Source organism: Nelusetta ayraudi, unplaced genomic scaffold (assembly GCF_046127955.1).
Source record: "Nelusetta ayraudi isolate G7.1 ecotype Tasmania unplaced genomic scaffold, CSIRO-AGI_Nayr_v1 ptg000006l, whole genome shotgun sequence".
Taxonomy (NCBI): Eukaryota; Metazoa; Chordata; class Actinopteri; order Tetraodontiformes; family Monacanthidae; genus Nelusetta; species Nelusetta ayraudi.
In genome coordinates, this window is record NW_027466056.1 from 836,981 (window position 1) to 906,908 (window position 69,928).

At 44.4% G+C, this 69,928-nt stretch overlaps 4 protein-coding genes across 5 annotated transcripts in view; 1 reads left to right on the forward strand and 3 right to left on the reverse strand.

Annotated features, from left to right (window-relative positions):
* Positions 1-2,535: 2,535 nt before the first annotated feature.
* micall2b (mical-like 2b) lies at positions 2,536-18,023 on the reverse strand. 2 transcript variants are annotated; one of them, XM_076013322.1, is made up of 17 exons: positions 17,811-18,022; positions 16,315-16,363; positions 14,459-14,600; positions 14,187-14,374; positions 13,131-13,258; positions 12,164-12,403; positions 11,679-12,047; positions 11,032-11,261; positions 10,121-10,184; positions 8,691-8,788; positions 8,499-8,563; positions 7,857-7,980; positions 7,601-7,703; positions 6,253-6,326; positions 6,032-6,146; positions 5,689-5,735; positions 3,338-3,555 (listed from the first exon to the last, which is right to left on the reverse strand). In XM_076013322.1, exons 1-17 carry the CDS (start codon positions 17,951-17,953, stop codon positions 3,479-3,481), a joined length of 2,256 nt encoding a protein of 751 aa, XP_075869437.1. In that variant the 5' UTR covers positions 17,954-18,022; the 3' UTR covers positions 3,338-3,478. The 2 variants fall into 2 exon arrangements, with proteins under 2 accessions (XP_075869427.1, XP_075869437.1); XM_076013312.1 differs by lacking the exon at positions 5,689-5,735 and having other exon boundaries at positions 2,536-3,555; positions 17,811-18,023.
* A 1,991-nt stretch (positions 18,024-20,014) lies between these two features.
* On the reverse strand, positions 20,015-39,933 carry gaa2 (alpha glucosidase 2). The gene is made up of 21 exons (XM_076013256.1): positions 39,795-39,933; positions 38,388-38,516; positions 37,215-37,727; positions 36,003-36,148; positions 35,269-35,434; positions 34,567-34,663; positions 33,713-33,832; positions 32,804-32,922; positions 32,565-32,693; positions 32,367-32,477; positions 30,178-30,291; positions 28,132-28,216; positions 27,073-27,190; positions 26,842-26,975; positions 25,901-26,052; positions 24,737-24,885; positions 24,521-24,662; positions 23,343-23,441; positions 22,947-23,111; positions 22,320-22,466; positions 20,015-22,133 (listed from the first exon to the last, which is right to left on the reverse strand). The coding sequence occupies exons 2-21, from the start codon at positions 38,478-38,480 to the stop codon at positions 22,071-22,073; spliced, it is 2,862 nt and encodes a 953-aa protein (XP_075869371.1). The 5' UTR covers positions 38,481-38,516; positions 39,795-39,933; the 3' UTR covers positions 20,015-22,070.
* Positions 39,934-40,264: 331 nt separating this feature from the next.
* On the reverse strand, positions 40,265-59,563 carry LOC142879307 (uncharacterized). Its single transcript, XM_076012481.1, has 16 exons — positions 59,370-59,563; positions 56,469-56,640; positions 55,967-56,355; positions 55,537-55,690; positions 54,529-54,560; positions 53,767-53,923; positions 53,562-53,648; positions 53,369-53,446; positions 53,168-53,239; positions 52,901-52,984; positions 51,825-52,067; positions 50,141-50,952; positions 46,090-46,207; positions 44,296-45,507; positions 43,149-43,277; positions 40,265-41,857 (listed from the first exon to the last, which is right to left on the reverse strand). Exons 1-16 carry the CDS (start codon positions 59,376-59,378, stop codon positions 41,145-41,147), a joined length of 4,461 nt encoding a protein of 1,486 aa, XP_075868596.1. The 5' UTR covers positions 59,379-59,563; the 3' UTR covers positions 40,265-41,144.
* A 4,050-nt stretch (positions 59,564-63,613) lies between these two features.
* Positions 63,614-69,928, forward strand: part of LOC142879864 (bifunctional apoptosis regulator-like) — a 7,565-nt gene continuing 1,250 nt past the window's right edge. Inside the window, exons 1-7 of the mRNA XM_076013395.1 lie at positions 63,614-63,911; positions 64,043-64,141; positions 64,502-64,595; positions 65,988-66,160; positions 66,918-67,062; positions 68,473-68,652; positions 69,539-69,735. Coding sequence (XP_075869510.1) covers positions 63,616-63,911; positions 64,043-64,141; positions 64,502-64,595; positions 65,988-66,160; positions 66,918-67,062; positions 68,473-68,652; positions 69,539-69,735 — 1,184 coding nt within the window. The 5' untranslated portion in view covers positions 63,614-63,615. The remainder of the gene's footprint in view (positions 63,912-64,042; positions 64,142-64,501; positions 64,596-65,987; positions 66,161-66,917; positions 67,063-68,472; positions 68,653-69,538; positions 69,736-69,928) is intronic.

Consider the following 69,928-nt stretch of genomic DNA (forward strand, 5'->3'; position numbering starts at 1 on the left):
GTCCGAGACCCAGACCCAGACCCAGTAAAAGTGCCTCCGAGTCCGACACAAGACCGAGACCCCTTAAAACGTGGTGTGGAGACCAGGACCAACCTCCAGTACAGCAACACTAGCACAGACCAGCCGCTTCAACACTCGCAAAATGCTCCTGTGCTGCGTGTTGTGCAAATTATTGTCACCGTGATGCCAAAGCGGAGCGAGTTGGTCAAAGTACGGATCACTTCTGACCGAAGCGGCCTGTTCCCTGAGAGACCTTTTTGTTTGAGATCCACCAATGCAACTCCATTTTTTTTTTCCCCCACACTTCACACTTCAGTTGTTGCCCTATCTTTGTGAGATCACTGAGGCCCGTGGCCTCCTTCACGTTCTCTTATTAAATCTCCACTTGACATTGTTTTAATGGAGGCCCATTGCCGTAACGTCAGAGTGTCTGCAGACGCTGTGTTTGAACTTTGATGAATCAAATCTGAGTTGTCGCACCTTGAAACGTGTGCGTACGGCATTAACGCATCGCGTGCATTCACTCGCTGTGCGTGCTTTGTGCAGCAGCAGCAGCAGCAGTTGCGGGTCGGAAGGAAAATGCCTCACAAATCAAATTGGACGGCAGCTTCTGTTTCAAAGGTGCGAGGACAGGAACGCAAAAGAATCGAAAACAACAATCAATACCCACAAAGTGAATGTACACTGACACACATACTGTACAGTACTGCCCAGAACATTAGAACCTCCTGAGAAGGTCGTTGTGTTTGCCCATGTGTGAACTCTCCTGAGCCAACAACCCAACACAGACTTTCTAAAGGCTCAGGAGCCTTTTGCAGGTGTTTGGGATTCTTTGGACTCTTTGAAGCTACAAAACTGAAGCTTTTCACAGTATTCTCGTTTTCTGAGTTTGTGGTTTTAACGAGCTGAAAATCTTAATCAGCAAAGTTACAACAAGGAACTGCTTGAGACGTCAACTTGCGTGTAATGGCTGAATAAAAATGTGTTGCTTTCATCTTTGATGTTAAATTGTCAAAATAAAACAACTTTTACTTGATATTCTATTTTTTCTGGTACTACCTGTATGTACTCTATATGTACATGCATGTATGTTTGTAATAGGAATTCATTAGGGATGGAAAAGGGGGGGTGGAAATAAGCTAAGCTTCTTCTTCTCACTCCTTTTCAAACATGCCATGTTTTTTTTGTTTTTTAAATCTTTTTATTTAACGGGACGCTGTTTTTAAATTGAAAGTTGTTTTTTTTTTTTTTTTTTTTTGCCTTATCTTCAAAATAAACGTCTTAACCAATCAATCCAATCTATGGCGGAGTTCGCACTCCTTCCTTGGCCTCAGTCTCTCTGCAGACAGAAGCAGCGCGAGGCTGAATGATGACAGAACAGAGACAAACTCCCCCAAACTGTCTCCCAGTGTGTGTGAGAGCCCAGTGTGTGATGCCAATGAGGCACCTCAGAGGTGTATTTACAGTGTGGACTCAGAGCCCAGCCTCCCCACATCTCTAATGAACCTCACACACGCGCGCAATTCTCCGGCCCAGAGATAAACAACGTTGTAAAAGTGGCGCGAGGACGCGACGGATGGAGGCGCGCCGCGCCGAGGGAACGGAACATTTGCTCATCACGCTTTTAGAGGAGCACACAAAACACGCCGTCACACTTGACAACAGGAACAAACGCCAGTGTGGAGAGGAGAAGGGGACGCTTTTGGATTTTTCACACCGCGAGACCCTGAAACTTTGAGATAAAAGGCAAATTGCATATTTTTGTTCTCCGACACTGTTTGTGTGTCTCCTCCAGCTTTGTGTTGCGTTGCACCGCAGCAACTCCACTCCTCCATTTTCAAAACGCGCTTTCCTTTACATGTTGGCTTGTTGAAGAGAAGTTTACATGTTGTCAGAAATTTAGTCCAGAAGTAAAATAACCATTATTACCATATTTGGTAAATGATGGGGTCACAATATTTACAGAATTATGGGGGGAGGGGGGGGTACAGAGAGATCAGTAATACCATGGACATCATTATTATCATTATTATTATTATTATTATTATTATTATTATTACTATTAATAATAATAATAATAATAATAATAATAATAATAATAGAAATATAAATAAATAATAATAATATATAAATAATTTATGTTATTATCATTATTAATATTAATAATATTAATAATAATAATATAAATCAATAATATAAATAATACTATATAAATAATGTATATTATTAATAATAACAATCATAATAATAAATAATGATAATAATCATTTCCCTTGAGAAAAGAGTCACGTGGCTGTTTTTCAGGGATTTGATGTGACAGCAATTCTTCATATGTGAGATAGAATGTTGAAATGACATTCATGGTTCTTTCTGTATTTGGACCCAGGGGTGACTTTCGGTGACTTGATCGCAGCTACAGACGGAGCCCCAGTACAGCCGGGACATGTGCAGAGCTACACTGCCTCCTGGCGGTTTGGCGATGAATTCCGCTGCCGTTAAATTGTGCCAAACATCCAATGACGAAGTCGTTTGGGGTGAAAGTCATTCTGAAATTGTATTTTATTTTATTTTATTTGCACATTGCCACACAAAAAGAGTGTTCAGAGTTCAAACATGTAATAAAACAAGTTGAAAAAAAATAAAATCACCGTTATTGCTTTCACGCCACATTTAAAATCCATTGCATTTTTTGTTTTATTAACGACCGATTGGATTTGCTCCACATTTCCTGAAACTGCAGGTATGTTCAATCTATTCCACAGACGACAGGGCTGTGTTTGTGGAATGGAACAAACACACAATGTACGGAATCAACATGGCTGACAGGAATCTGGAGAGAAATTTAAAAAAAAAAAGAAAATCACAACGGTAAAGCCGGCGATCATCTTCCAATACACACAAGTGGAAACAAGGAAAAGCAAATGGGACACAAAGACTTTACAAATTCAGGTCCAATATGAACCAGCTGTGTCACATGACACCATTACATCCTGTCCTGACAATGAGCTGTAGAGTCATTCGGTTCTTATTGCAGCCCAGTGGTTCACTGGAGAGCTGCAGCTGATGTGGGAGACAAAACCTAACTAGTGTGTGTGTGTGTGTGTGTGTGTGTGTGTGTGTGTGTGTGTGTGTGTGTGTGAGAGAGCCCTTCGAAGACCAATGAAGTCTTCCAGGGAGTTCAAGTGGAGCAGTGCAACCAGGAGTCTCGGTGCTGCCTCCTATTGGGTCGGAGAGGCTGACAGAACATCAGGGCTCCAGATGACCGAGCACACACACACAGTCACATCACTTCTACACAGAGTACACAAGCACACAGACACAGACACACACACACCTGCACCTGCACCTGGCTTGACTGACAGGCTGAGTGCAGGACCGGCCTTTAAAGAGCAGGAGGAGGAGCAGGAGGAGCAGGAGGAGGAGCAGGAGGAGCAGGAGGAGCAGGAGGAGCAGGGCCGTGGTTGGTGGGAGGCGTCGGTCACTCCTCTTTCTTGCTCCCCCATCTGAACAGCTTGGACACCGGGGACTTTTTCTTGGGCTTCTCCTTTTTGATGTCTGTGGATAGCAGAGAGACGCTGCGTTTCCGTTTCAGTTTGTCACAAAATAAAAGCCATAGTTCTAAACTGTCGACAAAAGCACACTTGTGATTTGCAGGTAAGTTTCCACCGAGTGGTGCGGAGAACAGAAGCAGGAATTCTGGTCCAATCTCGTCCAGTGAGATTGGACCAGAATTCCGTTGGCTTTTGATTGTTTTACGGTCGTTTGCTGTCCGGAATGCTTGTTCTATTTTTCTCTTTGATGCCTTGTAAAAAAAAAAATAATAATAATTAAAAATATTGCATCTCCTCCTCCGTCCAATCACAGCCCTCCATTTTGACTGGTCAGTGAACTGGTCACGTGACCCCCGGACGTCACGTCCGCTGACGTGTCAATGTGAACACAAGTGTTTCCATGAGACTTTAGTGATATTCCTCCATGTCGAGGGTGTCAAACTCATTTTAACTTAAACTTAACTTAACAGCTTTACATTGTTTTCCTTGTTTGACTTTGGCTTTTTTGACAGAGACATTTTGGGGCAATGAGAGTGGCAAACGGGAGACGTGACGGGGTGGCTAGGAGAGACAACGTAGCTTCAGAGTGGCTGCACTCGGCCCCAATTACTCAGCCCTGGTATTAGCAGCTTGTTTGCATAGCAGAAAATGCTATTGCAACATCCAGTGGACAGTCGGCCAGCAGTTTCTTTAATAAAAAAGGTACACTGCAGCTCGTTTTATAAAAGTCGCAAAATCGTCTTGCGGGCCGGAAAAAAACATGTTTCACGGGCCTGATCCGGCCCTCGGGCCGCATGTTTGACACCCCTGCTCTATATGGAAACGTGTGGAAAAACCACCTGATGAGTGCCTCAAAACCTCAAAGCCATTTTTGAGAGTTTTTTTTTCCAAGTGGAGTTCCCATCAGTTTCCATCAGCAGTTTGTATGGCCATGTTTGGCCCGTGGGCCAGAGTTTGACCACCTATGCTGTCCTCTAGAAAAATAAATACATTGAAATGGAAATTTGACACACTGGACCTGTAAGTACATAAAGACAAAGTAGTAGTAGTGGTAGCAGTAGTGGTAGTACCACTACTGCTACCACTACTGCTACTGCTACTACTACTACTAATAATAATATTATACTAATAATAATAATAATAATATAATAATGATAATAATACAATAATAATAATAATAATAATAATAATAATAATAATAACATAATTATTATTATTAATAATAATAATAATAACATAATTATTATTATTAATAATAATAATAATAATAATAATAATAATAATAATATAATAATAATAATAGTAATAGTAATACTACTACTAATAATAATAATAATAACAATAATAATAATATTAATAGTAGTAGTAGTAGTACTACTACTAATAATGATAATAATAATATTATTATCATTATTAGTAGTAGTTGTAGTTTTCTGTCCCTCCGACTGCCACCTCACATTCACTCACATTCACGTGAGGTGGTGTGAGCAGTAATGTGGGCAGTACAGTGCTTTGCCAGGTACATCAGAGCTCGGGGATGGAACGGGATTGGGACCGGCAACCCCTTGGGTTAACTGAGGCGGCGGCGGCCCCACTCTGCCCTGTGAGCGAGCAACAAGCCGGCGCTTTCCCCCGGTGGCTCCGCAGCGCCGTCCTCTGACGGAATGAGAAACTCCCAACTTTTGTCCGATGGATAGCTCTGTGAATACATTACGAGGCAAATGGCTGGTCTTTGACCTCGCAGCGGGCCGGGCTTCCACGCAGTGCAGCGCGGCCACCTCTCCGTCGGGTTCAACCAACGTGCGTCGCTGCGAGGCCCCTCTGCATTCCCGCTCATGAATTGCAAATGAAGCCAACTCCAACGCCATTCTGGCGGGCCGGGGGGGGGGGGTCAAATGAAGCGGCGGCGTGATCCTTTTGTCTAATAGGGAGGCTGTGCCGATAGAAAGCAGCGTTTTGTTGGATGCGTATCCATTAGCAGTCATTAGATCCAATGAGATGAAAACACGAGCCGGCGCCGGCAACCTTCCACACACCGACACGCAGCCGCAGACCACAGCGGGGAGTTTCTGCGTGTCTGCATCAACGACAGCAGCAGAAGTCTTGGGCGTTGTCAAGTGCATTCACAGAGACTTACTGAAGGTCTTCATCATGGCATTCAGCTGCTCGTCCTCCTCCCCTTCCCTGTGGCACAAACGGTGAGAATGCACAGCGGTGAACACAAAAGGCGATGATGCTCTCTCAGCCAAGCACAGCCCAAGTCGCAGTGTTACAACGCTAACATAGGAAGCTGTGTTTGTTAAGGGTGCTGCTGGAATAATCTCAATCTCATCACAGGTTGTAATCTGGGACAGCGGTGAGCCGCCTCATAGGAGGAAGCAATGCATCATGGGATACCATGGAGGAAACACGTTGCTGTAATGTATGTCAGCTGGAAATGAAGCAGAGCAAAGTTGCTTCCTCCTACCAGCGCTACACACCTGATCCGGTCCTCGTCCAGGCCCTCCACAATGGCGTTCCTGTCGCTGACGATCTCCATCAGCTTGGCCATCAGTTCTTCTTCTCTCTTCTTCTGCCGCGCTGTTTTCACATGTTCTGTTCGCGCAAAGCCACAGTGAGTTTCCAGCCACCGCCGCCTTCCTTGTCACGCTGGTTTTGTGTGTGTGTGTGTGCGTGTGCGTGTGCGTCGAGGCCCCCAGACCTGGTTTCTCCAGGAGTCTCCGGAGCTCCTGCTCGACGCTGGGCTGCTGCTCCTCCAGCTCCTGCGATCTTCCACTGGCCAAAGACACAAAGGAAGAGTTTGGAAAAAAAATAACCGATTGTTTTTTTTTTTGCTCCGCTTATTTTTGGCTCCTTTCATTGTGTCTTTGTTTCTCAAACCAACAACTTCGACATGGGCAAAAGGTGTCCCAGTCACAGTGGTGTGACGGCGTCTGGTGCTGACAACTGCGAGTTGTGACTACTGACTGGATATAACGACGGACGGCATGGAGATTACAGTTGTACAGGTACTGCCCAGAACATTAGAATATCCTGAAAAGGTTGCAGTGTTTCTGCAATTCAACTTAAAAGGTGAATGTGACATATTATATAAAGGAATAATATGCACATCAATATATTTCATTCAAGTTTGTATTTCTTTGGATTTTGCTGATCAGGTCTTGCAGCTTAAAAAAAAAAAAAAACTCAAATTTTATAATAATTTTCTGAGTTTGTGGCTTTGTGGTTTTAATAAGGTGAAAATCTTAATCAGCAAAGTTACAACAAGGAACTGCTTGAGACGTCAACTTGCGTGGAATGGCTCAATAAAAATGTGTTGCTTTCATCTCTGATGTTAAATTACCAAAACAAAACAACTCCTACTTGGTGTTCTAATGTTTCAGGTACTTCCTGTAGATTTGCGTTTCCAGAAATGTTTTAGCAATTCAAGAGAGAAAGAAACCTGCGATGTCACACGCCGGCGAAATAAAGGTTTTGTTTAGCAGTGAGAGAGCGAAGTGGGATTTCACTGCAGTTAAACTAATAATACACCTCGTGAGCGCTGCTCATCAATTTAAAAAGCAAAACAAGGGAAATTCAAATGTAAAAACTGGATTTATTAATCATGAGTAAAAAAATTCAGCTCATGAATATTTCCGTCTGTTCTGTCTTGTGTGTTCTACTGCTGCTGTAACAACATGAATTTCCCCCTCAATAAAGATTTGTTCTACTCTATTCTATTCTTTTTTTTATTTATCGTTAGAAAAAAAAAAAAAAAAGAAAAAAAAATGACCATCTTGTCTTTTCCACAAAGGAAAGGGAATCCATGTACATATGTGCAGTTTAGCAAAATCCGGCTTTACACCTCTGAGTGTGCCGAGGCCAGCGGGAGTCGGCGTCTCTGTCCAGGACGTCCCGCTGCGAGCAGGACGGAGGGGCTTCAAACTGTCCACCTTCTGGACACAAGGCTGGCCCACTCATCAGTACAGGGTGGCGAGCCCCTTTCAGAAGAGTATGTGTGTGTGTGTGTGTGTGTGTGTGTGTGTGTGTGTGTGTGTGTGTGTACTCACATGTAGACCAGCTCAGACTCCCGACGCATGGCCACCTGCTTGTTCCTGATCAAGTTGAACCACTCGACCATGAGCTCATCCATGAGACACTCATCTTCCCCCTCTGACAGACACACACACACACACATACACACACACACACACACACACACACACACACACACACACACACACACACACACACACACACGGTCTTGTCGCTGGATGCTGCGCTGTGTCCTGTGTGACGTGCAGTGTGTTGTCGGGATGCTCTCACCTTCCTCGCAGGTGCGCAGCTTCACCTCCAGCTCCACTCCTCTCTTCTCCCACTTATTCAAGTCATCTTCAATGTCCTGCAGCTGCCTCAGGATGTCCTCTTTGCTGATGTAGTCTGCCTTTGGCTGAATAGAACATAGAGTAGAATAGAATAGAATAGAATAGAATAGAATGTACTTGATTGATCCCAAATGGGCAAACTGCACTGTTGAATCACTAAAAACATTATACAAAAAAAATATAAAACCATATAGTAATGACAGTAATTACAGGGAATATGCAATATACAAACTACCAGTCGACAGTTTGGACTCCGCCTCTAAACTGACCGTCTTTTCTTTCATTCTCACGACTATTAACATTGCAGTTTCTCACTGAAGGCATCACAACGACGTATGAACACACATGGAATTATGCAGGAATAAACAATAAAAGTGTCAAATAACTCCAACACATTTTATATTGAAATTCTTCAAAATAGCCGCCTCTCTTAAAAAGCCTATTTAGAGTTGTTGAACGTGTTTTCCGGTAATGTTGAAGTCAACCCTTCCAAGCCTATGCGCAGTAGTTATCTCAAGGTGACCCCATCTGCCATGCTAACAGCTAACGCTAACTCATGGTCCATTAAGGCTTCACGAGGTACCTTGGAAAGCTTCGACTCCGGCTTGGTACCGTTTTCCTTTTTTTCCTCTTGGCCATTGAGTAACCCTGCAATAGAGAGGATCGCTGTGTTACAGTGGAGAGACACATTGCCCTCAGTGTGGAAATATTGTAAGGGGATGTTTTCTGTCATCAACATAACCCCGTAAACAGGCTGACGGCGTGAACATTCCACCTTTTGGTGCGGGAGTGAGGAAGATGCTGGGACCAGGAGGGGAAGGAGAAGATATCCGTCTGTCCGGAGGGTGGGAGGACGGTGAGGGAGCAGCAGGTCTGTGGGACAACCAACCAAAAGCAAAATGATTATTTTACGGCTAATTATTATTATCGTTATTGTTGTTATTATTTGTGGCTTTTGTCCAGTGAAGATCTTCTAATGCTGTTCTTTGGTCCACCAGTGCGCCGTGTCAGGTGTGGCGTGAAAAATGATCCTATGTCACTTCATGGGTCTCAAAAAAAAACAACATTGACACTCTTTTGTGGAGTGACTGTTTTCAATTAAGCACTTCCTTCCAGCCTGGTGCCTCTGAACAGGCCCAGCACGCGCACTGACCCAGTATCAACACACTAAGACACTATGTTATCATTATTAGCATAAAAAGAGTCAATTATATCTAGATAACGTATTAGATATACACTGTAACAAGTACACAACATTCAGCACTAGTCAAGCATTAATAAACACTCAATGAATCATTTATAAATCATGTCTCTTATAAATCATGAATACTCCTCAGTATGTAGTTTATAAACAGTTATACATGTTTTACTCTCCATTAATAAGCTCATCTGCAGCATGCTTAAGGGTTAAGCAGATGTTTTATAAAAAACTCTGTAATTTATTTTCCAATAGATTTCACAACTGTGTTTATAAACCACCTACTAATGAGTATGTCATGTCAGAAACGATGATTTATAAACGATGCATTCAGTATTTATTAATGCTAAATATTGTGTACTTATTACAAAGTGTTACCAATATATCATATATGGATTTATTTTTTTCCAATGCGTCGCGGCCCAAACAAAGGTTGATTCGCTTCATTTTTGCACGACTCGTTCTAACTTTAAAAAAAAAAAATGATACCGGTAAAAATGAAAGCGCCCGTGTTGTCACGTCGCCATCACTACCGACGAGTCCGCCCGCAGTTTTGGGTTCATCGGAGAGGAAGGGGAGGGGTCAGCTGGGGAAGAGGAGGCCGAGCGCTGAGCATATGTTGCACCGCGGAGCGCTCTGCTCAGCCTCAACACCATTTGGGCCGCGCACGCACGCGGCGGGAGGAGGAACCCGGCTCGAGGGCTTCGACCGCCGCTAATGGGCGGACAGTTGGAGGAGCAGCAGGTACAGGCGTCCTGCGGCAAGCGGCGTTGGATAACGAGCCGGGACGGCGGAGGACGGATGGATGGACAGGACATGAGGAGAGGAGAGGAGAGGGAGAGGAGATCCCCCCCCCCCCCCCCGGACTGAGGGCTTCTCGGCGGGGTCGATGCCGCCAGCAGATACGTCCCGGTGCAGCTCTTCAATTAAAGACTGAGTTGTGAGCGAGCGGGGCGGGGCGGCACAGCAGCCGACCTGCAATATGTCGGAGGGATTAGGAGTCTCACCTGGCTTCTCTGGGGGGGGGCTTCAACTTGGACCTCCAGCCAGCGGGGGACTCGCTCTCTGGCGCTGCGTGGACGAATCAGATGGCAGAGTTAGACCTCGCCGCCGCGTCCTCGTCCTCGTGATGCAGTTCTGACGAGAACACACGCGGTTCCGCTTTCCACGGGCAGATTGGGACGCGGTTTTATTTCGAAGCGGTCTCGGTTTGACCTCTGACCTTGCAGATGGTTGGTCAGACACCTCACTCACTCGCCTTAATACTGACGCACCGACATTATTGGGGCTGAGGCCGACAAAAGACCAGGCTCGAACGTGCTTCAAATCACATCTCTCGCAAGGTTTATTATTATTATTATTATTATTATCATTATTATTATTGTAATTATTAATAATATTAATATTATTATTGTTATTATTTATTTTTTCATGTAACGCATCTTTCGACCCAATTTTGACCCCTTTACGCTCAATTCAAATTTGACGAAATTTGGCAAGCCAGCGAGGATCGGTGAGAAAATTTTTCACATGCAAAGATTAAAGTGCTAGGTGCTCCGTAGCGCCACCTACAGGCAAAAAAAAACAAAAAACAAAAACAATACCCAAACTAGAATAATTCTCGCGGCCAGTACGAACGTCGTAGAGACATGGGACCAAAAGCCACGCGTGCCTGTGATCCTCACCTACACCTCACCTACACCTCACTCTCTGTCAGGCCAACAGAAAAGGCAAAATCTGAGCTGGTTTGCAGGATGATGCAAAAAAAAAAAAAAATCAACCCCTTTTTAAACATTTTCGCCTGCAAAACCGCAAATGTTGGGAGTTGTAGTTTATTTTTAGCGTCCTTTCCCAATTTGGGATGAATAAAGAACATCAGTTCTGTTCTGTTATTGTTGTTGTCGTGGCTCAGATGAACCTGGGCTGCTGTGGCGTGCGGTGAAGGGCTTGGCTGGTGCTGGTGCTGGTGCTGGTGCTGGTCCTGGCACTGGCACTGGCAATGGCGCTGGGGACGGCTCTCTGGGTCCGGTCCTGGAAGCTGGACTAGGGGCGTGGGGGTTCTGCAGATCAGCCAGGAGCGACTGGTCCACTTTCAGTCTCACTCTGCCTCTCACACCCTTGTGGGAAGAGTCCGCTGGAGACGGTGTTCTGATGAGAAGATGGGGGAAGGAAGACAAATAGCGTCTGAAATTAGGATCCAGTGGAGCTGCAGCACGTTTGCAAGGCTACTGGAGACTCTAAAATGTGTGTGTGTGTGTGTGTGTGTGTGTGTGTGTGTGTGTGTGTGTGTGTGTGTGTGCAGGTATAATCTGCATGTATAGAGAGAGAGATAATAAAATGAAAACCTGCCAATCAATTGGATGCATTTGTCTTTTAAACTGCAGTGCAATAGAGGGCCTTCAAATACAGGACACGCATCAGTCACACACAGTACATATGACACACGTGGCATTTATTTTGCAGCCCACATAATTCCACTCAATCATTTATTAACTGGGCGGAGAGTGTTGTTCTGATTTCTGTGGAATAAACTTGGGTCGCCACTTCACGATAAAGGACACTCACACGTCCGGCTTCTTCAGCTCGGGCTGGCTGCTGCTGCTTCTGCTGCTGCTGCCGTCCTCGCTCCTTGCGGCCAGCTTGCTGGAGATGAACGCAGCCGCTCCTTTAGTCTTGCTGCTGTCACCCACCTTGGACTGCCCTCCTGCCGCCGGGCATTTATTGCCCTCCGTCCCGCGTGCTTCGGGGCTCGTGGCCGGTTCTGTTCTGAGCGCCGCAGACGCGGGCTGCTTCTCGTTGGCGCTGTGATCCGACTCGAAGAACTTGAGCTTGGACTGCAGAGTCTTGGCTGCGGTGGTGGAGGTGCGAGGGGCGGGGGTGGGGGTGGGGGCGGGGCTGGGCCTCGTGGCTGCTTCACTCGGGGTCCGAGGAGCTCTGGGTCCGGAATAGAATAGAATCAAATACCTTCGATAACCCCACGTTGGGTGAAATGTGCTCGTTACAGCGAGAAGAAGTTGTGCGAAAAGAAGATAGAAAGATGATAGATTTACATGTTACGAACGGTGACGGTCATCGTAGACGTGTGTTTGGCGGCAGCAGGAGAAAAAGTGGAAGTGGGCGGGGGCGGAGACACGCTCCCTCTCTCCGCCAGCCACGTGGGTCCCAGTCTGGCCGAGTGGTGGGAGGGGGGAGGCTGCGAGTGCGGCGCAGGAGTGACTCGAGACAGAGGGGGGGCGGTGGCGGCGGGCGAGTCTTGGAAGAGAGCAGCCGCGTTTGTAGGCATCAGTGACCTGGAGTGACACACGGACAAAGAGCTTTTCATTCATTCAATCAATCAATTGACTTTTAATTTGCGCGCCGTCAAATCGCAACCAACGGCGTCTCAAAGTGCTTTGTGCCTCCAGAGCAGCAGGGGGCGACGATGGCCCGTGGAAAAACTCCCCTGTGGGAAGAAACCCAGAGCAGATTCCCAAACAATAAAAGTGGAAAATAACTCAAACGTTGAATCCAATTATTTTTTCTTTTTTAGCCGTTTGACCTCGACAAAAAAGTTCACCAATAAATTTGGGAATTTTTAATAAACGCTGTCGGTGACCTCGTCAGAAATGGCAGAACTCCGTCATTGCCTCTTTGTGCATGCTGCACTTCTTTTTCTTTTTAGAATTATGATGTTATGAAGGCTAGTGGCACCTTCACAACCACCTCATTACTGCCCCCATCAGACACGTCGAAGGCACAACAAAGCATCGGTGATAGAAGAAGGCAAAAAAAGCTAATAAGCCAAAAATAAAAAAAAAATAAAAAATGTTGACAGGAGGCTGTAAACAGAGGGCTAATTGTGGCTTTTTCTGGAGATCTTGAAGCATTTTTTGGGGGGGGATGATTAATTGCACAAACCTGCTCCACTGGACCCCACTGGATACAATTTGCATGTCAACACAACTCAGTGGTCAGACAGTCACACACAGGCTCATTGGTCTGGACTTCAAACTCAGTCGCTTGGAGTGGGATTCTTACTTTGCACAGCTGCGGTGATACAGCTTTCTGTCCACCAGATGTCGCTGCACCAGATGAACGTGCTTGTGACAAGCTGTACATTTATTGCTCAAGGTGCCGGGCTGATTGGATTTCTCCACCAGAACGTCCTAGAAGAAAAAAGGTGGGGGAAAGGGAGAGAGAGAGAGAGAGAGAGAGAGAGAAGAGGAGAGAGAGAGAGAGAGAGAGAAGAGGAGAGAGAGAAGAGAGAGAAGAGGAGAGAGAGAGAGAGAGAGAGAGAGAGAGCGAGGGAGAGAGGGAGAGAGAGAGAGAAGAGGAGAGAGAGAGCGAGAGAGAAGAGGAGAGAGAGAAGAGGAGAGAGAGAGAGAGAGAGAGAAGAGGAGAGAGAGAGAGAGAGAGAGAGAGAGAGAGTCAGAAGCTCCATCAAGGGTGTTTTATGCCGATTCAGACAGCTTGTGTTGTCGTCGAGACGGCACCAACCCAGACAAAGACCTTATCAGGACCAGAGCGCACTGAGACCAGAACCTGACTTCATATATATCAAAGAAAAACAACAACAAAACAGAAAAAAATTGACCAGTATCTTTTTTTTTTTAAATTCAAGTTTGCTTCTAAACGGAACAGCAACATCTCTTTAAAGTAGTTAAGAGTAGTAATAAGTTCAGTTGAGTAGTAATAATTTTCTAGAACATTTTGCTGCTTTGCCAACTATTTTAACTTTGCTTCATAAACTTAAAAAAATGAATGAACTGGGAATAAGAGGGCAGGGCGTCACTCTGGGTGTCACCAACGGTGCGTAAAACAGCAGCAGCTGCTGGATTCTGCTGCTGTTATTATCGTGTCATTACAGCGTTGGCTGCGTCTCAATCGATCTGGATCAATAATCCCCCAGTCCGTCCAGTCCGAGACCCAGAACCAGACCCGGTAAAAAAAATGCCTCCAAGTCTGAGACCGAGACCCTTGGAACAGTGGGCTGGAGACCAAGACCACTGTTTTTAACTGAAGAGCAACTTTGTGTGCTTACAATGACAAACAAACAATCTTGGATCTTGAAGGTGATCCGCACCAAAGGTTTACCTGTCCAGCACTCCTGGCTTGCTTTGGGGACGGCGCAGGCCTTTCACGGTAAGAGGAGGCGGGGGGGCTGTTCTCTCTGCCGGCGTTAGGAGAATAATACACCTTTGAATTGACTGGCAGGTTCTTCTTCCCCGAGACCCCCTCCGTAGGCTCCTCAGCAGGGCGCTTAATGCCCCCCATGCCACCGACTGCAGCACACAGACACACACAATAAGACAATAAGTTGACAGAGACGCATGAAAGCCATGCGGTGAAGCGGCCGAGGCGCTCACTTGGGGACCGGCCGTGGAAGAAGTTGTAATACTGCGAGACGTAAGTCAGGATGCTGAGGCGGTCCGGAACCTTGAGAGCCACCATGTCTTCAGCATCCAGCAGGGCAGGAATTCCCAGCTGCTCCTCCGCAACCTTGAACGCCTGCACACGGCAAGAAGGAGAGATTTTTTTTCTTGCAACTTTGCTTCGCTTTGCTTTCATTTGACATTAAATCACAGGTTCATTCCCATGACAGATTGTTTGCTGCTGCTGCTGCTGCTGCTGCTCCGCCACCCCAATCCCACACTGTGGCCCCACCAGTCAAACACTGTGCCCACCTCTTGTGTTCGAGTACTGTGTGTGTGTGTTAACAGAGGCCTCCAGTTCCTGACTCAAGCAAACCCCCCAAAGAAAGTAGAAACTAGGACGAGCTGAGGCCTGCACAGCCCTGGCAGCGAATCAGTGATCAGATGATAAACTGAGGGTTCCTCTGCACCGACATGCACGCTACCCGGGCTTAACAGTTGTTTTCTGTTGTATAAACTTAATGTAGTTCATAAGTTTGTATTTTTATTTGAGTCTAGGGGGTAGGAATATATACTGTAAGTCTTTACTTCTTCCTACCCCCATTTCCAACAAGAACATGAACTTGTATTTCCACTGGTGTTTGCTTACTTATTCTTTACCTTGCTGTTTTATTTATTTATTTTATTTATTTTTTCCATTTTCTTTCGTGCATTTGGTTTTGTATCCTTTTTTAATTATCTTTCCTTTCTTACATGTTTGAAATAAATCAATCGAATCAAATCAAATCAAATCAAACCAAACCAAACAGCCCTATGCATGAAATGTTTGAGGAATCCAGAGTTGGAGGAATTCTCAATAGCGTGGCTGTTTTAAGCTGACACCCATGTGAACTTTATCTAAAGGCCGACAGTTCGCAGGCATGACTGACTTTTGATTTCTAACGTTTATAAAAGTTTATTTTTTTTTTTTTTTAAAAAAAGGTCAATTTGTACCTTCACTTTAAATGAAGTAGTTCAAAATATAAATAATGAGAAACAGTGCCAAGGATCAAATCTGTGGCTTATGAACACCCTGGTGCGAGGATGCCAAGATCCAGGGATGAGGACTCATGAGAACAAGCAAGACAAATAGCTGGAAATTACAGGTACTACCCAGAAAATGAGAATCTCCTGAAAAGGTTGTAGTATTTCTGCAATTCAACTTAAAAGGTGAATGTGACATATTATATAAAGGAATAATATGCAAATCAATATATTTCAAGTTTTTATTTCTTTGGATTTTGCTGATCAGGTCTTGCAGCTTCAAAAAAAAAAAAACTCAAATTTTATATAATAATTTTCTGAGTTTGTGGCTTTGTGGTTTTAATAAGCTGAAAATCTTAATCAGCAAAGTTACAACAAGGAACTGCTTGAGACGTCAATTTGCCTGGAATGGCTCAATAAAAATGTGTTGCTTTCATCTTTGATGTTAAATTGCCAAAATAAAACAACTTTTACTTGATATTCTCATTTCTCAGGTACTTATGACTTTTAAAAATCCTCGAATAAAAAAAGACCACATTTGTACATGACGCATTCATTATTCAAATACCTTAAACAGATAGTATTTCCACTCGCTTTGTTAAAAGACACATTGGCACGTGGTCGACATAAGTTCAGAAATGTTAATTTGCTGCTTTCAGCAGAGGCCCTCCCTCGTGGACGTTGAGCCGGCCACGCTGCAGCTTTTTACGTGTTTCCCGTCATTTATCATGTGATTTCTTCCTTTTTTTATGACGCTGCGACGGCACACTCTGTGTGAGCGCGAGGCGGTGTCTCTGTCAAAGGTAGAACGCACTCCCATGTTTTACCAGTTTGTTGTTTTCAAAGACGTCTTCCTTCCTCAGCGAGTCAAAGTTGCTGCAACAGAAAAGACAAATGGTCAATAATAGCGAGTCTGGCTGACTGGCGAGTGCACCCCCGCCTGCCAGTCAGCGTCACTCCTCACATCGGCGTCCAGCACCCACAGGAACGGAACAACGTACGGGTGACGACGCACACCGGTATGCTTTGGTTAATTGTGTCGTCATGTAATGTATGTTTATTGACTGCAAAGTGCAGCAGCCCCCCCCCCCACACACACACACACACACACACACACACACACACACACACACACACACACACACACGGTCTTGGAGCAGCCGCCGCGTGCGTGCGTCTCCTCCACAAAAGTGGAAGCGGTCTCTCATACTGCGCCGGCCTCTGGCCTTCAATGTCAAAGTCCAACTGCAGACTGAAAGGTGAAAACAACGGGGGAGCAACTGACCCTAGAACAGCCCTTAATATGTCCAAAAAAAAAAAAAACAACCTTTATTAGGTTGGATTTTCCGGAACAGACATATTTATAAATGGGTCACTGGGCATATCACGTATTTAGAGGGCATTTCACACTGCAGTGCGGCTGACTGTGTTCAGTTATTTGCCTTCTCAAGCGGTCATCTGAAATGTTGGTAAACTCATGTTCAAGTGTGTCCAGTCGGTGGGTTTTCCAAGTGGGGGCCACCAGAGGGCGCTGGGGGGGGGGCACAAAAATAGCTAAAACAAAAACAAGTTTACTGGTGCCACAAGTGTCTGTCTGTCTGTCTCTCTCTCTCTCTCTCTCTCTCTCACACACACACACACACACACACACACACACACACACACACACACACACACACTTGACAGATATTTATGTTCTGTTATCAGCGTTTCTGTTTTCTGTCAACAGTTGTCTGGCAAGTTTAACAATGACAAAGTTGAAAAGGTGCTGGCTGATAGCATTGTTATTCTAAAACGAATGGAAAAGTTGCTGAGTCGAGAGTAAAAGTCAGTTGATGCTTCTTTTCCCATGTTTTCCCAGCACCGTCAGTTGGTTTTGTTGGGAAGGAAGGGAAGACTGTGACGCTGTTTGCTGGGGGGGTCATGACCTGGGAAAGTTTGGGAGCTTGAGTCACTGCTTCACTTTCAGTGACAAACAATTTGTCAGGCGTGCACAAATATGCAGTCCAGTGCATTAAGTGGACAACTCGCCAGTGTAATGTCAGTGAGCTCCACGTCCATCCTCCTCCTCCTCCTCCTCCTCCTGCTCCTCCTCCTCCTCCTCCACCACCTCCACTGCTTCAAGGCGTGATTCACAGTCGCTCGACGACTAAAACTCAGCCATTAAAGCGCTCGTAAAAGCAACATATCCTGTATTTCGTGTTGTGAATCGCCACAAACAACGCGGGACCGACAGACAGACCGACCGACCGACCGACAGACAGACAGGCAGTCTTGCTCAACTCCCTCTGCTCGCCTCGCGTCGCGTCCAATCTCTACTCACATGAGTTCGGGTCTGTGTTTGTGGATGAGGGCGCAGAAAGCCAGGCCGTCTCGGAAGGACGTCGTCATGTTGGTGATGGACACGTCCCGGTAGCCCTGACACTGAAGCCGGCACCACTGCTGCAGTGCCTTGACGGCGGCCATCCCGGAGCCGCGAGCCCGAACAGATCCGTGTGTGTGTGTGTGTGTGTGAGAGAGAGAGAGAGAGAGAGCGAGAGAGAGAGAGAGAGAGAGAGAGAGAGAGAGAGAGAGCAGCACAGCGGCTCTGCCTCGCTCTTCTCCCCGCCCTCCTGCCCGCCCTCCGCGGACACGCTGGAGAAAGTTTCCAGAGAAGCGTGGACGAGCTAGAAGTGACGAAAAGACGGGCCTGGGCGTGTGTGTGTGTGTTTACGGGGGTGCGTCAGAATCTCCTCCTGCCGTCGACTGAAGAGGGAAACTGACACCTGTGAAAGGTGACGCGGCAACATGGGTGGAGATCAGGCCTGTGTGTTGCTTCTTGTGAGTGAACAGGAACCGATAGATATATCCTTCTATTATATCTCCACTAAAGTCTTTTATTTTGGAAGTTTTTCGTGTGCCAAATTGTGACGATGTTGTCAGAAGAAACTGGCGAAATTAAGCGTAATTGGGGGGGAGGCTTTGTTGTTGTCGTTGTTGTTGTAGTGGTTGAGGAATAAAGGCCAACATGAAAGTGTGAAACCAGTTCACCAGGTGCGGTTGGTTGTGTGTGTGTGTGTGTGTGTGTGTGTGTGTGTGTGTGTGTGTGTGTGTGTGTGTGTGTGTGTGTGTGTGTGTGTGTTGAAGGAGGCGCTGGTTCCTCAATGCTACTCCTCCTGCCAACGAACACCTGCCCGGGCAGTGAGCGCTGTGCTGTTGCTATGCAGATTTCAGCGGCGGACTTTGGTTCATCGCCACATCCGAGCCTTTCCACCAGAGTTTGATTGTTAAACAAGTCGCCTTTTTGAAAATAATTCAAATATATATACGATCATCGTTGTGGCTTATGGTCATTGTTAGGTTCTTGTTCGTCGCTAAAAAAAAAAAAAAAAAAAAAGCCCTCCAACGGTTCTAGAATGTCCAGAGTACATTCCAGATTAAAAGGGTTTTGTTTTTTGTTTTTCTTGGTGGGACTGGAAGGCCAAACAGGGTCGCTGATGGGAGAGGATTCATGTCACAGCCTTGTGTCTTTCCATTGGGCCACTCCTCTTACCACCCACCCTCTTGCATTGTATTTGTACACAACAAGAGTTCGGTGGCAGGGTGGGGATTGGTCTCTCGGTAGTGTGCTGAGTCACGACGACATGTTCTGCTACTACAAGTGTTTCCTTCCCCAGGCTACGTACAACAACATCACAGCGGTCATTGTCAGTCTCGTAGGATTGATGGTCACAAAAACACCGCAGACGTCAATGAATGCAGCGCATATTTAGCGCTGTGTTTACAGCTTCCGTACAAAAAAAGCTGTCCGTCTTATCTTCCCGCTAAAAGCCGGTGGTGCCTTGTTGTTGCTTCCTGAAGCTGTTACCAAACACTTTGCCACATCACTCAGGACTCCTTTACAAAGCGGTGTGTTTAAGCTCAGACATACTGAAATGTAGAGTGAGCAAAGGTACTTCAGGGCCTCCGGATACTTGGAACAGCGACCAGATTGGATTGGTTCACTCGTTGTCCTTTGCAGAGAATTTCTTTTTTCCGGCCACAACAACAACGCACAAATTATAATTAGTCCAGACAGAATTGGTTTCAGATGAAATCATGTGAAAACTGTATTTTTTTTTTTTAATTTTAACTCTTTTAGGATGCCTCTTACTAAGGCTCTTCCCATTGTCAACCTCTTGTCTAATGATGTGGACCTACCTCACACCCCAGGAGAGAGAAGGACCTGTTGCCAACCTCCTCATATAGTGACTAAAACTCAGTGAATTAATAAATTTCTTGCCATTAATATGGAGCTCCAAAAGTCTTTTTTTTTTTTAATCTCTAAAAATGCAATAAGGTTTCCTACTCTCTGCATTTATTACTGAGATTGAGAAACTCTGCCATCACAAGTCTGAACAGATTTGATGGCTCACCAAAAACTGTCTGACTTGACATAAAACAGCAGCGTTGATGTTATGAGAGAGTAAACAGGAAAACACGAGTGCAAAAAAAAGAAAAAAAGAAATCCAAACAGCAAATTTCTCTGATTGTTTGACGATTGACTCATTTAAAAGTGACTTTTTAATGACCAAAATCCCTTTGCATTTGAAAGAATAGTGTTCACAACATGTAAGTAACACATGTACACAACAAAACACGGACCCACTTGTAAATCATTATGTTGAGGTGCTCTCTGAAAGTGAAGAAAAGTCCCAGATTTCTATAAAAAAAAAAATAATAATAAGCTCCACCTCCATGGTAACTAAGCATTAAGGCAACAATACGCAGTCCTTTGCTCCCTCACCTCCCCCAAACAAATAGTTAATCTCTCTAAATCCAGACAGGAAGTGCCCTCGACAGTGGAGCAGAATGCTTTGGACTGACCCCCACTGCTCTCTCGCTCGCTCTCCTCCCCCTGCTGCTGCTGAATGAAGTATCGTTCACGAGCTGCCATCTGGAAACAGTTAAGCCTGTGAACACTTGCACAGAGCCAGTACAAACACAACTGAGGAGGCTTTATCAGAAGGAGTAATTCAGCCGCGTTATCAGAAGGGAATCCAACGCCTTTGCTTTTACGTTCTGCAGCAGATGTGTTGGTTGGGGGGGGGGCAATCAGTATCTCTCAGGGATCATGAAACACGAGTCAGACCAAGGCAGGCTGCACGCTGCAGGCTGCAGGGCGTTGCTACTTCTGTCACTTATATGTCTGGTTTTGGTGTGTTAATTTATACTGAGCAACAACAACTTGAGTAAATATAGTTGGGTGTGGGTTTTTTTTTTTTTTTTAGAGAAGAGAACAGTTGTGTAGCGAATGAGATCACGGCAGACAAAGGTGACAACTCTGCAATCTGCACTGGTGAGAATGGGCTGTGGAAGAGAGGCTGTGTTAGGCTGATGGAATTAAATGCACAGGATTTGGAGACAACAGAGCATTATTTTGAAGTAATTAGTCTGTCATCGGGGTAGGAAAAAACACAGTGCTGCTGAGAAAGATTAATGTCCCCAATCAGAGCCAAGAGGTTAGGATGAGCTAATGTAAGCTAATATATTAATCATGATTTTTGCAAATAAAAGTCATAATACTCCACACTACAAAGTATGGCAGTTCTGCTGCAATACTTTATTAATTTATGAAGAACACAAACATCAGTCATTGACACTTTTTTTTTTTAAAGGGGAGAAGATTGAATGTAAAGTGCATTATAAATTAAATGTATTATTATTGTTGTTGTTTTACACTGGATGTAAAATGCAAATGCAAAAACTTCACCCGGTGAGTCTTATGTTTATTTTTTATTTATAATAAAATCTTTTCTTTCCTGTACATTTGTACATACACGCATCCTTTTCTCAGGTGTAAGATGCCAGAAGTGAAAAAGTCACAATGGAGAGGTTTGCAGATCATGCATGGCTGGAACAGAGGTTCTGAACGAGCCCGGTGGAAACACGGGACTCATTTTCAGTGGACTAACAAAAAAAAAAAAAAAAAAAAGATTCATCACATTAAAGCAGAAAACAAAAATACTTCTCTAAAGCAAATCCACAGATACTAAATCAACACAACAATCAAAAGGCACCTGCACGTGCTGCATCTGACTAATTAGTGCACAAATCACCACCAAAGGTGTTCAAATATCGTTACACAAGGAACCACAGTCAGATTGGTGGAGGGTATGATGATCGTCTCAACTGGACCGCATCCTTAAAACTTCAGCCATTGACGGCCGTTTATGATCACGAAAGCTGATCAAGTCCATAATAATGTCCAGGCCCTGAACCCCTTTCAACTAAAAATACTAATTTTGCAATAAAAAAAATTCTGACAACTGCCACGGCCTTAGTTAATTAAAACGGTGCTTGCTGTGGATTCTAAAAAAAATAAAAAAAATGCTCAGGCCAGTTTTTGGAGGTGTGCTTGTGTCACTGCTGACGACAAAACATCAAATGAAGGCATCGGACGAAAAACTAACGAGACTGCCAGCTCTGACCCAGTGTTGCCTTGGGTGAAAGGCCTTTCTGAAAGGCAACAGTGGGGCACACGAGCAGGGCGATAAACAGGGCGCATAGTCACCATTTTCACAGTAGGCACCCACAATAAAAGCAATTCCATCCACGCGATTCATCACATCCACTTTATGGTGAAGTTCCTACTGAGGTTGAGGCCGAGGTTGGAGACCGTCAACACCTGCAGAAAGAGGTGAGGAAGCAAAGTCTTTCACTGGAGGGCCGCCCATTTAAACTACACCCCCAAACTCCCTGGCCACCCCCACTTTGAAAACCACTGCCTTCTGTCACACCTCAAGGAGCACTGATCTGGTATGCGCGATGTCGTCCAATCGTTCTCGAGCCATCCATTCATCCGTCCACTCACCTGGTTTTCTCTGTAGGTGAACGGGACACCTTGGGAGTTCACCAGAACCAAGCTGGGCTTCTGTTTCACACCAAAGAAGCATGCCGAGTCCACAGTGATGTACGTGGCCTCCAGGTGGTTCTGGAGAACCTCCGACGTCATCACATTCTGTAGCAGCAAATTGGAAGACGGACACGGGCACGTGCTGTAGGTTATTATCAGACTATCACAGCTGCGGTCGACCATCCAGCTTTGCCATTACTGGTCTGATAGTGCTGGGATTCAAACTACCACCCAAGACAAAGGAAAACGGTGCCGTTATTTTATTTCTTTGGATTTTGCTGATCAGGTCTCGCAGCTTTTTAAAAAAAAAAAAAAATCAAATTTTATAATATTTTTTTAGTTTGTGGGTTTGTGGTTTTAATAAGCTGAAAATCTTACTCAGCAAAGTTACAACAAGGAACTGCTTGAGACGTCAAAATAAAACAACTTTTACTTAATATTCTCATTTTTCGGGTACTACCTGTATTGTGGGTAATTCATCCAGCAGTGAGCACTATGATAGCATACATATGAGGTCAAAACACTGCCAAACAAGCTCAACCCACGTACTACTTTTATGGCAAAAGTAGCAAAATGGCAAAGCACCTGGGAAACATTGAAGATGACGTATGCATACTGGTTGGTCTCATAAGTGTCCATGCTTTCTCCATCATCCCAGAAGAGATCTCCACTGGCTGAGCCGTCATCAGAGAGAGCTGAGACTAGATGAAGAGGCTGACCACTGCTCACCCACAGAGTGAGGTTGGGAGTCTGGGGACAAAAAGGAAAAATACAACAACAACAACAACAACAACAAAGGAATCTTTAGTTGTCCTACGAAACGTAGTCATCATCTTCAGTTTTTAACTAAGACAGCAGCCAAAGAAGCACACAAACTGGAGACAAAGACGTCGTCAACGATACAAAACCAGTGTACATCGACTCTCACTATCCAACATTTTTTTCCCCCCACTAAGGTTGAAAACATTCACCGATGTTTACCTGCGATGGTATAATAGAACCTTCACGCAAATGCAGGTTGATCTTGTCCAGCGGTGCCTGGAGTCGAAGTTCTTCCCCTTCGCTGCGGACCGAGTCGCCCTGCGCGGCAACACAGAGTTCAACTGTGCCGTTAGTAGCACTTTATTACCAAGGTTTATGGGCGAGTGAGGTGCAGGACACATTTATATAATTGGAGCTCCTGACCTTTTTTCGAATTGTAAACACAAAGATATTTTCTGCTCAGGAAATTTTATTGGGACGCATAAAAGTGAATGGCCACAGGATTCGATCCTACTTAAACCAACAATAAGAATGTATACAGGTACTACCTGAAAAATTAGAATATCAAGTAGCAGTTGTTTTATTTTTGACATCTCAAGCAGTTCCTTGTTGTAACTTTGCTGATTAAGATTTTCAGCTTATTAAAACCACAAACTCAGAAAATTATTATAAAATTTGAGTTTGTTTTTTTTTTTTTAAGCTGCAAGACCTGATCAGCAAAATCCAAAGAAATAAAAACCTGAAATATATCGATTTGCATATTATTCCTTTATATAATATGTCACATTCACCTTTTAAGTTGAATTGCAGAAATACTACAACCTTTTCAGGATATTCTAATTTTCTGTGTCGTACCTGTATCATAATAAAAAGTTGTTATGGAAATGAAAAAGTATGTGTGGCTGAAAAAAACTGAGGTCATTGTGCACTCAGCTCCACTGGGGGGGAAGTTCCTGTTTCCAGGTGCAGGGGCACCTGGAAACAGGAACTTACAAGACTCTGTAAATACTGCAACATCCATGTTGACCACTCTGTGTTTTATTGCCCTTTTGTACCATGAGTGGCATCAGAAGTTGTTTGATAGGTGCAAAACTGCTTTGATGTGGCTGAATGATGCAGACAGAAGAAAGTGGTTTGTGATGACAAGGTGAGAACAAGAGAACAAACTTTCAGGTCAGACCTTAAGTCTGTTGTTGCTTCATTTATGCGTCAACCTACAGTGAATTGTGGCGTCATCTACAGGAAGTGGATGTGATAATTTAATATGGTTTTTGTGGCGTCTTATAACTCTGAGAGGGATGGGGTCTTATTTGGACACGACACAATAATAAAATTCACTCATTCATTCAGGTGACATTCACCCAGGCAGAGTACTGGCAGGGCAGTGTGTATCTTACCGTGAAGTAGTCATACCACACACCCTCCGGAAAGTAACCCACCACGTGGTCAACTCCCGGGTCCAGTACTGGCGTCACCAGTAAACTCTTCCCCCACAGGAACTGTCTGTCGATGCCGTACGTTTGGGCATCTTTTGGGAATCTTTTGAAGACACAGGAAGTGAGACCTCCACAGCACCGGGACATCGAAATGGACTGAAATCCAACTGTTCTTACTCAAACATCAGAGGCCTTGCGACCGTCTGTCCCTTCACGTGCGCATGGTGGAAGAGAGTGTAGAGCAGTGGGTAGAGGGAGTAGCGCAGCAGCAGCGCGTCCTTCATGGCCGTGCGAGCCAGAGGGCTGAAAGCCGTCGGGTCCTGCGGCTGGAAAACACCAAAATAAAAGCATCAGTTTTTTTGCTCGTTCGACTGAAGGCCACGGGCGAGACGACAGGAAGCTCATTTGTCAACAGGTTTACACTGCAGACGTGACATGGCTTCAAACGTCAAGTGTGTAATATGTGGAGACTCTAAGAGGAGACGGCGACATCAAGTGGTTACATTTTAGATTGCAGCGCTCCTTCTCGCCCCCTCCCTGCGCACACAAATCTAGACACCTCGTCCAGCTTCTTCTACGTTGGTTTATTTGAAGACGCGAACGTTCACCCTGATGATGAAACGTGCGGTCAGGCGGCTGGATTGTCCACACCAGGCTTCCTTAGAAATAAGACGGTGCAAGATGGCAGCTAACTGGGAGCAAGACCCTTGATATACAGTACAGTATTGCCCAGAACATGAGAATCTCCTGAGAAGGTTGTTGTATTTGCCCATGTGTGAACTCTTCTGAGCCAACAACCCAACACAGACTTTCTAAAGGCTCAGCAGCCTTTTGCAGGTGTTTTGGATTCTTTCGACTCTTTGAAGCTACAAAACTGAAGCTTTCCACAGTATTCTCATTTTCTGATTTTGTGGCTTTGTGGTTTTAATAAGCTGGAAATCTTAATCAGCAAAGTTTCAACAAGGAACTGCTTGAGATGTCAATTTGCGTGGAATGGCTCAATAAAAATTTGTTGCTTTCATCTTTTATGTTAAACTGCCAAAATAAAACAACTTTTACTTGATATTCTCATTTTTCGGGTAGTACCTGCGCATACAAGAACTGTTCTATTGGTGGGAAAAACCAAACTACTTTAATTGTACTGCAGGTATACAATTCTATGAATGTATTTATGGGCAGTTTAAAAAGCTTTGACGAATGTAAAGATCATAAATCAGGCCAAATTCTACACGCTGGATCTTTAACAGCTACTGATGATCTTCCCTCGGTGTGACAGCGTGAGATGGATATGATTCAGCTGGAAGGGAAGCAGTTGGAGCAGCGTCTCAGTCCTCATCATACCTTCATGTTGATTGAATTGTGATTGCGAGCAAATGGGTAAAAAGCTCCCAGCTGCGTCCAGCGGACGCAGAGCTCCTCCTGCGTCTCTTCCATGAAGCCACAAATATCCGCTCCCACCAGTGGGATGCCCAGGAGATTAAAGGTCAAGATACCTAGAGATCACAGAGGAGAGAGGTGGGAAGTATGAGAAGCAACTGAAAAGGAAGAAAAGAGGATTTGGAAGAAACCCGTAGGGCTGAGGCAAAGAGTTGATGCAAAGTACAGATGAAGACTAAAATAAATGATGTGAAATGGTGTTTACACAAAATATCTCTGGAGTGAAAGTAGCAGCAAACAAAACTCTTAAAGGAATGATGTTCCAGGAAATGCGGTCAAAGGGCCGAGTTGCAATTATTCTTATCGGTCAGGAAGCATCCGACCACGAGCGCCGCTGCTCCGAGACACCAACAGCAAAAACACTTCAACATGTCAACGGAATGTTAAAATGTTGAAATTTAAATTGCCAAACTTGTTTCCATCCAACATATGGCTTTCATTTTTTTTTTCATTCAAACAAAAGGGGAAGCAGTCAAACATATATAAGGACACTGGTCAACACCTCCAGCTATGAAAATAAGTAATAGAGTAAAAAGGGGTGAAGAGGAAAGTAAGCAAATAGAGTAAAAATATTCACATTAGTCCAATCAAAGGTGAAAATCACCTTTTCACACAGGGAGTTTGTTCTCACTGAAGAACAAAACCTTCATTTAAAACTGCGTCTTGTGTTTACTTGTACCGTCTTTGACTAATATTTCTAATGTTCAAATTTATTTGATGACGTGAAGCATTTAAGTCAGACAAACATGCAAAAAAAGAAGAAGACATTTTCGTACCAATACTGTGTGTGTCTGTGTGTTGGTGGCAACTATCACTGTTCAATGAACACAGCTAAATGATCTGACCTGCTATTGAAGAGTACATGTCTTTCCACTGGCTCCTGTTGTCCCCCAGCCAGTGGCCAGAGTACATCCCTTGACTTGGGTAGGTGGAGCGAGACAACACAAAAGGCCTTTTAGGAATGATCCTCTTCATAGCGCTGCCAGGTGGTGGGGAGGCCAACATCAACAACACTGTCAGCAACATTATATTGTCTTTAGTGGCAGCCTGAGTGAGTGTGTGTGTGTGTGTGTAACCTGGCAGTCGCCTTGGCTTCCATCAATCCATAGAGGCTGTGCAGATTGTAGTGAGTGGACTGCTTTTGCTGTGCGCTGGCACACACAGTTTTGTCTTTCAGGGAATCTCCCAGGATACCTGGTGGTGTGAAGATGCAAAAAGGGGGGGTTACCGGTAGGGATGGGCGATATATCGGCGTTTGCGATATATCGTCAATTTCTATTTTTTATTTTTCATTTTTACCGCGGTAATAACGATAAACTCCTGTTGACGACGTAATTACGTGCGCAACGCACTTGCTGGCCTGCAGCTCACGTGTCGCACAATAACAAGCACGGTGCTGATAGCGCAGCCACCGTGCTCGAGAATCCATCGTGGATTGTGTGCAAAGTGACAATAAACACCACGGAAACGATTTGCAAACATCCTGTTTTACTTTTTATTTATTTTCTTTCGGGTCGGCGGACCGAGATGACGGAAAAAATGTTAGCGAACTTTTACTGGCACAAATCCCGAGTCAATTTTAGCATGGACCTTTTCAGACTTTGTGTTCTAAAGTTACTCGAAGCAGACGTTGAACTCTGTCGTTTATCCACACCGTCTTTTCACGAGCGATCTTTCTTTCTGTTCTCTGTGGCGCTTGTTTTTTTTGTGTGTTTTTTTTTTTTTAGCAAGCTACTGCTTCTGCAAAGACGGCACGCTTCAGGCGCTCTTCTTCTTCTTCTACCGCCTTCAGGGAGTAAACTTGCGGCGCCACACAAGGCCGGGCGTAGGTACTACATCGTTTGCAGTCGTTTCCAGCGTATCCGTGTAAATACGGCTTCATGTAAACGCGTTTTTTTTCGAGTGCGATTTAAAAAACAAAAAAAACAACCAAATGCTGGAGTTGAATTGTTTTATATTTTTTTTATCGTCACTTTTATCGTTAGCGCAATAAATGCCAGAAATGATCGTGATCAAATTTTAATCCATATCGCCCATCCCTAGTTACCGATACCTTAAATGTTACCTGAAACACATCAGGTGCTCTTCCTGTTGTATATGTTATATATGCTGAAGAAGGGCTGTACATGTCTCACCTGGTGTGTAGGGAGGGTTCTCCAGAGAGTTTGATGGACAGCCTTTGGTCGACCCTTGCAAGAAGTTGGACGGTTCGTTCATGTCCTAAAGACACAGTGATAAAAGAAAGATGGCAAAGAAACAAATGAATGCAGCAAAAAAATAAAAATGCTATCATTAAAAGTATATTCTACAGACTGTCTTTAATTGTCATTGCATCAAATGACAACAAAGTGCTGAAGTGCAATCAGCTCGTTCAGCGTGATTGATGCATCCTGATCCATCACGTGTGCCATGTATGACTGCTTCACTGAACTAAGACTTGATGATTCATTTTATTAGATTCATTTCCAGAGTCATCAGAACTAAAAGGGATGGGAATTGTCGGGATTACCTTTGTGGCAAAAAAAAAAGAAGAGAAAGTTGAAACTTGTAAGAATTTGGGAGTGAAAAGATGATAATACAGCTGGTATTTTCCATGGTTGTCATGCAGGCTAAATACTGAGCACCATGGCTGATGGTGAGTTGTATTTGGTACTACTGATTTTCTGACACGTAACACCAGAGGTCAAGTTGTTCCAACAGTGAGTGAGTGTTATGAAGCAGCTTTTATGCAAACCTGCAGTTTATTCTACCCAGAATGAGGGAGCGACTGGCACCTTTCACAATAAGAGGGAGCTTTCACTTTCCTTTGGTGTGTAAATATAACCTGGTTAGGCATCGGTTTGCTTCACATCATAAAACAAACTCTTTCTGTTTCCTTGTCCCTCCGTCCTCGTCTGTGAAACGCTGTCCTTCCTTCCACCAGTCCACTGTGGTGGAATGTTGACCTATGTCGGCACTAAATTCAGATTCTGACATCATGGCTGGATCTGTTCCTTCGAAACAACTGACTCATTGAGCTGAGCCAACGTCATTTCCAGTCAATGACACTCGTTTTGCATACTCCTCCAAAAATTAAAAACTAAGAAATCTCATTGACAGCCTTGACAAGGCGCCACAGTTGACCGTCCATGTCAGAGTACAAAACAAGCATGAAGTCTGGGGAAGAGAAAAGAACTTGGTAACTCTTTCCATGAAGGCCTGGTCAATAATGCATCATGAGAACATTCATAAGACATTACTTATAAGGCTTTATAAAAAATTGTTATAAACTTTTATAATCATGTATGGCAACTTGTAACAAGGTCCATAAAGTATTATAAGTGGTGTACATAATGCATTATAAACTTACACTTCCACACCAAAGTGTATGAAAGAAGAACAGGCTGTTTCATTGCTAATAACCTTATATGGTGTTGTCACTTTACTTAGAGCTCTTGAAGTCATCCTACAGCACATCATTGACGTTTATAAGGAATTATTCCATTTCACAAACTAAGCATTCATTACACGTCAGAGCAGTTCTTTGACTCTTTATAACTGGCTGAAGTTATAATGTGCTGTGTAACCCAGGACTTCACATTCTTCTTTTCATACACTTTGGTGTGGAAGCGTTAAGTTTATAATGCATTATGTACACCACTTACAATACTTTATGGACCTTGATATAAGTTGCCATACATGATTATAAAACAACTTTTATAAAGCCTTGTAAATGCTTTATAATGTCTTATGAATGTTCTCATGATGCATTATAGACCAGGCCTTCATAGAAAGGCAACTCTTCTGCTTTCAATGTCCCAAAGAGCTCTGGGCCTCCATCATGATGAGTGGAAGAAGGTGTGCACTACTGCAGGCCATCCAGTGCATTACACCAGTGGTGCCCAACCACCGGGCCGCGGACGGGTCGGTGGGTCATTTGGTACCTTTTCATTCATTGTCGGAGTGAACAAGTTTATTTTGAAAAATGACCGGATTCTCTCCGTTACGTCCACCTAACGCTCAACTCTTGTCAAGGCGCTTGTCTCGGTCACCCGATACGTTGCCGCGAGATCAAACCCACGAGCTAGCGGAGCAACATGAGTGTCCAATGCCATCGCCAAGTTCCGCCCTCTATGGTGGAAGAGCAGAAAAGCACCAGCGGCACATTGAGGGATTTTTCTCCGCTATCCACTCATACTTACAATCCAGACGCCATCGAACGGCACTTTCTCGTGGAACCTCTTCAGGTTGTCATACCACCATTCGTGTGCCAGGTCATTGGAGAAGTCGGGATATGCAGTCAGGCCGGGCCACACCTGGAGGAAGACGCACATGGGTTTCAGTCAAGGCTGGCTCTGGTTCCAGTCTGGCAGTGGTGGGACACAGGAGTCGCACGCTTCCACACGAGCCGATAAATTCAAGATGAACTGTCGATATTTTTGTAACGTTTGAACTCAGGATGCATGATGTCACCGCTGTGGCAGATACACTACACACTCAGCAAAGGTTGGGATATACTGGGCTTTTACACATTTCTAAATGCACCTACTTTTGAGCGCACGTGTCCAACCGCTCAAAGATTCAGTCCTACTGCATAACATGCTGCCCCCTGGTGGTAAACTGCATAAATCATCAGATCAGCTCCACCATGAATCAGCCACTAAACGACAGCGGTCTGGATTTAATTAATTATTCAATCAGTCCTCTTCATCATGCAAGCGTAGCTGAGCCAATATTTTATTTACTTCTACTTGGAAGAACATTTTTAAATGAACAAATGATATGTTTGTACAGTTCCAGTGCCGGGGAATACATGGGAAGCTGTTGAGACGGCAAGGTGTGTTTGGTACGTGGCTTGAACGGTGTGTTAAAATAAACTAATACACTTTGGTTAACACGTTGCCGAGTCGTTTCGGTCAGTGAAAAAAAAAAAAACAGCCATCAATAATCTAAACTCTGTCGAAGATCTCAACTAATGTCCACATTCCCGGACCTCCTGCAGGGGGCAGAGAGAGAACTAGCAGCTGCCGCAGCTGTATTGTACCACCAAGGCCTGAGCTGCTGTAAGTGGGTGCTGTGTGGCTCTAAACTAGTAGAGGCTCATGTGTTTTTGTGAAAGGACTGCACTGAATTTGTAGCCTAACGGAAGCAGAAAAAACAAACAAACAAAAAAAAAGGTTTTTGGTATTTTTTTTTTTCTGAAGATGAAGAATTTTTAGGTTAACAGGTAAAATATTTTTGTTGCACTTGTTTTTACTGTAACCACTATCATTACTATAACGCAAACATTTCACTGTGGGCAAAAACACTTGGGAAGCCACCACTGCAACGGGGAAAGAGACACAAGCTGCGACTGCGTGCGTGCGTGTGTGTGTGTGTGTGTGTGTGTGTGTGTGTGTGTGTGTGTGTGTGTGTGTGTTGACGGACGGTGCCCTGTGCTACTGTTCATAGGACGGAGGTGCAGTTCCTGATTGCCTGGTGACTTGTGTTCTTCAGCCTACGAGCAATCATCACGCGGTCACATTTTGACATCATGAGGCCGAGGTGTTGCCCAACAAAAAGGTCACATGATGAGTTATTGAGGCAATGAAAAATGTTGCTGTTGTAATGTTGCAACCACCACTGTTGTTGGTTGAATTGTTCGAATGAATCGTTGGAGAATGAAGAAACGACTCCAGCCTGCTTCTACTGGCCCCACTTTCATGCTACAATGTCACTGCAGCAGTAACTCTCCATGTTTCCAATACAAAAAGCTCAAATATCCACATCTTTTTTTATGAGGAACGTACATAATACAATTGTTATTATTAGTAGCCTGTCCATGACGCATGAAACATGAAGAAAGAAAACAAACACACACACACACACACTTTGTTTTTCTTTCATTTTGCAATCTGGACGCAATGCAACAATTGAGATATGAACGGCTGCGTCTCAATTCAGGGTCTGCATCCTTCCAAGGCTTCATTTGAAGGCCAGTTGCGTCACAGCACTGCGCAAAGCGAAGGCTCGTCCCAATTCCCAAAAGTCCGAAGGACGCTCCAAATGCGCCCTCCAAATGCGCCCTACTTTTAGTCGATTCCAAGGCTGCACCGCTACTATCCTTCACGTCCTTCTGTATCCCAGGATGCTTTGCGTACTGCTGCAAAGCATCCTGGGATCCTGGGAAGTCAGGTGAAATTAGCGCCATCTACTGGCAAAGACACCACATATAAATTTAAGTATTGAAATTTCACATCAAATATTCAGTTTTTAACGAAGGGTTTTTACTGATTGGAACATGGGTTGGTCCTTCTGTGCCGGGTCCTTGGGAGGACGCTTCCTTCAGACGGAGGACGCTTCCTTCCAAGGATGCAGACCCTGAATTGAGACACTGAGTGTGGAGTCTCACCTTTCCAATCAGCGTCTCTCCATCAGCGTCTTTGACGAAGACGTCCCTCCTCAGCCCTTCGTCATAAGGCCAGTACGAGCCCTCTGGTTGCGTGCTGCTAATCCCAGGATCCTGCAAATACACACACAACCACTGGTGTCTCACACACACACACTGAGGAAGCAACAACAGGCAGAACAGAGAGGAAGCTGGACGTACCACAATCATGACGTAGTGCTGGTCATGGGCGTGCATGTCCTTGATCATGTCAGGCAGCGTGGCAAAGTCTGAGCCCAGGGTGAAGTCCATGTAGCGCTCCATGTAGTCCAGGTCGTTCCACTGGACGTCCTGGTCCAAAACAAAACCCACCGGCACTTCTTTAAAAAACCACTCCAATCAGCACCACATTACAGCTTTGCTTTGTTTTTTTTTTTTTTTTTTTCTTTTGGAAACATTACCTGCGGTATCCCAGAATTCCTCATGTTCCGCACAAGCTCCCAAGTAGAATTGCTGGTTTTGTAGCCCCAGCGACAGAGATGGTAGCCGAAAGCCCAGTAGACGGGCATGGCTGGGCGGCCTGGGAACACACGGACAAGCAACCTCGTACATCTTCATAGAATAGCATAGAATAGCATAGAAAAGAACAGAACAGAATAGAAGCCTTCATGGGCAAATTAATAAAGGCAAATGATCAAAACTGCATTGGGATATTTGCAGTTTTGCATTATAACAGCAACAATACAGTGAAAAAGAAGGAAAATTATATGAACTGTAAAGAAATAAAGAAATAAAATATTCATAGAGTAAGAAAAGAAAGCCTAGATATTCACATCATGTGGACAGTTGCATTGTTTTACAAGTTATGTACATAAAATTGACATATAAATAATACTACTATATTACACACAATAAATTGGTATGCCAGGATACCAATACACCAGAGTAGTGAGCAACCTTGTAGATCTTCATGAGAAACGCTGGTTTGAAAGGAGCAGAAACTAAAGCAGTCATCAAAGAGGAACAGAAACAAATCTGGGGTCCACTGTCAACACTGCTGTCCTGCTGCGTGTCTGCACCAGTCAAGAACAACCACATGGGTTCCACAGTGTTGCACCTTGCAACATTTTAACAGAGGAGAGGTGATTTGTTCATCTGCACCAAAATGTATGCACCACAGGTTTACTTTTTTTGAAAAGAAATTTTGCTCATTAAATTAAAAAGAAAATCGTTGTTTATAATTGATTTCACTAGAAGTATTATTCTCCTCAATGTAGTGACTGATCTATTGGCTTCTCTGTAGTTATAGTTGCAATCAGCATCACGTGACCCATTCATGCAGCTGGAACGATACGAGATGGCAAACTGACCTATGACCTCGACATACTGGCCAATCACAGACGCAGGATCTGGTCCGGTGAAAACGTAGAAGTCAAGTATTCCACCAATGGTGCGCCAGGTGATGGCCGGAGCCGGCTGCAGCGCCACCTCTGAGGAAAGACGGACAGAAATACACACTTTTACATGAAGGGTTGTTTTTTTTCCTCAATGCCTGACACTGACCACTGACACATGGACAGGTAGAAGAAGAAGAAGACCTTTATTGATCCCACGATGGGGAAGTTAGCATAATTACAGCAACAACAAAAAAGGAAAAAGAAATTGGCTACAGTGCAAAAGGTCAAGAATTATATTAACTGAAGATATAGACAGAAATAAAATACTAAGTAAGTATGTAAAGAAGAAAAAGCGAGATAAAAAGCAAGATATTTACATATTAAATGTTAAGGTAGGGTGCAGGAAAGCAGACCACAGGTTTAACTCCAGCCATTTGATTTGCAGATGCAACACAAAGAAACAAATAAACATCCCAAACTCCGACGCTGGGGTTTCAGAGTTAACACTGAAGCTGACGTGCATCTTTGTGGATGGTCTGGAGTCAGACCTCAGGTCTGGAGTCAGACCTCAGGTCTGGAGTCAGACCTCAGGTCTAGGTAGGAGCAGGGAGAACACGCAGACTCCATACAGAAAGGCAGCGGTCAAAATCAAACCCACAATAAAAATAAACAAATAAATAAAAAAGGAAGAAAAAGAATAAAAATCACGGTGATTCGCGTGATTCTCATTTACCCATTTAGGCTGTTGCAACTGACCACTTCTGTAATTTATCATGTGCACACAGTGAAACTGGAAGGAGTGGCGCCTGCACGGCTCGCACACTCACCCATCGCATTGCTGTTCAGCAGAAAGAAGCCGTGTGCGGTTCCTCCTTCCTCCATGGCCAAGTAGAACGGATGGGTTCCATAGAGGTTGGTATTCTCCTGCATTATGCAGAGAAGAACGCAAAAGATGATGGTTCTCTTTTTTTTCACCTTCATGCACAAAAGGTCCCTTCAGTGTCGGGTGGTTCAGAGAGCATTCATGTGAGCAGGCAGGCAGCCTCGTCTCCACTTCATGAAACCTTGGTGAAATTGACTCAGCAAGATGGTTAAACATTTCTCCCTCATTAACATTATCCTAATTATATTCTTCGGATTATTATTATTATTAGTAGTAGTAGTAGTCTGAGTCGGAGTCATACAGGTACTACCCAGAAAATGAGAATCTCCTGAAAAGGTTGTTGTGTTTCTGCAATTCAACTTAAAAGGTGAATGTGACATATTATATAAAGGAATAATATGCAAATCAATATATTTCAAGTTTTTATTTCTTTGGATTTTGCTGATCAGGTCTTGCAGCTTAAAAAAAAACAAACTCAAATTTTATAATAATTTTCTGAGTTTGTGGGTTTGTGGTTTTAATAAGCTGAAAATCTTGATGTTAAATTGCCAAAATAAAACAACTTTTACTTGATATTCTCATTTTTCGGCTAGCACCTGTATTTTAAGTCGCAAAACAAAACCATAGAAAAGAGGTTTTCCCTTACAGTCGGGGGTTCATCTCTGGCCCACATGCTGAGTGTGTTCCAGCGGACGTCCTGCAGGAAGGCGGTGCGGTGCTCTGCCAGGCCGTAGATGAAGGCGGTGGACAGGGAGGTGGACATCTGCAGAAACTGATCGGCGTAGAAGAGCGGCGCCACCGTCGTGTTCAGTCTGCAACCGCAAAGCAAAGAAGAGGGAATGAAACAGCAAAGCCAACGATTCTCAACGTTGATTTCACACACAGTACGGTTCAATAATGAAAACATTTTGGATATTGTACACAACCTTGAAAACGTGCGGCAGTAAAAATGGGTGTTTTATACCCACAGCTGGGAATAAAAATCAAGAAGAAGAAGAAATTAACGCGTTTCTTGTTTAACCAATCAATCTCCTCCTGAAAGTCGGCTACATGGTGGCAGTTGGAAATGCAAGAGTTCATTGGCTGCAGTGAATTTCTTAAAGGGCAATATAGGAAGAAAAAAAATGACAAGATTAAACTTTACTCTAAACTTTATTATTACTCAAACTCAATGATGCGTCTGTGTTTTCTGACACAAAAACAGAACAATTGAGATAATCAAGAAAGGGACGTTGATTTTCTTCACTTTTCAATTTGCAGATTTTGACATTGAAGTTCCAAGTACTGGTATTGCACTTTGAAATATTTCTATTTTATTTTATTTTATTTTGAAATTTCAGTCCTTCTGTACATAAAAGTCAGTATTTAAACTCAACTTACAGCACGGTTTCTGTCGACTTCCTCTTCACAACCACACCAAAGGGCTCCTCTGAAAACTCAACAGCAAAATCCGGACTTTCTGACTTCTTGCTGACAGTCGGGACAGCGATGGGCACTTCGAATCGGGGCGTCGAAGGATCAGTGATCTAGAATGAAAGGGACATTAACAAAATAGCAGCCGCATCAACAGAGGGTTGTGGCGGCACTGCAATTTTATAGAATGTGATAGTATTGATTCACCTCACAAGGAGGCTTACTGCTTGGAAAGTAAAGTCAAAGTTTCAGCAGGTTTTTCTTTAATTTTTTTACTTTATTTTCATTTTTATCAGTAGAAACACACCACAAACCAAACCACAGTTCCTTGACATCACAAGCCATGCATGAGTGAAGCTGACATGGTAAGAAAACAAAACATTTTAGCAGGTTTTATTGAAACCTGCACTTTAATTAATATTTCATTTTAATTTAATTTAATTTAATTTAATTTAATTTAATTTAATTAATTTAATTTAGGGCGACACGGAGGCGCAGTGGTTAGCGCTGCCGCTTCACAGCAAGAAGGTCGGGGGTTCGATTCCGGGCCTGGGACCTGTCTGCGTGGGTTCTCTCTGGGTTCTCCAGCTTCCTCCCAAGACCAAAAATATGCATGTGAGGTCAACTGAACATTCTAAATTGTCCGTAGGTGTGCATGTGAGTGTGAATGGTTGTTTGTCTCTATGTGGCCCTGCTATGAACTGGTGACTTGTCCAGGGTGCCACCCTGCCTTCACCCTAAGACAGCTGGGAGGGGCTCCAGCAGACCCCCGTGACCCTGAGCTCGGGACTATGCGGTAATTTAATTTAATTTAATTTAATTTAATTTAATTTAACGTTTTCATTTGAAAGGAGGGGAAAATGTTCCTTACATACACTAAAATGTTTGACACATCTGTAAATATTTTTCAATTTTATTTTTATGTTGATGTAGATAGAGACTAATGCTATCATGTTTATTCCATATCTTTAGTAGTATAATAATTTCACAAATTTTCTCTTGTAAAACGTTTTTCTTACGGATGCTTTTTCAACAGTGTTAGTTGAAAAAAAAAATTCTGCCATTAATACGATGGTTGCATCACTATGTTAAGTTGGACACGCAGAAAGAAAAAAAAAAAGAAAAAATCACTGATGTTTTTCATACTCAACTGTGACCACAGCAGAACCTAGAACTCACCCTGACTCGTAGCCGCGTCTCAGTCTCGTAGCGCAGCTCGACGTCGAGGGTGAGGATGTCTGCAGGATAGTAGGTCTTCACCTCCCTCACCAGTTTACCTCGCTGTCCCAGCGCCGTGTCGTTCAACCACACCAGCGAATAGGAGGGGAAATCTGAGGGGTAGAAACACCAGGGCACCCCCCTGCCTGCCGAGGAGGAATTGGACGAGGCGGGAATGAAGCAGCAGTTCCTGGCCTGGCACAGCTCTTGGGTGACCACCACTCCTCTCTCAGGGTAGCAGTCAAACCGCCAGTCCTGCGGGATTGAAGCGCAGGCCTCTCGCCGGGACGCATTGTGCGCTGGGGGCGGATGTCTGTGCGGCTGTTGGCCGGAGGGTCCGTGAAGCCAGACGATGGTGCTCAGCAGCCAGAACCCACAGAGGAGCAACAACAGGCAGCCGACGACCAGGAGGCTTGTGCTAAGAGAGGACAGCTGCTTTTTAGGAAGCAAACTGGACTGCGATTCCTCTGAGCCCTGAGAAAAAACACAAGATATACAACTGTCCATAAGGCACCACGCACGCACGCACGCACGCACGCACGCACGCACGCACGCACGCACGCACGCACGCACGCACGCACGCACGCACGCACGCACATATGTGCTTAATAGAGGTTGTCAAACAAAAATGCTCACAAGTCAAACAGAAATTATATTAGTTATACAATAATTATATTATCCCAGTTTGCTTCTAAATGGAACCGCAGGATCTCCTTTCAGCAAGACGTCTTCTCATCATTTTCCTGAATATTCTGCTGTTTTGCCAACTATTTTGAACCATTAAAAAAAAAAAAAAAAAAAGACAACTTTGCTTCTTAAAAAAAAAAAAAGTGAACTAGGAATAAAGGGGGCAGGGTGTCACTCTGGGTGTCGCCAACAGAGCGTAACAAGGCAGCAGCTGGGTTCTTTTCGGTTATTATTGCGTCATTACAGTGTTGGCTGAGTCTCCACTGGTCTGGATTAAAAAACAAAAATAACAAAAAACAGTTTGCCCAGTCCAAGACCGAGATAAGACCCAGTAAAAAAATGCCTCAGAGTCTGAGACAAGACCCTTAAAAAGTGGTCCAATGTGGAGTACTGCAACACTAAACAAAGAAAGGATGGTTATTTATCATTTTAATATTTATTTCTCACTGGAAGATCCTCGTGGAGCTCTGAAGACTCCTTGGGCAAAAGTCCACTGGAAAATGTAACATCTTCAGGGTTCAGGCGCTTGTAGGAAACCATCCTTTGAAAAGTGTTGGTCGAGTAAGCCACAAAACACTGGAGGAGAGATAGAAAGAGGGCAAAGCTCAGTGGAAAGTCTCATTTCCTCGTCCGGGTTTCCAAAGTGTGCCAAAGAAACAATGTTGATGCAAATGAGAGGGCTCTTTTTTAAAGTGTTTGCAGGTGTACGAGAAAAGACAACCTCGTTGCAAGTTAACGCTGGTGTCAAACAAACATAAAAGTTAGTGCTGTCCCGATACTATAGTTTCACTTCCGATACGATACCGATATTTCAACCTTGAATATCGGTCGATACTGATATCAATCCGATATCGGCATGCTACAAATGAAACATACTTTCATTATTTATTCTAAAAGTACTGCCACACGGCCGACATTATTTCTTCCTAGAGCACATAGACTGTTACTGTTGAGGTCATGTGAGCTCTACATGCTGGAGCCGAGCACTCTTCTTTGGCGAGCGCAACAGGTGTATTACCGCCACCTACCGCTGTGTTGGAGTATGAACCGCAGTCACCTATTTGCGTAGGGCAGAAGCGCCGGAGTAGAATGGACAGCTTTCTATCGGAGTGTTAATATCGGAGACCTAATCCGATATTTCTTTTTTTGCTGATATCGGACCGATATCCGATATCAATCATCAACTATTTTTTGGGAATTGGCTACAACAGAGTAGCTAGCAGGTCCTGAAAGTTGAGGTTATACACATTTTATTGACAATTCTACAGCCATAAAATGACATAATGTGAAGGCAGCCTGTGTGCTATGCAGATGTCAGGTTGGTTAACCAAATGTTTGCGTTTGTTCAATAATTCAAGAACGGTTCCATAGATAAACGCTGTAATCGTGTGAGTGCGGAGAAAGCGTGACAATCATTACACGCGCGATTTCAACTCGGCAAATAACGAGGACTTGAACCGTTTACACCTTATGACGACCAGAGTACACTGCGTGCCCTCGTCGCTTACGACGTTCACTTGTTTCACTACAGTTAGTGGATATCAAAAAGGTGACCACTGCTGACTGGGGCTAACGAGCTAACTGTAGCTTCGACACACCGAGTCGTAGTAAAAACCCGGCCGGAGGGTAAATCAGGTCAGTCAGACCAGCTCGGTGTTGTTTGACCTAATTAACCCGGTTCACATGTGAGTCAGCCAGGCGTCAAAGTGGAAGACACAACTGTACACAGCTCCTGCGTGCAAAGTTCAAAAGCACGGGTGTGCTAACTGCTAACAGGCTAACTCTGCACACGGACAAGACTTTTAAAGTGGTTTACAGAAGCGGTGACACGGCTGACAGACGGGAGCTCCTTACCGGGTTGGATGCCTCCACTCCTCGTCAGATGTCACCCCATGTACCCGCTGAAATGTTAAGACATTATCAGACTGCTGTTTCGCTGCCTCAACGCCACGCACGCCCACTGGGGGGGCGTTACTAGTAACTCGGTCAGGTGATTCAAAACTGAATTATGATTGGGCCCCATACGGGCTGGACCGCCCACTTTTGCTTTTTCACAACATTCTGCATGTTTGTTTAAAATAAATAAATAAACACGCTAGCCACCTTTTGGTCATGTTTAGTCAGTAAATTATTGAAATTATTGAATTGAATTGTGTGACCCGTAACATCAACAAGTAGATCTCAAAGAAACGGCTGACTGACGTTTTGAGACGTAACGTAATCTTTGACACCTTATTCGGTAACATAATAGAATCTCCAGTGGCCACAAACCCTCTACACGTCAAAAGTTTCAGCTTGAAATCCCACAGACACCATCACAAGGACGTGAAACTCCTCCTCCAAATGTGAGCCATCCATCCAGTGAGGGAGCAGTGAGCAGCAGCCACTCTGCCACCAGGGGTGGTTGTGAGCTGGCTGTGTAGCAGGGGACCGGTGGACACAAACATAACAGTCAACGTCTCGTGCAATAGCCTGAGACTAATTCAGTACATTTTTTATTAAGTATCAGGTTTCCATTAGACGAGGCAACAGTGAGTCGGACCGGACATCCCGGTGGCGGCCACACATCATTGCCCCTTTGTGTTCCAGCATCAGAAGACGACGCCCCCTCTCAGAAGGTGCTTGGCCTTTGTACATGTCTCACATGCTTGGTCCATGTTTCATGATTTGACCGTTAAATACATTCCAAAGCAGTGCTAGATGAGTTGGTAACAGACAATACAGACTGGGGAGGGACTGACTGAGTTGTTTGAATTTCTCTGTGTGTGTGTGATTGGCTGGAAGGATGAAAGTGGGCGTGGCGAACATGAAGTTGTGCGTGGCGGATGAGTCGGCGTCGATGCCGAAGAATCTCTGCGTGGGATATTTTTGACAAAAAACAAAAAACAAAACAAAAAGAAAAGTGCAACCACTGGGTTCTCACGCAAAGCGTCCACCAGATTTTTACAAAATAAAAGACATTTCATGATATCTTTTTTTTTTTGTTTGTTTCTTTAGAAATAAGGTTTTGGAACATCAGCTGCCCGTTTATTATTGGACTCCAGCTGCTTCGGGGCTGTTCAATCCTCCCTATACCATGTTTCAATTATTAATGTCAACCACCATGTGAAGGTTAAAGGTCAGTGGATTTTCAGAGGTAGTCCTTTGCTTTTTTTTTTCTTTTTTTTTCACTCTCCAATGGCCCCAAAGCATCATATAAATATGTTATAGGTTGTTTTTGTCAGTGATGCACATGTTGATGGGCGAGTCGTTGTCGCTGGTGGACAGGCGGTCGCTGTGCGCCTCTTCCAGCGCGGCGGCGGCGGCGGCCTCCTCCTCCTCCTCCTCCTCCAGGCTGCCAAACTGCTGCTGGTGCTTGCGTCGGTGCAGCCGCAGGCTCTGCGAGCGGCTGAAGCCCCGCCCGCACACGTCGCAGCGGTACGGCCTCTCGCCCGTGTGCAGCCTGACGTGGTTCTTCAGGCTGGAGGCCCGCGTGAAGCTCTTGTCGCACTCGGGGCAGTCGTACTTCTCGCCCAGGTGGATCTTCTCGTGCTCCCTCAGCCGGCCCGACTGGTTGAAGCTGCGGTCGCACAGCGAGCAGTGGTAGGGCCGCTCGCCCGTGTGGGTCAGCCGGTGTCGGTTCATGGCGCCCGAGTGGGCGAAGCTCTTGCCGCAGTCCGGGCAGGAGAAGGGCTTCTCGCCCGTGTGCACCTTCTGGTGACCTTTGAGTTGACCTTTCTGCGTGAACTGCTTGCCGCACAGGGAGCACTGGTAGGGCTTCTCTCCCGAGTGGATCCTCATGTGGATCTGAAGCGCCGACATCTTGTGGCAGTCTCGCCCGCAGAGTCCGCAGCAGTACGAGCTCTTTGTGGGTCTGTCGCCCGGGTCGCTCTGGTCCGTCGTCTCCTTGTCGCTGCTGGTGGCCTGATCGGAGCCCTCTTTCAACACAGCGGACAGAAAAACCTTTAGGAAACCTTGCGGATGAGCCAACCATTTTTTTCATGTGTTTTTGGGGACTGCAAGACAATAAGAAGCTACCGGGTGGAGATCCATAAACATAGAAAAAAAATGTATTTAATGTAAACTTGCCTTTTAATTGTGAACATTTGTATTTGGGTAACATCGTGTCTGAAACATGCAACACCAAAGACAAAAAAAAACTACCGACTATATTATTGGCAGCCAGTCAGAAATCCGTCAGGAGGAAAAGGTTGAAAGCAGAACCGCCCACCATTGATGACTGGATTGACGTTGTTTATGATATTTATGTTATGGAAAAGATATCCTATTCTCTCAGGGTTGAAAAAGAAACGTTCTGTAGGATCAGGTCCAAATGGACTGAGTACATCAAATCGATTCCATCTGATTTCATATGAATGTGCTTTTGCTTTGTTTTAACAAAAACAAAAACCAGAAAGGCAAAATGGACAAATTCTTCTGAACATTATGTAATTGTGTTTTTCTACATATTTTTGACCGACTAAGTCTGTATTGAATGTATGCAACGGAAATTTGCCTTTCTAAATAAAAAGATAATTTCAAAAAAGAAAACTGCACAATATGACTCTCTTTTGCACATGTCATGCGGTTGTTTGTTGGACATGAGATTGATTTGAGTGGACTGTATACACTGGTCCCTCACTATAACGCGGTTCACCTTTCGCGGCCTCGCTGTTTTTAGTGTAATTTTGCATGCTTTTTTTTTTCTTTTCTTTTTTTTAACAGCGTACAGTTTGAACGCGCATTTTGTTCGGCATCCTGATTGGCTAAAGGACTGTACTTTACTACACCATTGTCAATCAGTCTCCTCCGTGCAGTGTCTCCTGTACAGTACAGAATGTGTTTTACTACCCACAACATTAGAATATCCTGAAAAGGTTGTTGTATTTCTGCAATTCAACTTAAAAGGTGAATTTGATGCAAATATCTTGTTTTCCCTTTTTTTTAAACTCTATAAATTGATTTTTAATTACAACCATTTTCCTTCTATTTGCACTACATTGTTGCCGTCGGTGTGCAAATTTCCCCAAAGTGGGATTAATAAAGGCATTCTATTCTATTCCATTCTATGCACATGATGACTTATCATCGGGACAGCACATACAAGTCTACATCCAGAGGCTTTGTCTGTCTGACAGACAACACGCCACCCTTCTGTCTGTGAGTGAGAGACAATACAATACTGACGGCATCCGGTCCAGTTATATGCAATGACATCACACTTCTTACTTTTGACGGGCTCCTCCTCCTCCTCTTTGATCGTAATCTTCACGTCCAAGCTCTCTCTCTGCTGCTGCTCGCGGCTTTCCTCTGCTCTCTCCTGCTCACTCTCACACGTGTGGTCACCACTTCCCTCCACTGCCAATCATCAAGAGAAAGCACAACCGTCGGTGTGAGGAGGTGGCGCTGCAGACAGAAGGATGTTGGCCAAGCTGACATCCATCATGGAACGACGCCTCCCAACCCTCCTGGCTGGAGCCCCCCTGTGGAGAGCCTGAGCGGCTCCTTCAGCTCCCAGGCTGCTGCAGCCTCAGTGCGAGAAGGAGCGCCCCCTGCAGGTCATTCCTGCCTGCAGCCATCAACTGTACAACTGCACTCGGCAAATTCATCGTCTTGACCTCTTAACTTTTCATAGCGGTGCAATAAAAGACTTGATAATATCAGGCATTGTGTAGACAACTGTAAATAATCCAGCAGTCCAGACGGCAGCGACCAAGACCAAGACCTCATCAAGACTGGAGAGCATGGAGATGGAGACCAGACCAAGACTTTATATATCAAAGAGAAATAACAACAAATCTTTTTTAAATTCCAGTTTGCTTCTAAATGGAACAGCAACGTCTCTTTCCAGCAAGGCGTCTTTTAATCCCTTTCCTGAACATTTTGCTGCTTTGCCAACTATTTTGAACCATTTAAAAAAAACAAAAACAACAGCTTTGCTTCATAAAATTAAAAAACAAAACAAAAAACAAACTCACTAGGAATAAGAGGGCAGGGTGTCACTCTGGGTGTCACCAAAAGAGCGTAACAAGGCAGCAGCTGGATTCTTTTCTGTTAATATCGTGTTATTACAGTGCTGGCTGAGTCTCCACACTGGTCTGGATCAAAAAACCGCCAGTCCGCCCAGTCCGAGACCGAGGCCCTTAAAAAGTGATCTGGCGCCCGAGAGCAATGTCCAGTACTACAACACTACAGTTCATAACATGTAAATATATGAATATTTCATTTTTATTTCTTTTTAATTCATACACAATTTTTCTTTGCACATTTTGTTGTTGTAATTATGCAAATGTCCCCATAGTAGGATTAATAAAGGCGCTTCAATTCAATTCTATTCTATTCTAAACAAATCAATCAATGAAAGCTCCTTTCTCACCCCATAAAGGTTCCTCCTCTTCCTCCTCCTTCACGATCACATTCACAAGCGACGTGGAGGCAACTTGCTCCAGTCGGTTCTCAGCCTCCCCGCCTCCGTCTCGACTCTGATCGCCGTCGTCACGGGCAGGACTTTCTGGGGAGAAACGCTTCCCACCAGCGGGCCCGGCGGGACCCGGGGCAACCTGCAGGGGAAAACACTTCCCCATCACAAAACGAAGCAACCAGTGGCGCAACACAAAAGCCAACAGACTGCAGTGAATCTCCACCTGGGCGCTGCGGCCGCCGCCGCCGCCCTGCCGGCGTGACGACCGGTCGCCGGCCGCCGTGCACGACCTCCCGTGGTTCCGCAGCGTCCCGGCCAGCGAGAAGTGCCTCCCGCAGCCGGCGCAGGCGTACGGCTTCTCGCCCGTGTGGATCCTGGTGTGCCTGCGCAGCTCGCCGGGCGCCACGAAGGACTTGGCGCACTGCGCGCAGCTGTACGGCTTCTCGCCCGTGTGCGTGCGCATGTGCGTGGTCAGCGTCCACTGCTGCGCAAACGTCTTCCCGCAGTCGGCGCAGTGGTACGGCGTGATGCCGGTGTGCAGCCGCTCGTGCCTCACCAGGGTGCCCGACAGGGCGAAGCTCTTGTCGCAGAAGGAGCACTGGTACGGGCGCTCGCCCGTGTGGGTCCTCTGGTGGTCGCGCAGCTCCGCCGCCGAGTTGCAGCTCTTGTCGCAGTCCTGGCACGGGAACTTCTTGCGGGTGAAGCCGGCCACCACCTCCGAGTGCATGGCGTCCAGGTGGGTCTTCAGGTGCCAGTGGCGGGAGAAGGTCTTGAGGCAGATGGAGCAGCGGTAGGGCCTCTCGCCGGTGTGCGTGCGGCGGTGCAGCCGCAGCTCCCCCTGGCTGGCGAACCTCTTCTCGCAGAAGGTGCAGGGGAAGGGTTTCTCCCCCGTGTGGACCCGCTGGTGGATCATCAGCAGCCCTTTCTCGGGGAACCTCTTCTCGCAGACGGAGCAGGGGAAGGGCCTCTCGCCCGAGTGCGTGCGCAGGTGGCGCTGGAGTTTGGAGGCGTAGGGGAAGTCCTTGCCGCACACCGAGCAGCTGTGAGGAGGCAGCGGCGGTTTTTCATTCTCGCGCTGGTCAAAAGTCTCTGCGGGAGCCGCGGTGGCGGCGGCGGCAGCAGCAGCAGCAGCAGCAGCAGGTAGAATGCCAGGGGTGGCCTTCTCCCCTACACATAGAGGAAGACACTCAGACACAGGAACTATGTCGAAGAGCTTTAAATACCCCGAGAGCAACAGACAGTCATTGGTTTTCTCCATGCGCATGCACACCAGCAGTCAACAGCTTGGACTCAGCCGATGGACTGAATGACTTTTTCTTTTCATCCTCACGACCACTGACGGTTGCACTTTCTCACTGGAGGCACCAAAACGACGTACGAAACACGCGTGGAATTATGGAGGAAACAATAAAAGTGGAAAATAATTCAAACTCGTTGTAGATTGAACTTCTGCCAAACAGCCTACTTTCATAAAAAGCATATTTAGAGCTATTGAACGTGTTTTTTTTTTTGCTGCGTAATGACATAATATGGGTATAAATACGGTTGGGAATTTACACATTTTAATGACATTAGCACCATCCCAACGCATACAGACTACAGTGTAATCTTTACAGAGCGATTTAGGTTGTACTTGGAAAATTAAGAATTCACCACGCAGACCAAAAAAAAACCTGTCCAAGTTTTACCCTCCTGCTATCACCTAGACAACGACCACAGTGCACGTTTGCTATCCTCGTAATTGCTCACTGAGATCCGTGAGATTGACTTCCTCTCCGTCAGAGTTGATCAGTCCTCCGATGTCCTGCTGCTCTTCCTCTGTCAGGACGAGTACTGGTGCAAAGTCCTCTGGGTTTTCACAGTCCATCTCTCAAATACACCACTTTTGCAGACAAAGACAAACAAACAAACAAACAAGGAATAGCAGTTAGGTCAATAGTTTCCACATGTGTGGCTATGACAACCACTTCAATTTCAAAGAAATTTTGCAAATTTTTTGCTTTGCAAAACAGCGTCAGGACGCCAGCTTGCAGCTTAGGAGCAAGAACTTCAGCAAGTTGCCAAACCATTTATTTATCTGACTTGCAACAGCAAGGAGTTGTTTTGTTGCCACACCTCATTAGGTCGAAAACAGCATCAACAGTTTTGCAAAAAAGAAAAAAAGAAGAAAAAAAGAAAAAAAAAATCCCTTTCAAAAACAGCATCTCATATTTTAATGCTTCATGCATCAGCTCAGCTGTCACGTGAAGGCAACAATTCAACTGCATGTAGAGCAGCCAATTCAGCCACATTTGAACTGCAAATCAGTCTTTTACGTGGCTGGCCGCTGTGAGGCTCGGTTGAGCTCCTGCATCCGCTAATCAGCTTGAAAAGCGCACGGGGTTCATTCGGCGTCATGCTCGCTGAGCTCAGACAGTCTCACAGCAGCGGAGCAGCTGCTTTGTTGTTGTGATGGGGAGGGGGGGTCCTTCAATAACCTGTCTGGGCCCGAGGAGCGCCCCACCTGGACTGTCTGCTGCAAAGCAAATGTGCATGCATTCGCTCTGCTTGGTGAGGCAATTGTAAGGCACACGCACTGGTTGTTGCGCTCTTTACGTTCATTCATAAAAAATAAAAAAAAAGAAGAAGAAGAAGAAGAAGAAGAAGAAGAAGGGGGGGGGGGGGGAGAACCGAAAGTGTTGTAAAGTATCAGACACAGTTACGATGATTAGCCTTGTTAGCTCAGTGGCATTAGCTCGGTAGGACTTGTCCCTGGCTGCATCTGTTTGCGCATCCCAATGAATCGTTTGAGCCACTTTCAAGCCGTGCGACTAACCTGTTGGCATTTATCGCGTCCTGATATCCATCTCGTCAGGAACGAGCCGGCGGTCGTGCGTCCCCGGACGACAGCATTTGACCTCTGAATGGGATGTGTTGGAGTGGTGACGCGGTGCCGACCGGCGGTGACCATCAACTCGGTCAACGAGCACTTCAGCCTTCAAGGAGTGTTATTAGCCAGCTAGCCGCTGAACTTAGCAATCAGCTAACAATTAGCCCCCTAAAGCTACACCTGCTAATCAGCAGCACGAGTAAGTCCGACCGTATGATTATCGCTGTTGTAAATGCATCGCCACTCCCGCACGAGTTGTCTCCGCAGCTAGCTACTGTTCAAAGCAGACAATAGGTAGTTTTGACCAACCTCAGCATAAGGTTTCTATTCTCCCCCAGGTAAAAAAAAAAAAAGAAAAAAAAAAAGAAGACGCTCGACATAAGTTTATTGAAATTATTTGACTACCGTTCTACGTCCCTTTCATTTTTTTTTTTATGCTACATGTGTTCAGGCTGTGTGTCAGATTTCTGCCAGTGAACTGCAAATAATGACTTCAATGTGCTTGATAAGCTTGTGATGATAACCTTTCTAGCTTTAGCTGCTGGCGACTAAGAGTCGTGTCGGAACTTCCGGTTGTCTTAGATCAAAAAATAAAAGTCCTGCAACAAATTTCCGGTTGTGTTTTAGGATCAATATAAAAGTCCTGTTACTAATACACTTTTCTTGAGAGACTGCCACAAATTGAGCCGGCCTCTGCTGCTTTTCTTCCACGAGTTGAATTGTTTCCCTGCAGACATACAAATAAAATTGAGCAATGTTTCTAATAATTGAGGATGTAATTATTGTTTACATTATTACTAGTTAACACTAAAAAATAAAGCAAAATAAAAGAAATTCAGGATATTTTTCTATGCACGAGTTTCTGATAAAGGCATTGAATTATAGAAAAAAAAAAATGAACCGCACTTATGTGGCGCTTTGTTTCTGCACCAGGCCCAAAGCACTTTGCTAAGTCCTCTCGTTCATCCATGCACACATTCATACGACAATGTGTGGCTGCTGCCACGCCAGGCGCTGCCTGGACAGTCATTCAAAAAGGCAGGACTCCAACCAGCAACCCCTCCGAGCCACAGCCACCCTGCATTGGTCTACATGCCGTGTGTATTGCATTGGTTAGGGGTTAATGTTTATGATCAGCCCTGAATAAAGCAAGCGGGACTTGCGGTTTCGTGCCGGGTGCATATTTTTGTTCATGAGCTGTAACAGAAGCAGATGTTCATCACCGCTTGTAAGACAGTCAAATCCACATCCTGAAGTGTATTCTCTAACAATGGAAGTTCTTCAAAGACGGGGGTTACAACTGTATTAATCTCACCTATTGTAATTCATCACCGCTTTACTTTTTTTTGCATTTGTAGACAACTGATTTCCAACACAGTTATTTAGGAAACAAGGGAAGAGGACGTCGTTTCAGTCACAGTTTGGAATAATTTGAGAATGTTTGGTATTATTTTTGAATTGGTTGAAATCAAAGACAGACTGCAGAGAGAAGGTTTTGTTTTGTTTTTTTCTTAGAAAGAGCTGAATTCTAGTGGAGAATAAGCCAGACACTTCTCTGAAAAAACGCCTGTATTCCATCCACATGGACCTTAAACAATAACAAGGTAATAATAACAAGGATATTGCGCATACTTTTTTTTTTTTTTTTTAAACATCACATATTAGTATTTGGCATGCAGGATACAAAGGCACAAAGGCAGATGGGCTACTATCGAGGAGAGGAAACACTGAACGATGGCTACAAAAGGTGCACGGAACCCCGGGAAGCTTTACTCGACTGTACTAACTGTGCAGCAGATGGTGGTCAAAACAGCGATGATCGTTTTGTCTGTACACAATGGGCATAATAGAGGAGGAAGAAGAGTGGGAAGAAAGTGCGAATTACTTTTTCAATCTACACCCGCAGTCAAAAGTTTGGACTCAACCTTGGAATTCAATGTCTTTTTCTTTCATTCTCATCTCGCATCAAAACTGCGTATGAGGAGGAGACAATAAAAGTGTCAAATAACTCAAACGTGTTTTATATTGAAATTCTTCCAAATAGCCGCCTTTCATAAAAAGCATATTTAAGAGTTATTGAACGGGTTTCTCTTTGCTGTGTCTTAGAGCAGCGGCCCCCCAACCTTTTTAGCACCACGGCCCGGTTTAATGTGAGACAATATTTTCACGGGTGGCCCGAGACCAGCGCCTTGACGTGCGTCAAGAGTTGAGCGTTAGATGGACGTAACGGAGAGGATCCGGTCATTTTTCAAAATTAAATTCTTCAGACCCAGACAATGAATGAAACGGGATTCCTTTAACGGAAGTTAAAATTATTCTTTCTGTCCGGCCCGGCACCAAATGACCGGTGGTTGGGGACCACTGTCTTATAGCACGTACAGGTACGACCCAGAAAATGAGAATATCCTGAAAAAGGTTGTTGTATTTCTGCAATTCAACTTAAAAGGTGAATTTGACATAATATATAAAGGAATAATATGCAAATCAATATATTTCAAGTTTTTATTTCTTTGGATTTTGCTGATCAGGTCTTGGAGCTTAAAAAAAAAAAACAACTCAAATTTTATAATAATTTTCTGAGTTTGTGGCTTTGTGGTTTTAATAAGATGAAAATCTCAATCAGCAAAGTTACAACAAGGAACTGCTTGAGATGTCAATTTGCATGTAATGGCTCAATAAAATGTGTTGCTTTCATCTTTTATGATAAATTGCCAAAATAAAACAACTTTCACTTGATATTCTCATTTTTCGGGTAGTGCCTGTATATCTTGTTCATATATTTGATGTCTTCAGTATCTATATGCAGTGTAGAAAGTTGTAAAGATTTAAAAAAATAAAATAAAATAATAGAAACATTGCATGAGAAGTTGTGTCCAAACTCTTGACTGCTGGTGCATTCAAATGCAGCCTGAGGGGAGGCGCGAGTCAGACGTCGGGCCGGACCTCCTGCTTGGGTCGGCCCAGCTGCCTGGTGGGTCCGATGCGCCGGCCCTCGTGCGTGCGCTGGTGCTGCCGCAGGCCCTGGCGGTAGATGAAGCTCTTGCCACACTCGGCGCACTCGTAGGGTCTCTCTCCTGTGTGCAGCCGGTGGTGCACCTTCAGCTCCTCGGCTCGCGAGTAGCCTTTGCCGCACACGTTGCAGATGAAGGGCCGGTCCTTGATGTGCGTCTGGTAGTGGGCCGTCAGGTAGGAGTTGATGCGGAAGGTCTTCCCGCAGAGGGAGCAGGCGAAGGGCCGCTCGCCCGAGTGCTGCATCTCGTGCAGCTTGAGGGAGGAGGCGGTGTGGAAGGCCCGGCCGCACTGCGAGCACAGGAAGGGCTTCTCGCCCGTGTGGATGCGCTGGTGGACCTGGATGTAGCTCTCGTTGATGAAGCGCTTGCCGCAGTCGGGACACGGGTAGCGCTTCTCCTTCACGTGCGATTTCATGTGTTCCTGCAGCTTCTCTTTGGCGCTGAACTGGATGTTGCAGCGGCGGCAGAAGAGCAGCTGCGTCGAGCCGCGCTCGGCCGGTGCCGCCACCGCCGGCGCCGCGGTCACCTCCGGTTCCGCCGGTTCCGCCGCCGCCCCGGCGTGAGTGGTGATGTGGTGAGCTTGGAGCGCCGACTGACTCTCGCATTTTTTGCCGCATTCCAGGCAGTGGAGGGAGGATCTGATCTTGGACTCTCCCGGCAGAGACTTCAAGTATTCGCAGAATTCCGACTGGATTGGACTCAGATCGTCGAACTCCACCGCGTCCTTCCCACCTTGAACACAGAGAGGTTGTTTGGACTTTTGCAGGGTTTCGATGCGACTTCAGTTCCTCCTTCTGTTCACTTCAGTTAACTTAAAATCGCAAAAAAAAAACAACCAAAGAAATACTGAACGTTCCTCACAAGTGTTTCTCTTTCTGATGTTTAAGTTCCACTTTAACTGCCTGCCACTCAAACATTCAATTTAAATATTGGAAAAAATAAAACAAAATACCTTTCAATACATTTCATTCTAGGAACTATAGTTTCTACCCCATTTGCATAATGTACATTTTGATTTTATTTTTATTCTATTTATTTATTTCGAACGTTAAAGAAAATGAGAAAATATAAGGGATGCAAAAACCAAAACATACGAAAGAAAAAATAAAAAATAAAAAAAATAAATAGGACAAACGGTCCGATTTTCATAACTCATGAATCAAAGCTGAGCTTTTCACACACAACATCTCTGCCTTGGCCTGCTTTCTATGTACTGTTGCCATTTGCTCCTGTCTGGTGACCTTGGGTGTTTAGAAAGGCAACCTTTGAGTAAAATGGATCATTATAATCATCTTTATTATTATGGCAGCCTCACTGTTTGCAGCACAGCAACCTCATCTAGTGGAGATTATTCTGAGGCCTTGAGGCAAAGTGATTGCAACAGTGTGTAAATATCCAGAGGAGGGCTTGATGCATCTTTTCACTCCTCCACCGCTGATTTTTTTTTTGTTTTCCAGTGAAATCATATCATAAAGTCGTTTCCAACATCATAAGAAGTTGTGCAATTTAACAACATTCTTTCAGCCAAGAAAAATCATTGATCAGATTCACGCATTAAAAAGTAATGAAGGCGGAAGGAAGGAAAAAGGGTGTTGCCATCTCACCAAAGTGGACTTTGTAATGCGTCTTCAGATTTCCCTTCTGGTTGAAGCCGCGGCCGCAGACGGAGCAGCAGTAGGGTTTCTCCCCCGTGTGGATCAGCTGGTGCCGCTCCAGTTTGTAGGCGTGCGGGAACTCTTTTCCGCACACCGAGCAGTGATATTCAATCTTCTCTTTGGGCTCCTTCAGGAGTTCAGGTGGGATTTCCAACGGAACGCAGAGCATTTTTCTGCCAGGGCGCTTTTTCCCTGAGCGGGGGGGGGGCAGAAGCAGTGAGATGGATGACATCGCAAGCCGTTTACAAGTTGTGTTGTTTGGCAAGCTTCATGTCTTTGTTGCAATAGATCTTGAAAATGTATTCAATGACGATATTCTTCAATGGACTTAGTGCTCCTCATCGGGTTGAATTGAAACTCTTGAGCACCGCCAGAGGGCTCTCTGCATTGTCAACGGTTGATCGCAGGCCATCCCATAACACCTTAACACGACGCTGCCCCCTGCAGGCAATAAAATGAAACTGGTTGCGGTCTCAAACAGCCAAGAGAGTCTGGCTGCAGACCTGCACTGTCAGGACCCGCCTGCTCTGAGAGGTCCGCCTGCACTGTCAGGACCGGAAGTTGATTTAAAGCCTTTCAAATTAAACGCGTTTGGACAGGAAGTTGATTTAAAGCCTTTCAAATTAAAAGCTTTTAAATTTTGGCCCACTGTGTATTTAAACTTGACACTGCTGGTCTAGGACTTAGAAGTACGATATCTAACGACCTGCATTACAAGCATGTAAAAAAAGAAAGAAAAAAAAATCAGAAAGGGAGAAAATATTTTTCACAGCACTGAAATAAAATGTTTGAATAATCATATTGTGATGTCAGAAAATCAAAAAAATGACAGTTGTTTCAACAATAATTGCTGAAATTCCCGCGAGCATCCTTGTGGGAATGGTTCACGCAGGTGCGTCAGTGCTTTCAGTGCTCGAGACAAAGGCAACAGTCATTGTTTGAGTTGCACTAACAATGAAAGCACATCGTTACAGATATGAACTCAGACCTGAACAGGACTCTTAATGATATGGCTTTGCTCTCACCAGCAGCAGCAGCAGCAGCTGTGCTTTCTTCAGAATGTTCAGCAGGTTGTTTGGTGCCTTTTCGTCTTCGGTACGGACGCTTTGCTAATTAAGGGGTAAAAAAGACAAAAGAAAAAGTTTCAGCAACAGTTGATTGAGCTCAACTACTCATTTATTATATGTATTTTTAAAAAAACATGTGCATTGATTTTTTTTTTTTAAATAAAATATTTTTTTAATAAAATGACTAAAACCTGATCCTTTTTTAAAAATTTTTTTATGTCTTACCAGGAATATTACGCAAAGGTTTCGCGTTGAATTCTTGTGAGCGTTTTATCTTTCTTCGGGTGCGCCTTGGTGCTGAAGTATATTTAAAAGAGAGAGACAGAGAGAGAGAGAGAGAGAGGGAGAGAGAGAGAGAGACCATCACTATTAAGAAAAGTTCAAACTCCTGTGTTTGAACATCGCTGCTGAACAACTCACCTTCTTCTTCTTCTTCTTCTGTCAGCAACTTCTCACTGCGCAACGCCAAAGCTTCTACAATCTTTCTTTTGCTCCGTCTTTTGACTGAGGCAGACAGCAGCAGATCAGATCACTCATAAACTACTCATTCCAGACCATAATGTGAAAAGCATTGCCTGATGTGATCAAACGTTTACCCTTTATTTTCCCCCTGACTCACCAGGAAGAGCAGTTGGATTCTCTGGTTCAGGCTCTTCCAACGTCACCGTTGTTTCCGGAACTTTTTTCTTTCTTCTGCGTCTCTTTCCTTAGGAAAAGCAAACGTGAGGTACAAGAGGACATCAGGACCAAGTTGTGGCTACTCTCTCAACAAGCCTGGAGAAATCCATTATTTTTTTGTTTTTGTTTTTTGTACTCGTCGTTACCGCAATTTAAGGATGAAGCAGCTGCCACTGTTACCACTCTGTTATTCTCCTCCTCTTCCGGTCCGTCGTCATTGTCTTCCACGACCTCCATGATGAGCGTTGGACTGCCGTCGCTCTGACTCGGTGCGTGTAATTGACACTTGGGCGGGAAAACATCCTGTGGAAACATTCCAGGAGGGAATATCAGACGTCTCTTTTCTCTCTGTGGAGTTTTTTCCCCCCTCCGACGCTCCCACAGAAGGAGGCGGTGAAATGGATTATTTCATTTGCAGCTTAATGTATATTTTACTGGTGTTTGCCTACTTATCCTATTTATTTATTTATTTTAACTTTTCTTTCGTATGTTTTGGTTTTGTATCCCTTTTATTTTCTCATTTTCCTTCATGTTCGAAATAAATCAATAAATCAAATCAAATCAAATCAATATCAGAGGCTCAGAAAGTCGTTGGTGAGGTTTGGTTTTTTTTTAAGCTGCAAATGAAAAAATCTTATATCGCCGCCGCCTTCTGTGGGAGCGTCGGAGGGGGGAAAAAACTCCACAGAGAGAAAAGAGACGTGTAGATGGGCGACAAACATTTCACTCAATCCCACTGAGATTTTGCTGAAGTGCAGAAGCAGCAGCGCAGAGTGCTGCTTTTGTCAAGTTTGCTTGGGCTGATTTTCATTTGTGTCATGCCAGAGTTTGTATAAGTGGTACTAATAAAGGTGAGAGAGACAGAATAAGCTCTGTACTACAACCACCCATGTAAGAAAATACAATACCTTGTGCTGGAAGTCTTGCTCAGGACTATCTTCTGTAAAAATCAAAGCAAGTGTTTATAGACACATCACAGACATAACATCTCACGTGTACTTTTTACTTATTTTTCTTCTTTTTTTTTTTTTTACTTTTCTGAAAATATTTTGCATTTGTCTGACTAGAACTTGGAGAAGGACTCTAAAGGTCCTTACACACCGGGCAAAAGGCGAAAGCGACGCGAATAAGCGGCGCAAAAAACGTTTTTGTTTTTTTTCAATACACACGAAGCACGACGCAAAAATGTGTGTGAAATTGGCTAAGCGACTGAAGTTTGGGGCTCTTTCTGTGGCGCCGAAGGAGAAACAATGGAGTGGACTCAAGTGACGACGTCCTGGTGATGGTTGGAAAAAAAAAGAAAAAAAGATGGAAGGTGAAGAAGAAGCGGCGGCAATAAAGCGTCCTTTGGCCGTGTTATTTAAGTTCCTGTTGCCATAAAATAATTTTTTTCGTTTTCCTTTGGATGTTTTTTTATCATTTAGAAAGCTTTTCGGAACAGATTTAAACCAAAGAATGAAAGATGTGATTTTTTTTTTTTTTTTTTGGTGACCGAGAAGTTTTGGTTTACCGCTTTCTACACCACGGCTTAGAAAAAGAAAAAGGGGGAGAGAGAGAGAGAGAAAAAAAAAAAAAGGACATAGGAGCAGATGGGTGAGTTCAACACGACCAATCCAGGAGCTTGGGCATTGCCGACGTGTTGATGTGACGTCATCGACCCTCCGACATCACTTCTGATTGGAAAGAAGTCCAGCATTCGCCTTTTCGCCTGCGAATAATTCCACGCAGGAGCGAAAAAATATCTGTCGCTTTTTTGCCCCCCCCCGCAAACATTCGCTGCCGGTGCGGTGTGTGTTGTAACGGTGACATTGACTTCAATAGGGTTTAAAAAAAAACATGCTCCGGGGTGTGTAAGGACCTCCCGAGTGAAACAAGTCCATGGCAACAGACTGGATGAGATGGTGTGATTTACTCACTGGCATCCCAATCAACCACCTCTCCATCCGAGTTGATTAAACCACCAATTTCCTCATCTTCTGCCTCCACACTGGCGTCCAGACACAGCGACCGCTCCCCCAAGTGTGTGGATGACATCTTGGAGCCGAGTGAAGGAGGGAGGTTGGGAGAATCCTACGTACATAGAAATGTGTCAGAGAGCTCGACAGGTACGAAGGAATTTTTTTTTTTTTTTTTCCAATATGACTCATGCTGCCTATCGAAGGTCCAGCGTGTAAAATTTGGCTTGATTTATAACTGTTATATTGGTAAAAGGTTTACATCTTGCCCATAATCATTCATTATTATTCATTATATCATTCATTATTCTCCTTCTCATTCTTCTTCCTCTTATTATTATAATTATTATTATTATTATTATTATTACTGTAAAATGATGTTTTTACTCACTGTTTGGCAGATGGATGATCCTGCAGTCTCCCATTGTTCAGCCTGTGAGGATGTGCTTTGTTGAAGGCTCAGAGTTGTGTCTTTAGCGAGCAACTCCTCCGCTACGCGGGACCGCTGAAGGGATTTCATTTTCCTTTTGCGGCCGCAGCTCTTTGCTTTCCTGATGCGCCGGTGAGTCGTCACAATCCCCGGACGCAAGGTTCTGTCGTCGGAGTCCGCGAGCCGCCTTCTCCGCTCGCCCTCTCTGGAAGAAGAGCTTTCCGACTCCTCCAAGTGCACTCGCTCATCTCCCCGTCCTTCATACGGAACCACGCCCTCCCTCCCATCGACTTTGACGAGTGGATGACGGGTGCGCGTGTCTTCTTTTTCTCCTGAGCTGAAGCTTTCATCTGTGTTCAACGTGAAAAAGAAAAAGAAAAAAAGAACATAAAAAGTCACGATCCAACAGCACTTTGGAAAAGACATTGGCAGGGTCTTGGTGGCGTGAAGGACATCCACTCACTGTTGTCACTCACAGTCCAGCCCTCCTCTTCTTCTTTGATGATAACGTGGATCTCTGGCGTCTCACTTCTAGAATCGGGGCTCGCTGCTGTTTTTCTGGAATCGGGGATTAAATTCTGGCCCTCGTAGTCTTCGGTAAAATTCAGCGACAATGGGTCTTGGAGTCCAGGATCCTAGTTGAGAGAGAGCGAGTGGGTGGGTGGGCGGGTGAGTGACTGACTGACTGACTGATGCACATGTAGACTCAAGAAACCTGTTGCACAGTCAGGAACTCCAAGATTATGATACCTGCAGCAAAACGCAAGAAACATTTTTTTCACACGTTCACTCATAAAACAAGTGCGAGATTGTAAGGAAATACAAAGACAGGTGCGTAATGATGCAACACAGGCATGGTTTACAATGTGCATCTGCCAGCTTGAACCAATGGCTCGTCAGTCGGCCGTGGTGGTGAAGACAACTCGCTGAAGCATCGGAATGGGCAACAAAAGTTTTCAGTTGAAGTGACGTTGAATATTTTGGCGGCAGATGGGCTGGTCTGACTGTTTTACTGACTGCTGATTGGTAAACTACAACTGGGATTTTACACACACACACAACCACGTCTTGGTTGGTAGAGAGATGTACAGTGAGCAGGAGAACGGGAGGACTGCTTGGACACATTCAAAGAACGACAGCGGCTCAAATAACGAGCAGTTGGAGCCAATGCACGTAGAATACCAACTCTGAACACTTAAAGCAGTTGTTGTTGTTGTTGTTGTTGTTGTTAATCATTTTTGTTATATTTAGTTATTTACTTTGTTTGGCTCGCTACACCTTTAGTTTGCTTCATTCATATTTCATAGTATTTGAGTTAGTGTTAGCCCTGGAACACTAGGTTTATATATTGGTCTGCTAAGCATAGGGGGCAGCACTGGGAAGGGTTATGGTTGTTTTTTTTTTTTACCAGGGCAAGTAAGGCAGCAGCAACCTTTGTTTTGTGCAAAGAATAAATCGCCGCAGATCAACAATACTTTTGCTGGGACAGTGGACTCTTGTTTGCGAGCCTGCGTAAATTCACTTATCAGTGCGTTGGAGTAGCGGACCTTTGATTTAATTCTGATTATTTTGATTCTGTTATTTCAGTTCGGATTTTATGTATAAAACAAACAAAGGGACAAATGGCCACTACAATTATTATTATTTATTTTTTTGGAGATTTGATTTATTGATTTATTTTTTTTTCTCCTTACAAAAGGTCTGCGTATTGAACCTGCAACATTAATGGTGTGAGGTGAGAAGGTCCTTTGACCAAGCAATTCAGCTTTCTCCTTATTGTTAAAAGAAAAAAAAAGGCATTATTAATCCACCAAATTAAAAACAAAAGTAATAGATAAATTAATTCAAATAAATAAATAAAGTTCAGTTCAGCACAGGTATCCATCACTGACACAGGGCGTTATCAGTGCGTTGGCGCCATGTCATCGACAGCTGAAAATTAAGCCGGAAATCTTGGCGTAATTATTGGTAAATGCTAAATGGACTGCACATGCAATGCTTTCCAGCACCTTCACGGTACGCCAAAGCCCTTCACAATGGCCTCTCACTGACACACTCATACAGCAGTGGGGTCATTATTGATTCTAAAGTTGATCACTCAATCTGCCTATTACCGCCTGAAGAACATGGCTAGAATTGAGGGGTTTCTGTCTAAACAGGACAAGGAAAAACTTGACCATGCATTCATTTTCTGTAGGTTAGATTATTGTAATGGCATCTTTACAAGTCTGAAACAAACAAACAAACAAACAAAAGACAGCAATCAGGCAGCTGCAGCTGATCCAGAACACTGCTGCCGGCCAGACTCCTCACAAACACGAGGAAACCGGACCACGCAACAGCCGTCATTAAGTCAACGCTGGCTTCCTGTGAGTCAAAGGACAGATTTTAAAATCTCACTGCTGGTCTGCAAAGCCACAGAATGGTCTTGGACCAAAAATATATGCATGACCTACAAGTTCCTTGTAAAGCATCCCAAGGCCCCTGAGGTCATCTGGAACCGGTTTGTTTCGTGTCCAGAGAGGAAGCGAGCGAGGTGAGGCAGCATTCAGTGATTATGCTCCTCATCCGTGGAACAAACTTGCAGAAGGTTTTTTGACGTTTTGCTCAAACTGTCACAGCCTTTGAGTCAGAGCTGAAAACATTACTGTTCACTGTAGCGTACGCGTCGGTTCAAATTCTGCTTACTTGCTATATACTAAATTCTATTACCTCCCCCGCCCCCATTTTTATTGTGTGGTATTTTATGACTGGTTTTTATTTTTGTTTGTTGTTTTAACGTTTTAAAGCACGTTGAACAGCCTCGTGTTGACAACGTGCCTCGCGTGCAACTCCAGAAGACGCTGATGGTGTCCATCAATGTTTATCTTCTGAAAACAAACATTAGCATTTACGAAGTGAAAATGAGCCGTTTTTTTAAAAAAAAAAACAAACAAAAACAAAACACTTTCTTCAGTGTAAAGTCGTACGTCTACATTGGTTCGGCATTAGTCTCGAGAGTCATGAGTTCAACACCACATCATCATCATCACCACCACCCTGGATAAATGCTTTGCTCCCAAGTGAATGTAAAGGAATGGGAAACGTCACAAGCTAGGCGGCTAGCCACAAAGCTAAAGCGAATGCAAATGACAGGTGATGTTGAACGCAGGTGAACGTCCACGGAATGAATGCCAACAACATGTTTGAAGGGCTCGGCGCGAGGAGTGCAACGCACTTTATCTGCACACCAGACAACGGAACGGTTCACTAGTGGACTGCAGACAGTTCGCGTATGAGCAAAAAAAAAAAAAAAATGCAGATATTGACAGCTAGTCGTGTAATAACAGCGGCTCGTGTTGTTCGATAAACTCCATGACGGTACCTCGATCATAATGCGCCGCGGCCGTATGGATGGGATGTCATAAGAAGCGCGAGGGCGGATGCCGAATCTTGCCAATTGTTGCAGTATTGTGACGAGGAGTGGCGGACGACAACTCCAGCTTCCAGTGTGTGTGTCTGTCTGGAACGTCTCCACTTCTTCTTGGATTTTTTTTTTTTTTTTTTTTTTTTTTTTTTTTCATTTTAGCAGTTGTTCTTCTTCTGCCTCTCCGACAGTTTAGACGCGACTTGGCAAATCACTGCCCTCCACTGGACAAAGTCTTTCTGCATTCTCATACAAAGCCCTGCTCCTCCACCCAGGCGCTGTACAGTGAGGCTGCTCCTGTGGTCCTCTGGTGGTTCTCTTTTTTTTGTTGTTGTTTGGGTCATCATAAATGTATATTAATGGATAATTGAGCGGTGGCACCAGATGCCGCATACTGTACACTATAAAACAAACAAACAAAAAAAAAAAACACTATGCAGGGAAAAAAAAAAAATCAAAAAATCAAAAAAGAGCACATTGATATGACCTGGGCCATATCCGGCCCGCGTGGCGTGAGGCCAGTCATAAATGACGCGATCTGCCGTCGATCGCGAAGGTATAGTTTGGCTCGATCCAAACTACTCCCAACACTCATCAACCGCAAGTGCGAAATTGGCACAATAAGCGTCAACAAACACATCATTGTCCTCTTGCTTGTACACATTAGACACACTTAAACATGGTCTAAAAAATGTTGACACACTGTCATGGTTTGCTAACAGGCCCACTCTAAATTCTCCGTTTATCCTTGAAGGCATCACCACACCACACCCACTCTCAAGACACTATCACACCTGCTCAACTTGCCAGCTATCTAGCCGCTTTAGCTGATTTTTGTTTTGTTTTTTCCACAATTTACCAAATGTTCTTCAAACTTCAGTATATGACAGAAAACACTTTGATTAAAAAAAAAAAAAAAAGTCTCCTGGATCACTTGACAAAATAATTCCAATGCATTCTCATTCAGAGTGGCCCTGACGATCACAAAGTCGAATTCCGTGAGCTTTTACCATTCAGGTTTTGATTAAAAATAAAAGGCAAAGTCTGGGACTCACCGACACAGAGTACTTAATAGGCCATCATAGAATTACTTTTTTTGTTTTGTTTTTTACAGTTGTCCCTTTATTTAAGCCACATTCCTCATCATGTTTTTCTAGAACATGGGCGACTGTCACAAGTGTCACTGTGGTACAAACACAAATTTAACAAAACTGTCATATACATACATATTATACACAGTTTGGCCCCAAACTCAGGTAGCCACCCCCCGAACTCCGCCCACAAAGAGGGAGTGATTGGGTCACATCTGAACTTTGAACTTCGGCTGTTTTTAAAAGCCACACGCTTAAAAGCCACGACTCAAGCGGCTAACGGGCCGAGCCTAGCCGAGCCGAGCGCGAGCCGAGCGCGAGCCGAGCCGAGCGCGACACCTCAGTGTTCCGCCACGCTCCGCCGCTACCTCTGCTCCAGTTCCGGCTGCGGAAACACCATTCATCACTGAATAGGTGAGTGTTTTGGCTGGTCAATGACGAGATGGCGAGTACGAATGTGGTGTAGCTAATCGATTACTCGGTGCTCGACTGTTTTGACTGCAGCATTGCATGTGTACGGTGAGCGATTACTCTTCGTGGATTGTTGTGAAGTTGACCTGCGACTAAAGATGCCTGTAGTCACAGCCTCGCCTCCGTGTGTATTATTTAATGACGTAACCGTAGAGACCCACGGTCCGGACTAAGTCAGACAATAAGACTGTCTTATTGTCTCATTAAGACATTACATGAAACCACAACAACGAACGTTTTTTTTTTTTTAAACAAAAAAAAACAACAACAACTTTATCCTTCGCAAGGTTTACGGAAATGTAAATCTTCAATACAAAAGTATCGTAATGTGCAACGTTTGCAAAAATGTCAGTCTTCAACATAAAACTGAAGAATCACAACATCACATAACTTGGCAGGCAAGGGGGATAAATGTTTACGAGAAAAATGCCAGAAATGTTGCACTGCTTGACCTCACGGTGAAAAGCAATAAAATAATATTTTCCTATGTGTGAACTTCGATTTGCGAATGCGAAATGTTGCCCAAAGAATGACGAGATTAATAGTGTGTGTGTGTGTGTGTGTGTGTGTGTGTGTGTGTGTGTGTGTGTGTGTGTGTGTGTGTGTGTGTGTGTGTGTGTGTGTGTGGCACCCGTATGACAGGCTGACGTGCGTGTGGGCGTGTGTGCAGAGAGGAGTCCTCCTCGCACAGTGCTTCAAAAAGCCACGGTGACTGACTGGCTTGCAGTTTCAGCTCAAACGCTGCACGGCTCCACTTACACTTTTTTTTTTTTTTTTAATGCAGCTAAATTACAGCGAACACGCGTTGGGATCAAAGTCCATAGTTATGTCATTTCCCGACCGGTTGCCCGCCAAAGACTTCCTCCGAGACTGAGGTAAAAACTCTTTCTTCCCCCCCCCCTCAACGGCTATGACTTGTCGCCGCTATGCTACTGTTTCACCCCCCAGCGTTCGTGTAGCATCCGTCCGTGTAGCAGCTACCGCGTAGTAAAGCGTGACGTCTTCCGTCTTTTCTGCCCAAAGCGAACAACGGTGCGTTGCCACCGTCACAATACCGTCAAAGTGTGGGGCTCGTGTTGTGAAAGCCGTCGGTGTTTGTTGTCGGCGACACGACGAGGTGAACTAACGAGCTAACTAGTTAGTGAGTATGGCTACGGTGGGTACGTCACTCCGGCGTTACCGTGCTGTCAACTTTGCGTTCTTTCACCGGTTAAACAAACAAACAAACAAAAAACAAAACATCACCGAGTCACTTAACTTGACTCACTCTCCTGGCTTTTTCTTCGTGGAATGCGAGTTTCCTCGGAGGCATTCGGCACTTTACGTTGTGCTGATGTCAGTACGACAGCAGCATCTCTGTACCCATACCTCTTGTTTTTGGTTTGTCGTTGTTGTTGCGAGTGATACTTGGTGTATGTAGTATAATTATTAGTATTAATTCCACGTGTGCTTTAGCACGTATATGGCTTTTGCCTTCATCTCTGGCTTCGGGGTCAACCGCAGTGCACGCGAGAGCTTTTGGAATTTCGAAAAAGCAGCGTCGCCATATAGTAACTGCAGTTGTTTCAATGATCATCGTTACTATACAGACTCGGAGCAATTGCCGTGCCATAACCATCCGTCCACTTCACCTGTTTACATTGCTCATACTGCACTACTGTTTAGCTGTTGACGTTGGTGTTTGCATTGCATTGCATTACATTACACTGAACATTTCCACTCGACCTTTCATGTTTCTTTTTATTTTATTTTTACTGTCACAGGGTATACAAATGTAGACTTGTATATATTTTTTATATTTAGGTATTCTTTAGCATATGTGCACATTTAACGAATAGTTGCATATCTCTCTATCTATCTATCTATATATTGTAGACTTGTACATAGATCCTTATTTTACTCCACCAAGTTGCACACTGTTTACTTGTTTACCCTTACTTTTTTTTTTACTTTTTACTTAACCTGTAGTTGTTTTTGTTTGCTTTTTAACCTAACTAGTAGAATAGAGGAAAAAAAAACAGAGTCAAATTCCTTGTTTTGGCCTGTACAAACCGGGCCAATAAAGCTGATTCTGATTAATTTAACTATGTGTTGGTTATTTTCAGTAACGTCATGTTTCAAGCTTCTCGCTATGTGGGTGGCTCACTTCTTGCACGTATATCACTGAATTTGGTTGAATGGTAAACACAATTATCCAATGTAAACAATTTGCTGATACAGCTTGATAGATTGCAGAATTTATTGCTTTTGAGCCTTTCAGTGTGTTTTGTTTTGGGAATACAGCGCCATATTTTGGATTTAGACATGGAATAAACAAAGTTAAAAACATTTTTTTTTTTTCAGTTTTAAACTGGGAAACAAAAATATTCCTACAAATAGAGGATAATAACATAGTTATAATACCTCTGTGCAGACAGACAGCAAAAAACAGACGTAACTCTACGTGGCTGTGACTACTGTGCTGAATCTGTAATTGGCTTGAAAGCAAAACATACATTTTAAGTGGAATTAAGTATGTCCCTCCGAGTAGCTCAGGTATTCTTTTTTTAAAAATGTCAATGCTGGGATTTTTGTCCTTTCCTCCTGTTCCTCTCTCATATGATAATCAATAATAATCTTGTTGTTGTTGTTCTGACCAAGCCATGTTGCAGATGGATGGGAATTCTTCAGATGATGATGACGACCTGGTAGAATTGATGGACAGTATCCCTCAACCACCTGCAGTGTCACTGCCGAGGGCTTCCACCACCAGGCTCTCTAAACAGGAGTTCTCTTGTCACTGCTGTTATGAAATCTTGGTGAATCCGACCACCCTGACGTGCGGCCATAACTTTTGCCGCCACTGTCTGGCGCTGTGGTGGGAATCTTCCTACAAGAACGAGTGCCCCGAGTGCCGGGAGAAATGGGAAGGCTTCCCTAAAGTCAACATATTGTTGAGGTATATGTTCTTCACGAGCTGGATGCGGCATAAAGTAATGTTTGCTGTTACGGCCCGCATCAGACCTAACCTAAAAAGAAACTCTCAGCCTTTTAATGAGCTACATTTCCTTTCAATGCTGTGTTCCAAAGGGATGCAACTGACAAGCTGTTCAGTGTTCCTGTTCAGCGGAGGAAAGCAGAGATCCAAGCCAGCCCCACAATCTGCCGGAGTCTACTGGCTTTCGAGAGGTAGCGCGACCCGTTGGAAATCGTTGTAACCGTTCCTTAAGCGAACGCTACGGCGTCGTCGTTGTTGAGCAGTACCCGCCGATAACATTGCTTTACTTACTCTATAGCCCATTTCCCACTGGCCAAAAAAAAACCTGTTTCAACTCGCTAACAATCTGTCTCAGCAACTCGCGTCAAACGACCCGGCAAGCGACCCCGGGTTAAAACTGGCTTTAATCGGCTCGGCTCCGATTGGCTTGCAGTGGGAAAGCCAGACTTGCAGCAACACGCTAATTTACGTGATGACGTTGAACACACTGAGAGAAAAAAACGATGATTAACATCCGAGTAACATCAGATTTTTTTATTATTTTTTTTTAGGTATGGCGACAACTTGGGAAGATCGAAGAAAACGCAGCGTAAAGGAGCAGGATTCTTCTTCTCTGGAGTTCTAACGGCGCTATCATGCGTGGCTGTAAGTTCAAAGTGGCAGCAGTTCACTTAACTTTTGTCTTTTTACTGTATTATTTGTTGTAATATTTAGTTTAAAAACGCACGTGCATGTTGCGCTTTGTCCCGCAAAATTCCGTGTGTGTTTTGTTTTGTTTTTTTTTTGTTGTTGTACTCCGTGATGTGCTGAAACGCTCCTTTTGCTTGGATGCCATTTTGAATTGGAGGAAAGGGGCCATGTTTGTTTTGTCCATGTGGCACCGAGGAGCAATGTCACTGTTTTGCCATGTGGCCGTGATTTTGAAGCGTGTGCACACATGTGACCTTGACACCGTGTGACGAATCCTAAGTTTATTTACATATTTATTTATTATTTATTTTGTGAAAAAATAAGAATTTGCTGTTTTTTGATGAATAATTTCCGTACTTCTAGGTGATGATGTGGCGGAACCGCAATTCTACCGTCCTGTCGGTAGATGTCACACTCAATAGCAATAACAGGACAGACGGCACGTCCAGCAAGGCATCAAGCTGGTGAATGAAATAAATGGGACGTAATCCTCACTTTTGTTAGCCTGACTGATTAGAGGTCGAGCCTGACCTTCATCTGCTTTTGGCAACCTTACCAGCGACGCTAACAACGACGACTGTACTATCAGGGTTGTTGCAGTGGGATGTTGCTCTGCATCAGGTTTCTGGTCTTCCTTCCACTTTGACCACCGTGGAAATGCTGAACCAAAGTTGCGGCACCTTGTTCCTTCCTCGGTCCGACGGCCTTTGGAGCAGAGAGCGAAATAAACCCCCTACGTTTCAGCCACATCCACCTCGTAACCAAAAACCTGGCAACCCCCCGACCCACTGAGAGGGGCGAAAAACATGTCCTATCGATATCCTGTGGCTAATAACAGTTTGGTCCCAAATAAATTCTGTTATAGAATGATCTCATCACAATACGGTTGTTTTTTTTCCCCTAAGGAATATATAGGAATATAATTTTTTTTTAAATTTTCCATTCCACAGTTTAAAAAACGTGATGCAGCCGCTGATCAATATTATGCAATATTGTAACAGTGGTGTCTTTAAAAAGGGTTTTATAGTAATTAGGATTAAGTTAGTTTCTTAATTTTGTGATTAAAAAAAATACCTTCCATCATTTTTGCTTGAATCAATATTGCCAGTCTTTCTCATTCATTGTTGCTTTACTCTCGATCAGGGGACATTTCCCAGTGGACCTTCAAGTAAAGTCAAGTAGAAGAAGGACTCGTGACAAACGAGCCACAACGAGCTCAGTAGAAGGAGGAGAGTGGCATTATGTGGCGTCGCAGCGTTCGGTCCGCTGAACCATCAGCTTGCCAAAAAAAAAACCTTTCTTGTAAATTATTGAAATAAAATGCATTTTACTTTTGGTTTTTTTTAGGTAATGGTCCTGGTGTATCACTGGAGCAGCGGTGGCACCGAGCAACACGACCCACTGATCAGTAAGCCTGTGACTCGCTGGACGCCTGAGGATGTGGTGTCTTGGCTGGACAGCATTGGGCCGTGGGCCCGGCTGTACCGGGAGCGCTTCCAGCAGGAGAACGTCAACGGGAGGTAAGTCAAGCAACGGTGACGTCTGCGCTGCCGGCCAAAAGGTTTGGCCACGCCGCCTCGTGCAGAGTGTTTTATCTTGACATCTCTTCTACACTGCAGATACTGAAGACATCAAATGTATGAGCGAGATATTTGTCCTAACGGAGCAAAGAAAAAACGCATTCAATACCTCAATGTGCTTTTTATGAAAGGTGGCTCTTTGGAGGAATTTCTATGTAAAACGTTATCGTTTCCTCCATAATTCCATGCGTGTTCGTACGTAAGTTTTAGATTAGATTGAACTTTATTGATCCCAAATTGGGAAACTAGACTGTTGCAGCAGTCAAAAAGCAATACAAAAAGTGAAAATGGAAGAATAAAAAAAACAAAACAACCTGTACAGTAGTTACAGTTTACAGTTGAGGGCTGGTAAAACTATACAGTAGTTACAAGATATACAATGAAATATAAAAAAGAAAATCCAATCAATCCATGTGCAACAAACCAGGGGCGGATGGATGTGCAAAGGCAGGGATGAGCCAGGCTTTATAAACCATCTGTGCGTTATTTGCCATTGAGTCTTGATGCCTGCAGTGAGACGGTGCAATGTCAATAGTCATGAGAATGAAAGAACAGACATTAGATACATGGGGTGTATGGAAGGCCATTCTGTTCCAAGTGTGTTGCATGAGTTTTGCTCTAGGATGATACAAGGTGATACAAGGTGTTTGCTGACGGTCCTGTCGTGTTTGTGTGTGTGTTGCCCTCTTTGCCCCAGGCTTCTGTTGATGCTGGGAGATGAAGAGTTGTCAAAACCTCCTTACAGCATTGACAATCAGGCTCATCGGCGGGCAGTCCTGGCTGAGCTGGACCGGGTCAGATCCCTGGGGGTCAAACCTCCGCAGAACCTTTGGGAGTACAAGGTGAGGTGGGGGGCGGGGGGGGGGGGGGTCTGCTTAGACCACATGGAAGCAATTCAGTTTGATTGACAGATTGGTTACTTTTTTTTATTGTCAGAGTTCCTCCTACAGTGTGTCTTGCCTCTGTGACACCCGTTTCTCAAACCTGCAAGAAATCCCCACAAAACCGTTTAAAATAAAACCATAACTCAAACATCAGACATGTAATGTCCTATGCAAAGCAAAACCACCTCCAAGGATATTGTATACTCTTTTACACCTCAGTCTATTTGACATTTGAATAGGCTGAGGTGTTAAACGACTTCCTCAGTCTGTTTAATCTTAACTGTGGCTCCCCTGTTGCTGTGTCTCAATTCAGGCACTGCATCCTTGCAGTGCGCATTTTGAAAGGAAGTTGCGTCACAGCACTGCGCGAAGGCTCCTCCCAATTCCCAGAAGTCCTTAGGACGCTCCAAGTGCGTACTGGGAATGCGCCCTCGTTTTAGCCGATTCCAAGGCTGCACCGCTACTATCCTTCACGTACTTATGTATCCCAGGATGCTTTGCGTGCTGCTGCAAAGCATCCTGGGATCCTGTGAAGTCGGCTGAAATTAGCGCCATCTACTGGCAAAGACACTTTGTTTAAATTTAAGTATTGAAGTTTCACATCAAATATTCAGTTTTTAACGCAGGGTTTTTACTTATTCGAGCGTCCAACGCCATCGTTGGATGGCGAACCAATGGTTAGCTTGATGCTATGAAAACGTCACTTCCGGGGTTGGCAAGCAGGAGGGAACGGCGGTGACGCAACGAGGAAATACGCCGAAGGCTAGACCGTCCCGTGTGATTACCGGGGAGGCGGGGTTTGGGTCGGTCCCTCTGGGCCGGGTCCTTGGGAGGACGCTTGCTTCAGACAGAGGACACTTCCTTCGGAGGGTGCAGACCCTGAATTGAGACACAGCAAGCATGTAGCTCCTGCTGGATGGCAGGAAGTGGAACTCCTCAAACAGGAAATGACAAAATCTTGCCTGCCATGCAGGGACAACATTTTGTTGGTATATGCAGCAGTTAATAGCGGTCCATTTATTTCATGAATTGCCATTTTACCCACAACAATGAACACAATCTGAATAAGATTTTGGTATGGTGCTCAGACTGGATAGGATTTTGATAGAATATGTTTACAATAATCATTTTATTCCAGCTTAAGTAATTAGTATTACACTCTGTTAGAGGTTGGATGTTTTTGTATCATTGAGAATTTGTCGAGGTAATCTAGGAGTTTATGAATTCATTGTGTTTCAGACTCTTGTCTTTGCCCGACCTGTCTGTCTTGAAGATAGAATTTCACTTTGGAGAATCAGGGAGTATTTTTTCTTCTCCATCCACAGCTAATCAACTAGAATCCTTCTTTGTCTAATAACTTTCCACCAGGACGCCAATGCGGGGAAGTCTCTGTTCATGCTGTACGCACTCAAGCGCGCCCCTCGTCTGACACTTTTCTATCTGTACGTGTTTGACTACTCGGAAACCTTCCTGCCCTTCCTCCACACCTGCTGTCCTGCAGTCACACACCTTGGAGGCTCAGTGGAGAGCAGCTTCCTGAACTCACAGGTGAGACCTGCGCACTGCACACTGCACACTGTGGACTAATGCAAGTCGGTAGGAGTTGAAAGATGGTGAACAGTGTGTACAGGTAGTACCCGGAAAATGAGAAAATCAAGTAAAAGTTGTTTTATTTTTCTATTCTTTCTATTATATTCAAATTTTTCGGGTAGTACCTGTGTGTATCACTCAAAACCATCAAGCAGTCTCTACCTTTGTGTTCTCACTGAAGAAGAAAAAGTCTAATTGGCTGGAGAGAGGCTACAATGTTGACCCTTTAGGCGCCATAGTTGCAAAATTGCGACAAGCGTCCTTGCTGAATTAAACAGGCCATAGCTGTGAATATGGTGCTGAAAGTAGTTACCACTTTACACCAGGAGGTGTAAAGTAGCGACAGAGGGCGCGGGAATGAAATGGAAAAATGGGGGATGTTCGCGGTCGCTCTGTAAATTACAGTGATGATGGCTGGGTCTGTTTGAGATGTGTGGAAAATGATCAAAAGTGGATAAAACATTTTGATGGAGCCTGTGGGGTATTGTGGACCCTGACATCTGACAAAAAACAAACAAAAAAAAAATTTACTCCTTTCACAAAATTTGGGTCGTACTGAAGATTTTTCTCAATTACAGTCTGGCTTTATCTCTAACCCATTTCAAGTCACAGCCTTTTGAAATCTTGATATCAAAATTGAATATTTTCTTGAAAAACTTCTGGCACTTAAAGGGTTAAAAAAAAAATGATGATTTTTTTTTTTTTTTTTTTTTTAATGTAACACCTATTCTTTAGTAAGACTTGAAGATGTGGAAATGTGTTTGGTTTGGCGTCCTGATAATACTTGCTGTTGTTTAAAACGGCCCCCCGAGTGATGACTTCTGTGCTTATGCCCTCTCTACAGTTGGAGCCCAGTTGGAGGCAGTGGGCAGAGTTTCTAGTCAAGTACCTCCTGCTGCCCTACCAGCTGATAGCAGAGTTTGCATGGGACTGGCTGTCTGTTCACTACTGGACGTCTCGCTTTGTCATCGTCAACACCATGCTGCTGTCTGTGCTGGAGGGCTGTGCCTTGTGGAGACTCTGGTCAGCAGCTGCCTTCAGGTACAGCCAAGAGTTCACAATCAGAGGGGGGGAAATAAAGGCATCGCGTTTGATTTCAAATATGTCAGCATCAAATGCGGCTACAAATGCAGTTCCAGGCTGCAGCGTGTCGCTGTGTGGACATTTACTCCATTATCAAAAGCTACACCACCAGTCAACAGTTTGGACGCACCCGTTTCTTCTTTGTCTTGGC

Coding starts and splice junctions, on each gene's coding strand:
- micall2b (XM_076013312.1), bottom strand. CDS start 17,953: ATGGCCGCCGTCAAGGCACTGCAGCAGTGGTGCCGGCTTCAGTGTCAG. Junction 11,262..11,678: donor GAGCTGAAGAAGCCGGACGT/GTGAGTGTCCTT, acceptor TCTTCTCATCAG/AACACCGTCTCCAGCGGACT. Junction 7,981..8,498: donor CGGAGTCGAAGCTTTCCAAG/GTACCTCGTGAA, acceptor TGTTCTATTCAG/CCAAAGGCAGACTACATCAG.
- gaa2 (XM_076013256.1), bottom strand. CDS start 38,480: ATGGTTTCCTACAAGCGCCTGAACCCTGAAGATGTTACATTTTCCAGT. Junction 30,292..32,366: donor GAGAGACGCTGATTGGAAAG/GTGAGACTCCAC, acceptor GTCTTCCTCCAG/GTGTGGCCCGGCCTGACTGC. Junction 26,053..26,841: donor CATGTACTCTTCAATAGCAG/GTCAGATCATTT, acceptor TGTGATCTCTAG/GTATCTTGACCTTTAATCTC.
- LOC142879307 (XM_076012481.1), bottom strand. Junction 56,356..56,468: donor CTGGACTGTGAGTGACAACA/GTGAGTGGATGT, acceptor CGTTGAACACAG/ATGAAAGCTTCAGCTCAGGA. Junction 46,208..50,140: donor AGCAGGAGGTCCGGCCCGAC/GTCTGACTCGCG, acceptor TGTATTTGAGAG/ATGGACTGTGAAAACCCAGA.